General features: G+C 46.6%; 1 pseudogene; it reads right to left on the bottom strand.

Moving 5' to 3' along the window:
- Window positions 1-28,527: 28,527 nt before the first annotated feature.
- LOC107118502 lies at window positions 28,528-48,472 on the bottom strand (annotated as a pseudogene).
- Window positions 48,473-56,497: the final 8,025 nt, after the last annotated feature.

The raw sequence follows: 56,497 nt of genomic DNA, 5'->3' as shown, positions 1-56,497 counted from the left end.
ACGGCGCGGACGCCCCCCGCCTCGGTCGCGTCCCGGCTTCCGAGGCAGTTGTATTGTCTGTTGTGTCTTATTTTTTTCCCATTTGGGGAGGGGGGGTGTCCTAGCAGGATTCCGTGCGCCTTGGTGTTTAGTCATGCCGGCCACATGACCACGGAAACGTCTTTGGACAGTGCTGGCTCTTCGGCTTGGAAACGGAGACGAGCCCCCGCAACCCTAGAGTCGGATTTGGCTTTCGAGCAAGGGAAAACCTTTACCTAGGGTTGCCACTTGCCAGCGGTGTTCCCTGTCATCTGAGTTAGTAGGCTTGCCAACCTCCAGGTGGTGGCTGGAGAGGGATCTCCTGGGATCACAAGCTGATCTCCAGGCGACAAATATCAGTTCACCTGGAGAAAACTGCTGCCTTGGAAGGTGGACTGTATGGCAGGATACCCCCTTGATGAAGTCCTTCCCCTTCCTAAACCCCACCCCTCTTCAGGCTCCGCCTCCCAAATCTCCAGGTGTTTCCCAAGCGGGAGCTGGCAACCCTATGAGTCAGCGTGAGCCAGCTCACAGTTTTTTAGCCTCCGGCTCACACATGTCTGGCTCGGCTCAGGAAGGAGGGCTCCAGAGCAAACTGATTTATGCAGCAGCCAAATCGCTCCTGCGCTCACAACTTTAATGCCAGGAGCTCACAAAGCAGAATTGTTGCTCACAGGACTCCCCAGCTTGGAGGGAGCATTGGTTGCCAGCCTCCAGGCGGGACCTGGAGATCCCCCGCTTTTACAACTGATCTCCAGCTGACAGAGATCAGTTCCCCTGGAGAAGATGGCTGCTTTGCAGGGCGGAGTCTATGGCTTGGTACCGTGCTGAGGCCCCTCCCCAAACCCCGCCCTCTGCTGGCTCCACCCTGAGAGAAACGGTTAATACCTTACCAAAATTACTGAAGCCAGGCCTTTTTCGGTGAAGCAGAAGAATTTTTTATTAATATACTCTTGCAAGAGGGTGCGGAGCAATCAGGCAAGGAAGCACACCAATTATTTCTAAAGCACCTCCTTCTATACCTCTCCACGGACCGGAAAATAACAAAGACCCTCCCTCAGCCTGGCATTGGTATGCCAGCCGAGGGGTACAGACTAATCCGAGCGCGCTAAAAAGGACACATGACAACCCTCCCCATACATACACTTATTAGTTCCAAATAAGGTTACAGATATCTGCTGTTTAATGCATTCTTCTAAGTCATTAAACTTAGGTATTCTTCAATGTCATGGAATCCAAGGCCAGTCTCTCACCAGGTGTCCCCCTGTTCCTTGGCGTGGTCCAACACACCTGTCAGCCACTTTTAATTGGTTCAGGGTCAAGGAATGTTCTTTTCCTTAGCTAACCATCTTGAGTTCCTGGGAGTAAGCACATATGGATTATTTATTGCTGTCCATCCTACAGTTGATTATTTTGTCTTGCCAACCCAACATTCTCACCCGGCTGTGACTCTCCGTTTGGCCCCGACCTTTGCCCTGGTGTCTTTTCCTAGCATCAGCAGAATAGCAGCTGCTCACATTTTGATTCTTTCGGTTTAAGGACATATATGGATCAGGTATAAATTATATTGGTATAACAATTTCTGTTTAAGGACATATATGGATCAAGTATAGATTATATTGGTATAACGATACAACTAATATATGTTTCTTGCCAAAACTTTATTCTGTTTCTCACAACCCCCCCCCCTCAAAGTCTCCAGGTATTTTCCAACTCAGACCTGGCAACCCTGGGGGGGGGGGTAATGGGCAGCCTGGCACAAAAATGTGCATCGCGGGGGGGGGGGATGTGTGCAGTTTAAGGCATTCCAATGTTCTGCAGGAGTGTTGGTCCGGAGTATTTTATCAGTTGGGTGAGAGAAAAATATGGGAAATAAAATATATGTTAAAAGTTTGGGTCCTGTGGCATCTCTAAGACCAACAAAGTGTAATTCGGGGTATATGCTTTTGTGTGCAGGCACACCTCTTCAGATACAATGAAATGGAACAGAACAAAGTTTGACTCCAGTGGCACCTTTAACACCAACAAAGTTTAATTTGGGGTATATGCTTTTTGTGCATGCACGCGTCTTCAGATGCATTGAAAGAAGTGTGCATGCACTTATACCCAGAATTAAACTTTGGTTTAAAGGTGGCACTGGACTCAAACTTTGTTCTGTTGCTTCAAACCAACACGGCTAGCCACCTGAATTTAAAATACATGTGTCTATTACGAAGTGCACTAAACATATACTTTATACAAAAATAGGCACATTCTGCTCTTGAGGTAGTGAATAGTTGAACTTGGAAGTCCTGAATCTATATTTAACATGATACAATTCATTATCTCTAGGTTAAGCACCTTGAACCCGTAAAGCATAACCAGTAATTCAGTAGCTCTATGTTGGCCCCGGTCACACGGGAGGATTTGCCCCGCAAGAGGGACAGATCGGGGGCGCATCAAATGGGCGCGATCACACTGCAACATCTGGGAAGCGGAGCGCACCTGTCCCCGATCCGTCCTTTCCGGGGGGGGAAACGCGCATTGAAAAAAACCCTAGAAAAGAGTACTACCTACCTGAAGCTCCGCAGCAAGGGCGGTCGTGGGATCACCGGCGCGCCCGTCTTCCACAGCATTCAAGGCTCCCGGCCAAACTGCGCATGCACGCACATGCGCAACCGGCTGCCTCGCTCTCCGTCCCGTAGCTCCCCGGCATCTGATCGTGCCGGGGAGCAACTGCGCAGTGGCTCAGGGGATCTGTCTGATCCCGCCGCCGCACGTCTATTTTGCTGCGGCTCAGAAAAGCCGCGCTTTGGCCGTGCTTTTCCCCACTGTGTGACCGGGGCCGTTGATAACCTTAAACCACAGTAAAAGAGGACCGAACATGCTTAGGCCTCCAAGGGCTTCCTCAGTGGTCAAATATCACATACATGCACATTGTGACATGTCAACGTGTGTGAGCGCCATGGCAAGGTTGATTAGAAGGCGTTCCGAATATTCTGTGTGGCTACAGAAAAGTTTTCTTAAACTTTTAGGGTCACACATCCAGGGGATGCGGATTCAATAACTCCTGACCATGGCTATCGAAACCCTTGGAGTGTTACCAGACGTACTCTTGTTAGAGAACATGGCCTGTTTTTTTTGTGTCCATCCTCTTTTGGGCTCTTTTTTAAAAAAAAAATTGATGAGAATTACCTCTTTGGGGGGTTGGGAGGTTAGGAATATTATTTATTTATTCATTCATTTATTTATTTGGCTTATATCCCGCCCATCCACATGGGCTCAGGGCGGCTGACAGGAGGCAATTGCCATACATGACAATAAAAACCAGATAAAACAACCGATTACATTTACGTTTAAAATCGGTGCTTGCAAAACAACATCCAAGATGGGGTCTCCGATACAGTTTCAAAATTCTACTAGCTCTACTTTTTTTTTTAATGAATTTATTTTCAGTTTTCAACATAACATAAACAAATATATACATATTCCAACATATGTCGATCATCTCTCTTCTTTAACATTATTTGTCTTTAGCTAGTCTAATTTCCGTTCTATTACATCTTCAGCCAGTCATATATTCATATATTCTTTCCCATCTTCCCCAAAAAGACTCCTCAGGTTTGTTTTGTAGTGTTGTGTTTAATTTGTCCATTTCTGCTACCTCTAAGATTTTATATTTAAGTTCTTTTATAGATGGTATACTTTTTGTTTTCCAACGTTTAGCTATTAATATTCTGGCAGCTGTTAATATGTATACAATTATATGCGTATGCTCCTTTACTGTATCTGGTATCATGTTTAGTAGATATAATTCTGGTTTTAAAGGGATATTAATTTGTAGTATTTCAATCAATAATTTATGTATTTTTTCCCAGAACCTCTGGATTTTGTCACATCTCCACCATATGTGGAGATATGTACCTATATTTTTCTTGCTTCTCCAGCATACCTTAGATGCCTTTGGAAAACACCTTGCAACTCTTTCTGGAGTCCAATGCCACCTGTAACACATTTTATAAATATTCTCCTTATATGGCGTTGCTCGCATGTATTTTAATGTTTTCCAAGCTTTTAACCACTGACTTGTTTCTAATGTGTGGCCTAAATCCTTCTCCCATGCTGACATGAATGTCTTTATGTCCTCTCCTTTTAGGTAGTCATCTAGCAATACATTATATATTTTCTGAATCGGTTTGTCACTGGACGACAACCAGATTTTGTCTAGTTCTGTTTGGCAACTGCTAGCTCTACTTGATCAGTCTGTGCTATGTCGGTTCTTCAGTTCCAGGGCCAGCTCACATTGTCAGAATTGGCAGTGTGGTGATAGTACAGTGATGGTGGTGGCTCCTACTCAAAAGCCTGGCGGAAGAGCTCCGTCTTGCAGGCCCTGCAGAACTGCATAAGGTCCCGCAGGGCCTTGATCTCCTCCGGGAGCTCGTTCCACCAGATAGGAGCCGCCACCGAAAAAGCCCTGGCCCTAGTCGCAGCATATTTGACATCTCTAGGGGCTGGAATAGCCAGAAGATGTTTCGCCCCCAACCGCAGTGCCCTTGGGGGAACATATGGGGAAAGGCGGTCCCTTAGGTAAGCTGGACCCTGGCCATATAGGGCTTTATAGGTAAGAACCAGCACTTTGAAGCGGGCCCGGTACGCTATTGGCAGCCAGTGCAGCGCCTTCAGCGCAGGCTGGACGTGGTCTCGCCTGGAGAGGCCCATCAACAGCCTGGCTGCTGCATTCTGCACCAGCTGCAGCTTCCGGATCTGCAACCAAGGCAGCCCCATGTAGAGAGCGTTGCAGTAGTCCAACCTCGAGGTGACTGGAATATTCCTCGTTAGTAGCAATTCTATCACAGCTTAACTAGTAGGGGTTTTATGACATCGTGATCGCTTGGTTGAAGTTGTCAGTCGGGAAATATGCCCTCTTTTCAGCTTTTCAAAATAAATGTATCAACCTTTAATGGATAGTATTTTCTCCCCGTCCGTGTTCAATCCAATGCAACGTTGTGTGCGTACTAAGTGCAGTAGGGTAGCTTTTGATTTATGGCGACCCTATGGATTAATGACCTCCAGAGTGCCCTCTCGTGAACACCACTGTTCCCTCTAAGCTGAGTTAGTGTGAGCTCACAGTTTTTTAGCCTCCGGCTCACACATTTTTGTCCTGAACACCCTTGTTCAGGTCTTGCAAACTGAGGGCCGCGGCTTTCTTGATTGGAGTCCATCCACCTCGTGCTGGGTCTTTTCTTATTGTGTTCAACTTTCCCTGGCATCGTTGTCTTTCCCAGTGACTCTAGTCTTCTTCTGAAGTGACCAAAGTATGAAAGCCCCCGTTCGGTCATTTTAGCAACTACTGAGAGTTCAGGCTTAGTTTGACCTAAAACCCAATGATTCATCTTTTTGGTAGTGCTTAGATGGGAAACCACCCAGGAAGTCCAGGGTTGCTACGCAGAGGCAGGCAACCGCCAACCACCTCTGGACGACTCTTGCCTTGAAAACCCCCACGGGGTCATCGTAAATTAGCTGCGACTCGTTAGCACTTTCCACAACTACAAACAGGCTGGATTTGATCGAAAAACCCACTGCTTCGTCTTTTTGGCAGGAGCGCACATGAGCGGAGCTCCGGCAGTAAAGAGCCCAGGGGGCGGGCACATGCAACAAGCCCCGCCCCCTGCTCCCAGCGGCCCTCAGTCAGAGCAAGAAGCAGCCAGGTAAGTTGCAGAGCCCCCCCCCCGCCCCAAAACAGTCCAGTGGCACCTTTAAGACCAAGTTTTATTCAGGTACAAGCTCTCCCTCCTCTGTGAGGACAGATCTGCATGTTTCCCCCCCCCCACCCCAATAGCTAGCAATCCAAAAGAGTCCAGTGGAGCCTGAGCGGTGGGTGTTGCCTTCTGATGATGCCAGGGTGTGTGGCATATGCAAATGAGTTATGCTAATGAGCTCCTGCACCTCTTTTTCTACGAAATGACCCCTGGGTACTACTGTCCAGCAGATGTTACTGCTGTAGCACGGGAATTCAGGGAAGGAGAGACCACCAGACAGCGGTAAGGAGAGATATGTATTGACGTCAGGCTCAGGAGCACCGAAGCGCTAGAAATGGCTAAGCCCCGAGCAAAAGAGGACAGACCCGTATATACACGGCTATTTCCTCTTGCAGAGTAGGGGGGGGGGAGTTTTTCTCCCTTGAGTTTTCAACAGTTTGCATATCGCTTGCATTTAACATTCTTTGCTTCGGCGAAACCACAACTTCCTTAGCTACTTAAGATCAGGGCTACAGTTTCCTGTTTTGACAGAACAGTGTGCAGGTGTTCTATATCTTAATACAAAGGTTATAAGGCAGGGTCGTTTAACATGGCAACAAGCTTAGCAACCCCATATATGGTATTATTGCCAGCATAGCAACGTATTTCCTCTTTATTTGTGCACAGCCTTTTAGCAGCTTTTCCCTTTATTCCTTCATTCCACCCTTTCGGTCCCCTCTCTGTTAGGAGGGGGTGACCGCCCTAGAGCCGGGTGAGATTGTCCTTAGAGAGCGGTGAGTAAGAAGCAGCACACCGCCAGTTTTGCTTTCTGCAATTGCGATATACTTGTTGGCGTTCGGGGGCAGACAGATACATGCAGGGGTCATTTCCTGCAGGAGTGCACAGGAGCGGAGCTCCGGCAGTGAAGAGCTCAGGGGGCGGGCACATGCAACAAGCCCCACCCCTGCTCCCAGCAGCCCTCAGTCAGAGCAAGAAGCAGCCAGGTAAGGTGCAGAGCCCCCATCCCCCGTCCAAAGCAGTCCAGAGGCACCTTGAAGACCAAGTTTTATTCAGGTACAAGCTCTCCCTCCTCTGCGAGGACGGATGTGCACGTCCCTGTCCCCCCCAATAGCTAGCAATCCAAAACAGTCCAGTGGAGCCTGAGTGGTGGGTGTTGCCTTCTGACACACTTCCGGTGCTGTCAGGGGGTGTGGCACATGCAAATAAGTTATGCTAATGAGCTCCTGCACCTCTTTTTCTATTAAATGACCCCTGGATACATGAGTTTAGCAGGGACAGAGTCAGGGGGTGTGATGGCCAACACGGCTACGGTTTACCATTCCCCGAATTACAGGGGGGAGGCAGGGAAGAAGCAGAAGTCCTCGGAAGGCCAAGACGAGGAACAAGATACGTTTCCAGTCCCCAAAAATCCCTGTAAACCACCCTTCAGTTTCAAGCATTCCAGACCAGGTTTGGACAGGGACATGGGCTAAGTTGCGCACGCGCTCTGTAATTTGCTCTATAGCTTTCCCATTGTCATCGATTTGCAAGCAGCAGTTTGTAAGAGAGCCAGTCTGGTGTCGTGGTTAAGTGTGCGGACTCTAATCTGGGAGAAGAGCGGGATATAAGCCAAATAAATAAATAAATAAATAATATTCCTAACCTCCCAACCCCCCAAAGAGGTAATCCTCATCAATTGTTTTTTTAAAAAAGAGCCCAAAAGAGGATGGACACAAAAAAACCAGGCCATGTTCTCTAACAAGAGCAGGGTCATTTCCTGCAGAAGCGCACAGGAGCGGAGCTCCGGCAGTAAAGAGCCCAGGGGGCGGGCACATGCAACAAGCCCCACCCCCTGCTCCCAGCAGCCCTCAGTCAGAGCAAGAAGCAGCCAGGTAAGCTGCAGAGCCCCCCCTGCCCCCCCGGTCCAAAACAGTCCAGTGGCACCTTTAAGGCCAAGTTTTATTCAGGTACAAGCTCTCCCTCCTCTGCGAGGGCAGATCTGCACGTTCCCCTCCCCCCATAGCTAGCAATCCAAAACAGTCCAGTGGAGCCTGAGCCGTGCTTTTCCCCACCGTGTGACCGGGGCCGTTGATAACCTTAAACCACAGTAAAAGAGGACCGAACATGCTTAGGCTTTCAAGGGCTTCCTCAGTGGTCAGATATCACATACATGAACATTGTGACGTTAACGTGTGTGAGCGCCAAGGCAAGGTTGATTAGAAGGCGTTCCGAATATTCTGTGTGGCTACATAAAAGTTTTCTTAAACTTTTAGGGTCACACATCCAGGGGATGCAGATTCAATAACTCCTGACCATGGCCCTTGGAGTGTTACCAGATGTACTCTTGTTCAGGGGTCATTCCGTAGAAAAACGGGTGCAAGAGCTCATTAGCATAACTCATTAGCATAACTGCAAAGTCAGCTCAGTAGAGCATTTTAAAAGTGTGGCGACAACACAGCTGTCAAGGCAAAGTGCCACACGGTGTTCTCTGAGCCTTTCTGGGAAAATTTGGCTCGCTAAATCATAAAATGCAAAGTTGTGGCTCAAATAGCCGGCCTAAGGAAATATTTCCAGAATACATTTCCTTGAGGAATGCTGTGTTCTTCTGGGAACGGCACCTACTGGACAGTGCTCGTGCCATCACCAACTGAAAGCAGAACTCCCCCCTCCCCCGAGCATTTTTGCTCAGCGACTACTGTAGCACGATTCAAGTGTTTAAATAAGACAGTAACCATTCAAGAACCGTGTAATATGGACTCCATTTTCCTTGGAGAGTCTTGCATCGCAAGAAGGTTCCTCCGGTGGAAGGAATTTGCAGGATACACAACCCAATACAAGTTGTAGCAAGGTGAATTATAGAAGGAATAAGTTAAACTACCGGTGGGTGGGGAGAAAGTCACGACCACCAGCTTTTGTACTAACTGCAGTCCAATATACCTCTTCAGTAGTTCAATCGAACTAGCTTGCATGGGATAGAAGCCAGTCCACACATCCCGGTGTACATACGCTTGTTTTCCAACAGCCAGATGGGACCTGGCGATCTGGAATTGCAATTGAGTTCCCGATGGAAGACATCAGTTCCCCTCAAGAAAACAGCTGCTTTGGAGGGTGGACTCCATGGCATCACACCCCACTGAGGTCCCTGCCCTCCCCCAAACTCCACCCTCACCAGGCTCCACCCCCCAAGTCTCCAGCAATTTTCCAACCCATTGTTGGCAACGATAGGCATCCACCTAAAGGGTGTCTCTAACAAAGAAATGTAAACACTCCAACACAGTCGTATGGGAACAACTGGAGAATACTTGAAGCAGGAAGCCAGATTTATTATCGACTGTAATGGGTAATTCATAAGAACACAAGAGGAGCCCCGCTATGTCAGACCAGTGAGCAAGGGTCATTTCCTGCAGGAGCGCACAGGAGCGAAGCTCCGGCAGTAAAAAGCCCAGGGGGCAGGCACATGCAAGAAGCCCCGCCCCCTGCTCCCAGCAGCCCCGGGCCACGAGGAGCAAGAAGCAGCCAGGTAAGTTGCAGTGGGTGCTGCCTTCTGACACACTTCCGGCAGCCCCGTAGCTAGGGAATTCTTTGGGAGGGGGCCTTGGGGGGGCCCGCCAGCTAATTAAATGGAAGTACAGTGCAGGTGGTAAGTTGGAGCACTTTGGGGGCAGCCCTGGAGGGAGGGGGCCCAGAAGAAACACAAGGGGGCCGGGCCCCGTGGGCCCCATGTTAGCTACGGGCCTGACTTCCGGTGATGTCAGGGGGTGTGGCATATGCCAATAAGTTATGCTGATGAGTTATGCTAATGAGCTCCTGCACCTCTTTTTCTATGAAATAAACCCTGCCAGTGAGGGTCCATCTCGTCCAGCATCCTGTCTCACACCGTGGCTGATCAGTTCCTCAGGAGGGCCAACAATAGGGCAGAGAGGCCAAGGCCTTTTCCTGATGTTGCCGCCTGGCACTTGGATTCAGAGGTTAACTGTTTCTGAACATGGAGGTTCCCTTTATAGACTTCTATGAATCTGTCTAATTGCCTTTCAAAGCCATCTATGCCTGTGGCCACCACTGCATCCTCTGGCCACAAATCCCGCATTTTAATCACTTGCAGTATAAAGAAGTATTTCCTTTTGTTTCTCCTGAATCTAATCAATCCAAGCAGAACTTCCACACTACGGTACACAGTGGCATGCTATCATTTTAGGAGGAGGAGGAGGAGGAGGAAAAGATTGGATTTATACCCTGCCCTTCACTCAGAGTCTCAGAGTGGCTTACAAACTCCTTTCCCTTCCCCTCCCCACAACAGACACACTGTGAGGTAGGCGGGGCTGAGAGAGCTCTTGACAGAAACTGCTCTTTTTCAGGAACAGCTCATATCAGAGCTACAGCTTGCCCAAGGTCATCCAGCAGCTGCAAGTGGAGGAGTGAGGAATCAAACCTGGTTCTCCCAGATTAGAGCCCGTGCACTTAACCACTACACCAAACTGGCAGTGCTAAGTTCTCAGAGTCCCACATTTTTGTCCCAGAAGCTGTTGTATGCAGCCCTTAAAGCCCAGTATTGGCTACTCTGACAGCTGCTACTCTTCCAGGGGCTTGAGCAGGGAGGGGCTTTCCTCAACATGATAGATCTATTAACTGGAGACACCAGGGACAGGACTTGGGACTTCCTGCAGCCAACTGAGTGGTTCTACCACTTGGCCTTCGACACTCAAGTCTAAAGTGTTTATAAAACTGGTCTAAAAATGACTGAGGGGACTCACTGTATGCAGTTCTCAGGCCTCACGAACAGTTATAAACAGGGGTCATTTCCTGCAGGAGCGCACAAGAGCGGAGCTCCGGCAGTAAAGAGCCCAGGGGGTGGGCACATGCAACAAGCCCCACCCCCTGCTCCCAGCAGCCCTCAGTCAGAGCAAGAAGCAGCCAGGTAAGCTGCAGAGCCCCCCCCCCAGCCCCCCAGTCCAAAACAGTCCAGTGGCACCTTGAAGACCAAGTTTTATTCAGGTACAAGCTCTCCCTCCTCTGTGAGGACAGATCTGCACATTCCCCCCCCCCCCATAGCTAGCAATCCAAAACAGTCCAGTGGCACCTTGAAGACCAAGTTTTATTCAGGTACAAGCTCTCCCTCCTCTGTGAGGACAGATCTGCACATTCTCCCCCCCCCCATAGCTAGCAATCCAAAACAGTCCAGTGGCACCTTGAAGACTTCTGACACACTTCCGGTGATGTCAGGGGGTGTGGCATATGCAAATGAGTTATGCTAATGAGTTATGCTAATAAGCTCCTGCACCTCTTTTTCTACGAAATGACCCCTGGTTATAAAGACACAAAGTCTGAGTCCAGTGGCACCTTTAAGACCAACAAAGTTTTATCCAAGGGATGAGCTTTCGTGTGCACACACTCTTCCTCAGATACAATGGAATGGAATTGACCAGTCCAAGCCTATAAGGCAGACGTTGAACAGCAAATTAGCATATGACATCATGAAGATGTTTTATCAGGTGCAAACAGGAATAACAAGCTTATAACCTTTTATAAGGTCATTGTTGTTTGGATTTAATTCCGGGGGGAAACAGTGAAGCAAATAAACTATGTCAAAATTGGAGACAGATATGTAAATGTATCCTTAATTGTGGCGTGCTAAGAAGAATTAACTGAGACCTCGTTGTTACGCTCCATCTGTCTCCTCTCAAGCAGGGAGGTAACTAATGGCATTTTCCCCCTTTCTGGCGTGGTGATTTCTAGTCCAGTGTTATGTCTCCTCTGTTACCAGAACAGAGAAATGCATTCCAATATACCATTTTAATATTCACTGCATTACATTACCATCACTATTCGAATCTACTACTCCAAATAAAAAATACACTGAAACAAAGAGGATGTTTTCCATTCCATTGTATCTGAGGAAGTGCTCATACCTTGAATAAAATTTTGTTGGTCTTAAAGGTGCCTAACTGGACTCAAACTTTGTACTACTGCTTCAGACCAACACAGCTACCCACCTGGATCTAGTTACAAAGAGAGTTTTGCTCTATACCTAGCTGTCTGGAAGATTTCCAGCTCTACTGATTTTGAGAAAGTAAACATGTGTGACTTCCAACAAAAAATATTAATCACCCAGTTTTCAAGTTGTCTCTTTAATTCTTTGATTTTATTAGGCTTGTTAACCCATTTAAATTACTTGTTTTGTTTATTTACTTTTTAATATCGCACCACTCTCCCCAACCGGGACCCAAAGTGGCCTATGTTGTCCTCCTCTCTCCCTTTTATCTTCACAATAACCCTGTGAGGTAGGTCAAGCTGAGAGTGAGCGATTAGCCCAAGGTCACCCAGCAAGCTTCCATGGCAGACCGAGAATTCGAAGCCGGGTTCCCCAGATCCTACTCTGACCCTTTAACCACTACACCAGGCTGCCTCTTTCTTACAAAAACTGTTTTTTACAAAAATTGGATTTGGCTTAAGCAAATTACTACGTCCAAATAAGTGGTTACATCTAAAACAGGGCACTGAAAATTATTTCCAAGTTGCCAACTGCAGGGCAGGAGGAGGAGGAGAAGGATTTATACCCCACTCTTAACTTGGCGTCTCAGGGCGGCTTACAATCTCCTTCCCTTCCTCTTACCACAACAGACACCCTGTGAGGTGGGTGGGACTGAGAGAGCTCTTCAAGAACTGCTCTTGAGAGAACAGCTGTGAGAGAACTGTGGCTTGCCCAAGGTCACCCAGCAGCTGCATGTGGAGGAGTGGGGAATCAAACCCGGTTCTCCCAGGTTAGAGTCCGCACTCTTAACTACTACACTGAACTGGGGATGGAAGAGAAGGGATGCCATCTTGGCTTGCACTCCAAACCCAGATTAAGTGGGGTGCCCTCAAGAATCTTGCTTACAGCCAGAGGAGATAGTGGTCAGATTCTCAAAAAGGCATGTGAGGGATCAAATCCTGAAAGCAACATAAGGAACGTCCCTAAAAATTGAGGGCAAGGAAATAAGCCTTTTGAAAGATATTCCATTTGAAATTGGGAAGAAGTGAAAGAAATTTAAATACTTGGCAAGGTTTTGCAAACAAACAACATCCCCTAAAGATGGCTGGTACCCGAGGGCATCCTTTTTAAGATAAACGACAAGAAAGAAAGAATTGACACTGCTATTAAAGCTCGGGAGTTTCTGAAGCAGCCACTTGGTTCTACAGGAGAGGTAGACAAAGGAGACGACAAAGGAGACGATGACCGTGACAAAGGAAGTGACAATGACTCTGATGCTACAACTTCTGAAGAAGATTCCGATTCGCACTATGGGGCAGCTGCCCCCAAACGAGACTATCAATTGAGGAATAGAAGGGGGGGGGAATGAGATGCCGAATGACTCTGAAGTTAGCCTTAAGTGGATTATTATTAGCGGTTCTTTTGTGGTATATCTTGAACAGCTATTTTAACTGGTTTTGATAACATGAGCATACATATATTGATCACACTCAATGTAACTAATAATCTCTCTAATAATTCAGCAATTTTTTAATATGCTTTGTAATGGGTTTTTAGAGGTTTTTCTTTCCTTTCACCTGTAGTTTGTAGATAGTACAGGTAAAGGTAAAGGTTTCCGTTGCTCGAAAGCCAGCCGAGTCCGACTCTAAGGTTGCGGTGCTCATCTCCGTTTCAAAGCCAAAGAGCCAGTGCTGTCCGAAGACGTTTCTGTGGTCATGTGGCCAGCATGACTAAACTATGGATCCACAAGGGTTAAGTTGACACTAAATATTATGAAAATACAAAATTTATTCAGGTGTACACATTTTAAAACTTAGACTCATTAAAAATATACCATTCAGACATAAAAAACTTTTCAACATTCATACATAGATGGGGTAGTGCTGTGCAACTGAACCAAACGCATTTCGGCCCCCCAAAGGGCCTTCCTCAGTGGTCACAATTCCAATTACAAATTTGACATACATTCAAAAAAATTTTTTAACATAAGATGTTAAATACATATGCAGTATAAGGCCAGATGTTGTTTCCTAAATACTTATATATTTGTTTATTATTATTATATAAGATAGGCCTCCAGTCTAGCCAATTAAAGTCCACCAATAATTCTGGTAGCACAAACTTGCGTGAGTTGAATGTATGTCACTCCATCAAACACCAAGGCGCACGGAACGCTGTTACCTTCCCACTGAAGTGGTACCTATTTACCTACTTGCAATTTCTTGCTTTCAAACTGCTAGGTTGGCAGGAGCTTGAAATGAGGGCTTGTTTTATTCCCAGTTTGCAGTATTCATGGGGAGGCCCGAATTCGCAACCCAGAGCGTTGGATCTGGACTTTTCTGCTCGCATAAGGCCCTTCTGTCAATGGGATAGAACCTAAAAAGGCATGAAGCTGGCTTATACTGAATCAGAACGCCGGTCCATCATGGTCAGAGATGCTTGCTCAGACTGGCAGCAGCTCGCCCGGGTCTCAGGCTGAGGTCTTTCACATCACTTTCTACCTGGTCCTTTTAACTGGAGATGCTGGGGATTGAACCTGGGACCTTCTGCATGCCAAGCAGAGGCTCTTCCACTGAGCCACAGCCCCTCTTTACAGCTCTCCAGGGTCTCAGGCAGAGGTCTTTCCCTTCACCTACTGCCTGGTCCTTTCAACTGGAGATGCCGGGGACTGAACCTGGGACCTTCTGCATGCCAAGCAGAGGCTCTACCACTGAGCCACGGCCCCTCCCCAAATAATGCTCCAAGAATGCATGAAGCTGCCCTGTAGCAACTCAGATGCTCAGTCCATCAAGGTCAGCATTGTCTGCTCAGACTGGCAGCAGCTCTCCATGCGTCTCAAGTGGTGGACTTTCACAGCACCTGGTCCTTTTAGCGGGAGATGCCAGGGATCGACCTGGGATCTTCTGCATGCCAGATGAGCTACTGATGAGCTACTTCCCCTCCCCAGGTAGGGGAAATCCATATAAAAAGACCCTCGCAGACAGAAAACTAGACCAGCAAGGACAGAACCTACTTCCTGGCGAGCTAGCTTTCTACCTGCAGGGATGTGGTTTCCCCAGACCTAAAATCAAATGTAGCCGAGCCCAGACCAAGGATTCTCACCTCAGCAAGAGTGGTTGTGAACAGTGGATTCCTCTGAAGAGTTAGTGCAATCTAAGCCTATTGTTATCAATAAGTCTACTCATTCGGGGCCCCAGTGGAGGATGTGGGAGTATGGAGAACAGAGAATCGAAAAGGAAGGATTTGAGTGACAAGGCTTCCGGGACCAGAGGGCTGCCCACAGCTCTGCAGGGAAGAATCGGCCCCCAAGCCCAAACGGACCAGTTCTGTCCCTCTCAAGCTATCAGAACAGGAAAGATCCGGATCAGTCCGGATCAGGAACCATCCAAAAGAGAAGAGAATCTCATTCCCCACCACTCACTATTTCAGCGGCTTCTTTCCCCCTCTGGACGCCGGCTCAGCCTGCCGTGGGCAGCTATCGATTCGGACATCGATCGAAACACAGAAATGGAACACGGCAAGATCAATCGCGCTGGACAGACGAGTCCAAGCCAGGCAGCAAAGTGGCCCACGAGGGGAGCGGCAGGATACGGCCCCAGAAGGACGTGCAAAGGCACACACAGACTGAGAGCCGCGGGAGTCAGGTTTTTGCCCCGAGGCATGATTCAACATGCATTAGTTGGGCATGACCCCAATGACAGCCGCACTTGAATGGTCACATTTTGTATTGGTTGGCGCATGGAAAGCTTGATATTTGGGGGGGGGCTCATGCGACTTTACCTTTGTCAGTTCAGCCGCCTGGACTAGCTTATTTTTGCTGCCGGCATACATCATTTGCTGTTCAGGTTTGTAACCTACAATTGGGGGGGGGGGGACAAGCAAAGGCAAAGCAAGACACATTAGACAGCCCGTGAGCCGCTCTGTCGTTTCTTTCCCTGGCAATACAGTCGTGTCTGTCAGGTGGGAATTAATTCTCACTGGAGCTTTGGCTTATGAAAATAAGAGAAACTATGTTGGATCCAGTTCAAAATTGTGTCATTCGTGGCAATTAGCCAAAAGGTCTAGATCAGGAGTGTCAAACATGTGGCCCGGGAGCTGGATCAGGCTCCTGGAGGGCTTCTATCGGGGGAAGAGTGGGAGGACGTCTGGAGTCCTGGCCCTGCTGGTGGACCACCTGATGGCAACTGGGTTTTGGCCACTGTCTGACACAGAGTGTTAGATGGACAGTTGGCCTGATGCTACTGGACTCTTGCTCTTTTCTATGGCTACAGACAGACTAGCATGGCGATCTGTCTTCGGTATCCGAAAAAGTGAGCCGTGACTCACGGAAGCTCCTCCCCTGCCACAGATTTTGTTAGTCTTTAAGGTGCTGCTGGGCTCTGGCTCTTTTCTATCACTAAAGGTAAAGGGTTCCCTTGCTCGAAAGCCAGTCGAATCCAACTCTAGGGGGCGGTGCTCATCTCCGTTTCCAAGCCGAAGAGCCAGCGCTGTCCGAAGACTTATCCGTGGTCATGTGGCCGGCATGACTAAACGCCGTATCGCACGGAGCAGACAGACTAACACGGCTAACCCACTTATTTGACTGCATTGTCTTCTGCCTTCGTAACCCACATTCTGTATCACACGCTGTCAGTAGTGGCAAACAGAGAGGTTCAAAAACTCACATGGCCACCCAACGCTACATGGGTCATTTCTCTCACACTGGTCAGAATGACAAAGCCAACTCTTATTAAGTTTATAAAACCTGGGGCGAAAGAGGCCCACTTTGACTTACGGATCCTGGTTCTGCCAGGCCCCCTTCGTGGCTTGCGCCAATTCCCGGAGGGTGCTATTCCACCTCCGCCCACTAGGGTTTGCTGCCACCACTGTCCTGCTGGGGTCTTCCTGCCAGGAGGGACAGATTCCTGACTCCCCTTCTCAAACTGAGGCCTTGCCTCTTGGTCTTGTACTGCCCAGCTTCTGGTTACCGTAGGGACCAAATTCCTTCTTTGGGGACCCCCTGGAGGATTGGCAACGGGTGCCTTTGTGAGGGAGGATAATTCAGATTTCGGATGAAAACCTAGCAATACTCACATCCCTCCCCAGTATCGATTGCTTATGCAACTAACAATATGTTCTGCTCAAGCACTTGAAAGCTGACTTTCAACCTTTGCTTTAAAGAGGCTGCTTTTGGAAATACAAAAAACTGCTTGCAATTCTTCGTTAACTCGAAAGTAGACATACCAAGCACCAGTAACTCAAAATAGGTACTTTTCGAGAAAAATAGGATGCTGTTAGCCAACTGCAGGCTACACCAGATGCCTGCTAGGCCGAAACCCGAAGTTCAGAAGACTACAGTGCCTAGTTACACATAGCAACAGGAAAGGGTCTAGCTTTTACTGCCAGCCACAAGCAAACTTTATAGAGCATGTATTAGCAGAAGGCCATATAGGGGAGAAAGACAACATGGGGTGGAAGGGGGGGCGGTTAAGATATTGATCTAATATAAGCAAACATAGGCGGGGGCGAGTTATATTGTGAGTCTGGAACCAATCAAGGCGAAGGACAAGGGCTTTCGTGGACGGGATAGGGTGTTCGACTTTTGCATATGCTAATGTTTCTACTGTATTTAATCTGTATGTTGGTTTTTTTTAATATTGTGAGACAGAAACTCCGTCACGGGTTGTGTTTCCCCAGCCCAATTTGAGAAAGCACTCGGCAGTCTTGTAGAGGAGAATCCAGACTTTAACAAAAAACTTTATTAATAAAGGAGGGAAAATATAGGTACAACAAGGTTTTGAATCCTCGAATACCCACAGCTCTTCCCTAAGGTTACAATGGGAGACATAGGGTTTTATACCCCCTATGACAGTTAGAAATAAATCGCAATGATTGGTTCCATCAAACTTTGTCACATATCCGTCACACCATTCTGATTGGGTCCCAACCTGTGGGTTGGATTTTCTCAGACAAAAATATACCTCCTTCAGTTGAACAATGGGCCTTCTTCTTCCCAGGCTATGAAATTATAAAAGTATCTAATGTAGCAGATATGGGTACATAGTGGTGTGTGTTCTTCATCTAACGTAGGCTAACTGACATCAGGAATATGCACAGTTATAGTTGGCAAGAATAAGCAAGGTCGCAAGCAGTATGATTGCCTGTCAGCATTTAGTATTTTACCCAGAATGCATTTAAGCAATGAACCAAAGTGAATATCTGAATATATGTTCATGATTGGTTTCAGTTACTGTGATTAGAATCATCAAAGGCACTTAACGTATGCACCATGGAAATGTTAAGTGCACCTACTAAGTTAAACGGACTGTTAGTCAGTGGCAGAGTACAAAGTACAAAGTGTTTCATAAGCGGTGCGTACAACAATATTGAGAGATGTTCAGAGGTGGCTTGCCATTGCCTGCCTCCACATCACAACACTTGTGTTCCTTGGTGGACTCCCATCCAAATATTGACCATGGCTGAACCCTGCTTAATTTCCAAGATCGGACGTGACCAGACTAGCCTGGGCTATCCAAAAAGGACAAAAAAGAAGCCATCAGATAGTTTAAAAAGTCACGATCGAGGCATTTCTCATATTTTTATAGATACCGTGATGGAACAGAGGTCAGCCAACAGCTAATACCCAATAGCTAAATAGGATATTCATGTTCAGAAGTGGTATACCTTTCAGTACCAGCACCTGAGGACATAAAACATGAAGCTCCAAGATGTATTCGATTAGCCACTGTTAGGGAAAAAAAGAATACTGGCCAGAATTACTCTTGAGCTTTTAGATTCTTAAAGTAAAAAAGATGCTTGCATAAACAATAGAAATAACAGAGACACCATCTTTTGAGTCATCCTCCTCTCACTACACCCACAACCATCTCACCATTCTTACTATTCTATGCCCTGTTCTCACCTAACTTTTCCATACTTGAATTTCCCCACAGCTTGCTTTCTGTCAGGTCCCCACAGCAACCAACAGAGTACACACTTGCAGGAAGGTTTTACTTTATTGAAGCCATGAAGCACTTGAACAGATTCACTGTTCAGAATAACGAAATGTGCGGTGCAAGATAGGATAAAGCAGGTTCATAAGTACAGTAGCCAATAGATATGGTTCCTACGCGTGACCAAGAGGCCCGGCTCACGCTCAAACCCTGAGAAGCAACGGTTCCTTAATTATAAACAATTATTATAAACAATTATTCTATTCCCACGCTACTGCTCATTAAAGACTAAGCAAAGCCGTCTGTGCTCTTCCACCTGTGGCATTGGCCGAGATAGCATTACATCAAAGCAAGACTAGTGTTCATGGAAAGGAATGCATGCCAATGGGAAGATGTGCGCATGACAGGCTGAACACACTCGCTAGACTGGGGGGGGGAGAAATAATACACACACAGGAAAGAACCTTTGGCAGCTTGCTGACACTTTCCTTCACTTGACTTCATTTGTTTGACTTTTGCATATGCTAATGTCTCTACCGTATTTAATCTGTATGTAACCACAGATTCTTTGAACGCCTTTGCTTGGAGCTGTCCTTGCTTGGAGCCTTCCCTGATGCGCGTACCAGTAAAAGATCTTGAGAATGTCTGACACTTGAATATTGCCTCAGTCATTTATTGGAGGGGCAGTTTTTGTCCCTGACACCTTGATCCCTTGCCTTCCCCCTTCTGTGGACTCCCCTCTTAAAGTAGCATGGTCTAAGGTGGCTGGGGGAACTACGTGGTCCAGAGAACACTCCCAGCTTCAAGGAGTAAAATATTTATTAAAAAGAGAAGAAGGTTGCAAGCATGCACAGCACCAGATCAGCAACCAGAAGAACAAAGAAAGGTTGGTCATGATCACATCCTCTGTCCCTGGTTCTAAAACTCACTCTACTAGATGTTGAAACAGAGCAGGCAATTTCAAGCTTAGTAAATTGCAAACTGTTCTAAAGGTGTTTCATTCCCTCTGGCTCCCTGCAGCCAGCCAGACCCGGACGCATGTTCAAGATGGCCGCCGGCCTGCTGACCAGAGCTCGGCAGTCTGTCCTCTTCCAAGGACCAGCCTCAAGAGAGCCTCCCTCCTGGGAGCAGGCGCCTCCGACTCCACCCATTTTACATCACTCTCCACCAATGTTTCCTCTAAGCTGAGTTAGTGTGAGCCAGCTCACAGTTTCTTAGCCTCCGGCTCACAAATTTTTGTCTTCGCTCAGGAAGGAGGGCTCCAGAGCAAACTGATTTATGCAGCAGCCAAATCGCCCTCTCACAACTTTAGTGCCAGAAGCTCACAAATTTGAATTTTTTGCTCAAAAGACTCCACAGCTTAGAGGGAGCACTGCTCTCCACCCCTTTTGACCTGGTCTGCCCAGGCCCCAGGTGCATCCTGGGAGCCCCCCTGGAAGGCCTTCTGGGAAATCTCCAGGTGCCTCAGCGACCTTGCAAGCTGAGTTATTTGCATAAGTATGGCTGGCAATTGACTGAGCTTCCTGTCCTTCCAGAGGAGAGATGAACAAATGCCTTCTGAGTGGCGGAGGGGGAAAGGCCTTGTGTACCACTCCCACAGTGGAGAGGGAACATTGGTCAGGAATGGATGCAGACAAACCGCTAGATTCCATTCCAGATTTCCGGGTTCAAACTGTATACAGTTGGGTCGTTCTGTGTGTGTGTTCTGAGCTAATAAAGAAATCACTTGTTTTAAACACTGCCTCCATCTCAGTACATAATAGAGGCTCTGGACTGTGTGCCCTTCGCCCCCCCTCCTCTCTGAGCCACGAGGCTCACTCTGAGGCTTTGGGGCTAGTCCCTCTCTTTCGGCCTAACCTACCTTGCAGGGTCCTTGTGACGAGGAAACGGAGGAGGGGGGGCATTGTGGGTGCATTGCTCTTTGGGGAAAGGGTGGTGTAGTCATATGACCACGTGGGCCAAGGCTGCAATCTCTCGTGTGTTTGGGATTAAATCTCATGGGAGGAAAGAAAGTGGGGAAACATCGGCTGGACCAGTTCAGAGGCTTGGATTTTTTCTGAGATATGATGAAACGTATGGACAGTTCCAGGTCAAATGCCCTAAACTATAGGGGGCCTGAACTGGACTTTAGTGGCCAGGGAGGAGGTACGGATCTTTGTGTTCTAGGGTTTCCCAAATGGAGGCAGAAATGGCCTTCCATCGGCAAAAATTCTCCACTGAAACCCTTGTTTGGACGTCCCTGAGCTTTTAGATTCTTAAAGTAAAAAAGATGCTTGCATAAACAATAGAAATAACAGAGACACCATCTTTTGAGTCATCCTCCTCTCACTACACCCACAACCATCTCACCATTCTTACTATTCTATGCCCTGTTCTCACCTAACTTTTCCATACTTGAATTTCCCCACAGCTTGCTTTCTGTCAGGTCCCCACAGCAACCAACAGAGTACACACTTGCAGGAAGGTTTTACTTTATTGAAGCCATGAAGCACTTGAACAGATTCACTGTTCAGAATAACGAAATGTGCGGTGCAAGATAGGATAAAGCAGGTTCATAATTACAGTAGCCAATAGATATGGTTCCTACGCGTGACCAAGAGGCCCGGCTCACGCTCAAACCCTGAGAAGCAACGGTTCCTTAATTATAAACAATTATTATAAACAATTATTCTATTCCCACGCTACTGCTCATTAAAGACTAAGCAAAGCCGTCTGTGCTCTTCCACCTGTGGCATTGGCCGAGATAGCATTACATCAAAGCAAGACTAGTGTTCATGGAAAGGAATGCATGCCAATGGGAAGATGTGCGCATGACAGGCTGAACACACTCGCTAGACTGGGGGGGGGAGAAATAATACACACACAGGAAAGAACCTTTGGCAGCTTGCTGACACTTTCCTTCACTTGACTTCATTTGTTTGACTTTTGCATATGCTAATGTCTCTACCGTATTTAATCTGTATGTAACCACAGATTCTTTGAACGCCTTTGCTTGGAGCTGTCCTTGCTTGGAGCCTTCCCTGATGCGCGTACCAGTAAAAGATCTTGAGAATGTCTGACACTTGAATATTGCCTCAGTCATTTATTGGAGGGGCAGTTTTTGTCCCTGACACCTTGATCCCTTGCCTTCCCCCTTCTGTGGACTCCCCTCTTAAAGTAGCATGGTCTAAGGTGGCTGGGGGAACTACGTGGTCCAGAGAACACTCCCAGCTTCAAGGAGTAAAATATTTATTAAAAAGAGAAGAAGGTTGCAAGCATGCACAGCACCAGATCAGCAACCAGAAGAACAAAGAAAGGTTGGTCATGATCACATCCTCTGTCCCTGGTTCTAAAACTCACTCTACTAGATGTTGAAACAGAGCAGGCAATTTCAAGCTTAGTAAATTGCAAACTGTTCTAAAGGTGTTTCATTCCCTCTGGCTCCCTGCAGCCAGCCAGACCCGGACGCATGTTCAAGATGGCCGCCGGCCTGCTGACCAGAGCTCGGCAGTCTGTCCTCTTCCAAGGACCAGCCTCAAGAGAGCCTCCCTCCTGGGAGCAGGCGCCTCCGACTCCACCCATTTTACATCACTCTCCACCAATGTTTCCTCTAAGCTGAGTTAGTGTGAGCCAGCTCACAGTTTCTTAGCCTCCGGCTCACAAATTTTTGTCTTCGCTCAGGAAGGAGGGCTCCAGAGCAAACTGATTTATGCAGCAGCCAAATCGCCCTCTCACAACTTTAGTGCCAGAAGCTCACAAATTTGAATTTTTTGCTCAAAAGACTCCACAGCTTAGAGGGAGCACTGCTCTCCACCCCTTTTGACCTGGTCTGCCCAGGCCCCAGGTGCATCCTGGGAGCCCCCCTGGAAGGCCTTCTGGGAAATCTCCAGGTGCCTCAGCGACCTTGCAAGCTGAGTTATTTGCATAAGTATGGCTGGCAATTGACTGAGCTTCCTGTCCTTCCAGAGGAGAGATGAACAAATGCCTTCTGAGTGGCGGAGGGGGAAAGGCCTTGTGTACCACTCCCACAGTGGAGAGGGAACATTGGTCAGGAATGGATGCAGACAAACCGCTAGATTCCATTCCAGATTTCCGGGTTCAAACTGTATACAGTTGGGTCGTTCTGTGTGTGTGTTCTGAGCTAATAAAGAAATCACTTGTTTTAAACACTGCCTCCATCTCAGTACATAATAGAGGCTCTGGACTGTGTGCCCTTCGCCCCCCCTCCTCTCTGAGCCACGAGGCTCACTCTGAGGCTTTGGGGCTAGTCCCTCTCTTTCGGCCTAACCTACCTTGCAGGGTCCTTGTGACGAGGAAACGGAGGAGGGGGGGCATTGTGGGTGCATTGCTCTTTGGGGAAAGGGTGGTGTAGTCATATGACCACGTGGGCCAAGGCTGCAATCTCTCGTGTGTTTGGGATTAAATCTCATGGGAGGAAAGAAAGTGGGGAAACATCGGCTGGACCAGTTCAGAGGCTTGGATTTTTTCTGAGATATGATGAAACGTATGGACAGTTCCAGGTCAAATGCCCTAAACTATAGGGGGCCTGAACTGGACTTTAGTGGCCAGGGAGGAGGTACGGATCTTTGTGTTCTAGGGTTTCCCAAATGGAGGCAGAAATGGCCTTCCATCGGCAAAAATTCTCCACTGAAACCCTCGTTTGGACGTCCCTTTTCTGTGATTTTATAACTCTTAGGATCCTTTTGGAGAAGGTTGGAGCTTAATGAATTCTCTAATAACAGATTATACTTCTTTGGATACCAGAATAATTACAGGGGACTTTGAATGTTTTTGAGATGGACTTATTCCTGCGATGGATTGTTTCTATTGAGTATTTAGAGTGTTGTGAGTTCATATTAGAGTGTTGTGAGTTCATATTCATGTTGAAATATAGAGACTTAGACCTAGTATGTACTTTATTCAGTACAATATTTACTCATGATCTTTGAAAAATCTTTACTTGTACTAGTTGTTTCGTGCACGGTATTGTTGTCCTTTCTCCCCCCACACACACCCCGAAGCCCTGGCAAACCGGCAGGCCTTGCGGGGGCTCCCAAAGATCACCAAGGACGGAGCGGGCCCCTCTCACCACTTCAGGAAGCCCCGTCCACAGAGCTGGAGCCACCATGGAGTGTCCGGTCGGCGCCAGACAACCTGGAAACTACTATTTGTAAGGGGATGCCCACTGGGACAAAAAGAAAAAAATCCAAACTTCGAGTAGAGGCTCATGGGGTCTAAATTTGCTGAGATTCAGAGGGGAACAGGTCGTCGTGGATAGCTCAACGGAAGCGTCAACCCAGCGTGCTGCAGCGGTGAAAAAGGCTGTCTTAGGGATTCTTAGGAAAGGGGCTGAATAAAATGGCCTACATTGTAATGCCCCTGTATAGGCCTATGGTGCTGCCTCATTTGGAATACTGTGTACAGTTCTGGTCACCGTATTTCCAAAAGGGCATTGCAGAGCAGGAAAAAGGTACACAGGAAGGCGACCAAGATGGGCTTCTTGGTCTCCAGGCCACCAACCATCCTCGTTCCTCTCATCTGCACCCGCTCCGTTCTCTCCACATCCTTTTTAAAGTGAGGCCTCCAGAACCGCAAACAATACTCCAGGTGCAGACAAACCACTAGATGCAGTGTGCTATGGGACTATCACATCTTGCAATTTGGATGTTATGCCTCTGTTGATACACCCCAAGACCGCATTAGCCTTGTAGTCTCCCACCTATTGAGTACACTGGCTCTGATAATAGGACTTTTATCTTTTATTTTTGATCCAATCTGCAATCCGAACCAAACCGGCTGCTTGTTGGTATAGTTTAATGTTAGGTACTGCTAAGACTCCTCTTTTGTCTCATCATGTAATCCTTTAAATCTCATTCTTGGGGTTTAGGTTCAGACTGATCATAAACCGTTAGAAGTCAATTGGTAGTGCACCTGCTTGTTTGCAGTGAATGTCGTTACAACTTAACAGAGACATCAACTTAATGTAGTATATACCCCAGGGAGGCAAATGTATCTTGCTGCTACATTATCACGAGCCACTGTGGACCCTCCTGCAAATGATGAAGAACCTGTAGAAGGTGAGAGAGTTATACATCAATTAAGTACAATGGCTGTGCATTCCAAAGCAGTGGCTACTTTCCGGGAAGCTACTAGTTGAGATGGTCAACTGCAGATAGTCGTAGCCCTTGTAAGTCAAGGGTTGGCCGCAGTATTTGAGAGATGTTCCTCCTGAGGCAAAGCCATTTTGGTCAGTGAAAGATTTGTTACGTGGTGAAGATGGTATTCTTTATGTGGCAGAAAAAGTAGTTGTTCCTTTATCACAAAGGCGTAACATGCTTTGTGAGCTCCATGATTCACATCAAGGTATTCAGAGAACCAAAGCTAGGGCAAGGGAAGTGATGTACTGGCCAGGTATGTTGAATGATATTGAAATACTCATTGGAGATTGTTCTGCGGGTGCTCACTTTGCATCAAAAAACAGAAAGAAGAAGAAGAAGAAGGAGTCCACGCACTTAACCACTACACCACTTATGCCACATGAAATCCCTGAGTTACCATGGGGGAAAAGTGGGGATAGATATTTTTGACATGGCTCACTTCCATTTTTGCTTGCGGTAGACTTTTTTTCAAAGTATCCAGAAGTAGTAACTTTGCCTGACAAGACTGCAAGAGATAAACTTAAAGCTGTTTTTTTTTCTCATCATGGCATTCCGAAAGTGGTTGTGAGTGATAACGTGCCTTTTGCCAGTTGTGAACTTCGGCAGTTTGCCCAGGATTGGGGCTTTGAACAGTGCTTTAATAGTCCAGGGTACCTACAATCAAATGGAACGGTATAGAGAACAATTCATTCCACAAAACAGCTCATTAGAAAGGCAGAAGACGCACAGAGGGATTCATATTTGGCACTGTTGGGATATCATTGGGGTTTTTAATATATATATAAAAATTTTATTGCTTTTATTTACAACCTACCAACTACTTACTGCTTCAAGCAGTCTAATCTACGGCCTAATAAACTAAAACAGCTACAGAGTAGGCAAGGATCATTACAGGTTTACAATAAGTTTCAATGTTCACTATTAAAAGTGACTACAAAGTGATAATCTTAAGTATCGTTAAGACGAAATTCGAAATTCAAAAAACGCATTATTGCTTAATCTAAATGCATTATGCTAGATAAGACTCAGAACTTCATTTAGGCTTCTTCTTCGGAATCTGCTTCTTCTTCTTCTTGTTGGCTGGGAGTTTGGCCTTGGAATATCGTAATACACCTGTTTTGGGAATGGCGTACTCTCCAGCTCAGATGTTGATGGGCAGAATGTTCAGAAGCAACGCAATCTACGTGATCGCGATCTAATTTATTACAGCAAGAGCCCGTAAAACAGTACAGTTCTGATATAAGAAGGATTAAAACAGTAACAACATAGGAATAGTATAAAAACATTAACAAGAGAAAGTTAATAAAATTAGTAAGATAAAATAATATTAATAAGAGCATACAGTTTTTTCAGCTAAAATAAGTGTACGTTTCCTAATAGCTAAGCAACAAAACTTTGCCACAGCGTAAGTCACTGAGCTCTGGACGTCTTCTAGGAGGAATTTACGAAGGACTTCTGGCCTAAAGTCAAGATAAGACTGCATAGGGCTAAATCTAGACAGCAGGGGTAGTAGAAGATGGTTTCATTCCTCCTGATAGAATCCGCAGAACAGGAGGACATGAGTGATTGATTCGATGGCAAGGAAACAGTTTCGAGCAATATTAAGAAGCAAACTGCCAGTAACTATCAACTGTGTTAGTCGCCCTGAGCCTGCTCACAGGAAGGACGGGATACAAATTGAATAAATAAATAAACTACTGGTTTGCTAGCTTGCTATGCCCTAAGGTACCTAGTGGGGCAAGAGAAGACCTTCAGAGAGCACAAGACAGGCAAAAATATGTTTATGATAAGGCAGCAAAATCTTTAAAGCCCTTACAACAAGGAGACTCTGTATGGGAAGAGCCCTAGGAAGGGTGAGTTCCAGCTATGGTAACAGAAAAATGTGAACAGCCTCGTACGTATCGAGTGATCACCTCTGAGGGATCCGTCTATAGGTGTAATAGCTGAAGTATCAACACAGGGTGTCTGGAAGTAACGGGTCTGAGGATTTGGGTCAGGATGGGGCCACAACTGAACATTTGGACACACAAAATAGGGAACCTTGTAATAGGACTAGTGAGAATACTGAGGACACAAAACAGGATGAAGATGAAAATGTTATCAGATGAGACGTGTGTGTTGCAGGCTGAAGAAAGGCGTCCTGGATGTATAACATCTTATGGAAGATCTGGGGTTTTTTCACCAGAAAGTGATTGTATTTGATTGTATTAGTGATTGTATTTGTTTTAACCAAAATCTTGATATCTTTGTTTTTTTAAAATTTCCTTTTGTAATATCTATTTTGAGAAAGGGAGATGGCCAGTAAAGGAGCACAGCACAGCTGTATCTTGTAATGGGTGAAGCATTTATTGTCTGAGTCTGCAGAGTGGTACTACTACGTTGTTGCCAATTACTGGTGTTGGGAGCGGACGCCAAATAAACTGTGTGTTGTTCCTGCCTGAGACGACACAGAGTATTCTTCATAGCCTGGCCAGCCAGTTTGCTGTCGTGGTTAAGTGCGCGGACTCTAATCGGGGAGAACCGGGTGTGATTCCCCACTCCTCTACTTGCACCTGGCTGGATGACCTTGGGCAAGCCGTAGCTCTGATAAGAGCTGTTCTTGGAAAAGAGCCGTTTCTGTCAGAGCTCTCTCAGCCCCACCTACCTCACAGGGTGTCTGTTGTGGGGAGGGGAAGGGAAAAGAGCTTGTCAGCCGATCTGAGACTCCCTTGGGTAGGGTGGGGTATAAATCCAGTCTCTTCTCTTCTTCTACAATCATGTAATACTTTAAATCTAATTCTTGGGGTTTTCCCCATTCCATATAAATGTATTTATTTGTTTCTGCCAGTTCATCAAAGTCTTTGTATATTGATCAGTATAATCTGAAACAGAAAATTTATTTTGGCAATGCATTCATTTTTATTGCAGGGATTCTTCCTAGACATGACCATTTCAAACCATTTTGCAAACCATTTTGTATCTTTGTCCAAATGTGCGTGGGTTTGATTGAGGCTTGTCCTCCATCGCTGGAGCTATTCAGTTCCATCTGTTGGAGTCGAAGGCCGGAAGGGCGAGGAACACTCTCTGCCTCTCTGGAGGGTTGCCGTGTTAGTCTGCAGAAGCAGAGCAGAATAAGTCCAGTAGCTCCTTCAAGACCACCCAATTTTTCCAGGGTTTAAATTCTCATGAATTAAAGCTCACTTTCTCAGATAGGAATGAGAAAGAAGACACATCAGCCTTTCTCTCTGGCTCAGAAGGTGAGAGGGGGGTTGCCAAAAAGGGCCACATAGATGCAGAGATACCGTAAGATCTGATGGATCTTTGTTCTCATTTCTGCCTGACCAAATGAGCTTTGACCTGTGAAAGCTTCTTCCCTGGAAGATTTCCTTCATCTTTCAGATGCTACCTCCCCACCATTCCATTTCCTTTGGGAAGTCTTTTTCCCTTGTTAGGGTGGCGAGAATGGAGCTGGGTCCGCTTGGAAACAAACAGGGGTGCGTAGCTTTCTTTCAGTCTGCTGGGCCCTGGGTCTGAGCATTCAAAAGGTTGTGGATTCTTTGATGCTACTGAAGACGGGGATTCTGACTGAATCACTTTCCAGACTCTGAACATTCAAAACGTTACTTCCCTGTGTGGGTTCTTTTATGATATCGAAGACTGGAACTACCACTGAATCTCTTCCCACACTCTGAGCATTCAAAAGGTTTCTCACCTGTGTGGGTTCTTTGATGCTCTTGAAGACTGCCACTCTGACTGAATCTCTTTCCACACTCTGAGCATTCAAAAGGTTTTTCCCCTGTGTGGGTTCTTTTATGATATCGAAGACTGGAACTACTAATGAATCTCTTTCCACACTCTGAGCATTCAAAAGGTTTCTCCCCTGTGTGGATTCTTAGATGGGTTTGAAGACTGAAACTCTGACTGAATCTCTTTTCACACTCTGAGCATTCAAAAGGTTTCTCCCCTGTGTGGATTCTTTAGTGCTTTTGAAGAGGGTGACCCCTACTGAATCTCTTTCCACACTCGAAGCATTCAAAAGGTTTCTCCCCTGTGTGGGTTCTCGTATGCTGTTGAAGAGCGGATTTCCTAATGAATCTCTTTCCACACTCTGAGCATTCAAAAGGTTTCTCCCCTCTGTGAATTCTTTGATGCTCTTGAAGACTATCACTTCGACTAAATCTTTTCCCACACTCTGAGCATTCAAAAGGTTTCTCCCCTGTGTGGGTTCTTTGGTGCTCTTGAAGATGGCCACTCTGACTGAATCTCTTTCCACAGTCTGAGCATTCAAAAGGTCTCTCCCCTGTGTGGGTCGTTTTATGCTCTTGAAGACTGCTACTCTCTCTGAATCTTTTTCCACAGTCTGAACATTCAAAAGGTTTCTCCCCTGTGTGGGTTCTTTGGTGCACTTGAAGATGGCCACTCCGACTGAATCTCTTTCCACAGTCTGAGCATTCAAAAGGTCTCTCCCCTGTGTGGGTCATTTTGTGCTCTTGAAGACGATCACTTCGACTAAATCTTTTCCCACACTCTGAGCATTCAAAAGGTTTCTCCCCTGTGTGGGTTCTTTGGTGCACTTGAAGATTGCCACTCTGACTGAATCTCTTTCCACAGTCTGAGCATTCAAAAGGTCTCTCCCCTGTGTGGGTTCTTTGATGCTTTTGAAGACTGCCACTCAGACTGAATCTCTTTCCACAGTCTGAGCATTCCAAAGGTTTCTCCGCTGTGTGGGTCGTTTGATGCTTTTGAAGACTATCACTTCGACTAAATCTTTTCCCACACTCTGAAGATTCAGAGAGCTTCTGTGCTGCATGTATTTTTTGGTGTACAAGAAGCTGTGGTCTGTATCTGAAGCACTTTCCACAGTGACAGCATTTACATGCCTTCATTATACTGTGGTTTGGAAAACATACATTACCCTTTCCACCACTCGAGGACGTTATTCCACTCTTGGAGCAGATAAATGGCTTTACTTCTGAATGAGTGCTTTGCAGACAGCTGCTGACTGGGATTTCATGGCAGCCCCCTTCTTGGTGAGGAATGGACTGAACTGGCCTCTTCAGAGTACAGCTTCCTTCCTGCCTCTCTGGTCCATTTGTATTCTGAAAGTTTCCTTTGGCCTGTTCATTCTGGGCTTCTTCCAGTGAGAATCCCTGAAATTCCCCAACTGACTCCTCGACGTCTCCTGCTGGAATAAAGGGGGAGGTCCAATCACCACTCACACAAGGAGCCAAGCCACCAATCAGGAACTCCTGATTAACGAGTGTGCATTTTATCTCCTCAGCTGCTGGTCACAGCTTTTCCCTGGCCAGCCCTCCAGTGGAGCTTTTTCTGTATTCTGTCTATCCCTCCCCTCCCCTCCCCTACAATGTCTTCTGCGGATCTCCCCTTTCCAGCTCTTCTCTTCCCCCCCCTTCCCCCCTGTTTGCAGATTTCACTTTCAAGCTCTTCTGAGTCCGCCTCGCTTGCTTCCGTCTGTCGTCCTGCCCCACTCTTTCTTACCCGCCCATCCATTCCTCCCTCCCCTTCTCTTTGTCTCTGAGGAGCCTCCAGACCCTCTTTCTAGAGCTTGCTGCATTTATTTCCGCAACGGGCCTGAGTACTAGTATATAGATAAAGACGTTTTGCCTTTTCTGACTAATGATAACCCAAGGGTTCCAATATTTTATATACTGCCCAAAATACATAAACAAGACCGACCACCAAAAGGTAGACCGATAATTTCGGTAGCAATTCTTTCTTGGAACCTTCGTCAAAGTTTGTGGATCACTTTTCGAGCCCCTTTGTTGCCAAGAATCCTTCCTACATAAAAGATACCACAGATCTTATTTCCAAAGTGGAAGGATGGATGTTGTCAACAAACATGGTCTTTTTAACAATGGATGTCACAACACTGTACACTACAATTCCCTTAGAGGAAGCTAGAAGAGTGGCAGAGTTTTTCTTAGAACAGAGACCAGACCTGAACCCACCTACACATTTTTTACTGAACTTGTTGGAAATAGTGTTGGAGAAAAATTACTTCCGTTTTGATGAGGACTTTTACTTTCAGGTGAAAGGGATTGCAGAGGGAAGTGCAGTAGCACCCTCAATAGCCAATCTGTATATGTCCCTTTTCGAAAAGAATTACGCAAATAACTAGGTTCAGAATCCCTATTACACATCAATCAAGATGTGGTCCAGGTTTATAGACGACGTGTTTCTACTATATGAGCCTGAAGAAACAGTGAATGCCTTTTGTACGTGGTTAAACGGAGTGCATGAGAATATAAGCTTTACATGGCAATATAACAAGCAGAGTATTCCTTTTTTGGATACAGAAGTGTATAAAAAAATTGCATACAGTAGCAGTAAGGATTTTTTAAAAAATCAACACACACTGCCCATTTAAGATGAACTATTCTCAATTTTTAAGGGTTAAATGCAACAGTAAATCACAGGAAGACTTTATTAGAGACAGTATAAGCTCTCATATAAGAGAGCTAGAGATACATATAGAACTATTCTTTTACAGAAATCAGAAAGTAAAAGAAAAATAAATATTATAAATTGGGCCATTACATATACCCCATTGGCCATAAGAATCAAGAAAATTGTATACAAATACTGGCTGCTCCTTAGGGATATTCCGGGTTGTGAAACCCCACCGTTTATAGGGTATAGAAAAACAGAAAGTGTAGGGGATTCTAGAGATCAGATATAAAGAAAAATGGTATTCAGTCTAGTGCTTTACCAGTTGGATTTTTTGCCTGTAGGAATTGTAAAGTATGTCGCTTAGCACTTGAGGGAAAGAAAATAACTCTGCCTGGTAATAACATTGTTTCTTTAAATTCTTTTGCGACGTGTTCAACATCACACGTGGTATATATTTTGGTTTGTGCCTGTCAGAACATGTATGTTGGTTATACTGGACGTCCACTAAAAGTATGTATTCTGGAACACATTTCCCAGGTTAGACACAAAAATCAAGAAGCTCTGATTACTAACCATTTTTTAATAAAGGGCCATAAAGAAGATGATTTCAGATTTATTGCTCAATATGTGGGTAACCCCAGGGACAAAAACTTATTGAGATCCCTACAAAGACAGGAGAAAAAATGGATTTTTAAACTGGATCCATTGGAAACTTTTGGACCAAATACCGAATTTGATTTGGGATGCTTCCTTTGATCTACATATTACCTCTAATGGGATGTTAAATTGCAGTACTACATATCATTCCTGATATATATGTATGGGACTTTATGTGTGTGTGTTAGAATTGTATGTGCATAGCTTTAAATATGTGTGAAGAACTGGGAATGGTTTCTCTCCTCCTGTTGTCTTATAGATGCAAATGCATTTTGTAATGTTTTGTCTAAAAAGGACGTTTAGAGGGTAGCACGTAGCTGCTTTTCACATAACAAAATGATGTAAGTTAGAAAGAGAGAGGGAGCAGACAAAAAGTTGCAGAAAAAAATAAGAAAGAATGAGTTTTTCCTGTTTTAAAAAACAAACGTTTTTTGACCTCTGTTTTTGGGTGCATTCAGACTAGAAGTGGTGAAAATTGTATGTATCTTTGTATATTTTTCTAGTTTAAGGTCTCATCTGATGAAACCCTGAGTGAAACGGACTATGAGCGCTGTACCGTCTGTCAGCAAGACTTGAGACCAATTTGCTGGGTAATTCACTGGGTAATTAAAGAAGATTTATTTTTCTCTAAACAATGACCTTGTTATCTTATCACGGTTGTTTTCCGGTTGTTTTCCTTACGAAGTTCGGGGCAGGGGAGATGTCAGGACCTCAGCAAGCAAACCCCACAGTTCTAAGGGAACTCCAACAGGAATACCAGCTGTTGGGGGAGGGAGGGGAGGCCTGGAGACATTCAGCTGACCACTGGTAGGAAACGTTTGACGGGCATCTGACTCCTCCAGTAAAGTTTTTCTTAAGTAAGTGCCTCATATTTCCCTGGAATAGCTGGTATTTAAGGACAGCGCAGCCCTTAAGGGACTAAAAGAGCCACAACTGAGCTCAGCCCCAGGAAGAATTCCCAAGATCTCAGGCCCCAAAAGGCCTCCCTCCCTCCCTCCTTACCCATTATACCCAACCAAGAGCAGAAGAAATCAGCCATGGCTATTCTTTGCCCATTCCCTTGACCTAATGATGATGAAGCAGACTCACTCGCAGCCAGTTCAATCGGAAAGAAACTATTCTGTTGAGATCCTCTTGAGGAACTCTCCGGCCCTTCGTCCGTCTCCACTGCAGTCTCTCGCACATCCGTGCCTTCTTTGGGAGAGAGAGTGAGAAAAGTGGAAGAAGAGTGACCCAAGGCCTTTGCCCGTCTCCACCTCAGGCCCTGACACCCACCCTGCCTCTCCTGCTGGCCACAGCACTGGCCACAGTGGCCCCTGGACCAGCCAGGTGTGTTGGCTGCTTTCACGGCCACCTCAGCTCCTGGAGTCGTCCAGAGGGTGTTAAGTACAGGACCAGGCCCCACAATGACATGCTGGTCTTCAATACTCTGATTCACACGTAATCACAATGGCAGGAAATCACACCTTTGGAACCTAAGGAAGATCCTTACCCAGAGAGGCCACGCTCCTATAGTTCTCCAGCATGACTTCCCGGTAGAGAGCTCTCTGGTCCGGATCCAGCAGGGCCCACTCGGCCACGGTGAAATACACGGCCACCTCCTCAAAGGAAAACGGACACTGAAAGAAAAAGCAGACTTCCTCATCAGAGATCGAGCCAGGCAAGACTGCACCCAGGAAACGGGCATCCTGGGAGGGTGGAGGACGGAGAACTTGGCGGGGGGTCAAGGGCGTGGCATTCAGAGGCTCTCTTGCTCTGACAATGGAGAAACCACTGCAGTAGCAAAAGCCCCCCCTGAGAAAGGAGGGGGAACTCAGGCGGTCCCCTGCTCATCTCCCCTACCTGGACTGCAGGGGCAGCAGCCGTTTCCACTCCTCCACAAAGACGATGACTCAACACTGCCTCTTCACTGCCTGGGAGGGAGAGAACGTTGGAAGAAAGGGTCTGAGCTGAGACTTCCCATTTTCTTTGCTTGTGCATATCCTGCTTCAAGCACCCCTCTTCCCAGGGCTGTGAGACCTTGCCCTGTCTACACTCAACAAAATGTGTAACGATTTCTGAGTAAACTTGAAGGAGAGATGGAAGAGAAGCTCCAGGTTCCTATGAGCCTCGGAGTGGGGGGGAGTGTGTTTACAAACACTGCCAACACATTTCAGACGTCTGTGACACTTGAAATTTATCCTGTGAGCTCCAAAGTTCAGAGCGGTGGCAGCATCCCTGCTCGATCAGACCAAAGGTCTGGGAGCGCCATTCTCCCACTGGCCTGGCCCTCCCATGTGCCTTTGAGTTCAGGCTTCTGGGAGAAGGGGGGGCGGGGAGAGAAATGAGACAAACGATACATCACAATTACACCTGTCCAAAAGCCCTTAGCACATCTGAGAACTCGAGGGTGATATCAAGAGGGGTTCCAGAGCATCTGCTGATGCTCTGATGTCACGTCTAGATGAGACATCACTGTGACATCACATCCACCCCTGGCCCCACCTCCAAAGCTCCCAGGGGTGAATCTCTCTGTTGGGTGTTACAAGTTAAAATTACACTCAGTGTATCTGGGGTTAAATGTTTGTTTTGTGTTGTCACAGGAAGTCACATGTGTTTCATTTAGCCAATGCTTGTTAGATGCTAGAAGCCCGGGAAAATTCTCCCTGATCTAGGAGTTTGATTGGAAGTAAAGTGTTTTAGCATTTTATGGCTCCTCTTCCCATCCTTGTTTGCTGTTCTGAAGAAGAAGTAAGAGAAGCCATTACTAGCTCTTCTAGTCTTGTCCTTTGTAGTGTAGGGATATAGCCGATTAGCTCTGTTGTTATTTTCATCCCAGTTACCCTTCCCCATGCTAGAATGTAGTAAAACTTTTCTATTTTAAACACACATGGACTCTGAGTCTTGATTATTTTACTCTGGCACTGCTAAGCTATTTAATCTCTGCTGAATTACAATTTTTAAAACCCCAACAGTCCAACACTCTCTAATGGAAATATGTAAAATAGGATTTTGGGGGTACTTTTAATAGGTGTGTGTGTGCACCTGGAAGTCATGGCGACCTCTGGTGAGTGACCCCTACTGGGGGCCTGGAGGACATTCAGAGAGGTGGCTGAATAAAGCCTGCCCCCGCATCCCGCCTCCGGTATTGCAAGGAGGTCTCCCATCCAAGTACTTGCCAGAGTTGACCCTCCCTTAGCTTCCAAGATCTGACTTGTCAGGGCATGAGATAGGAGTATTTTAGTCAACATGTGGAATTCATTCCTGCAGGAAGTAGTGGTGGCTACAGAGGATTGGATAAACATCTGGAACAGAGGTCCATGAGTGGCTATTAGCCACAAGGTATAGATGGAACTTTATGTGGGGCAACAGCGGGAGGGGTTTAGCAGTTCTGGCCCTGCTGGTTGGCCTCTTGATGGCTACCTGGATGTGGGCCACTGTGCGGCACAGAGTCTTGGATGTGTTCCGATGAGAAGGGAACTGCCCTCCATGAACCTGTATGATTCCCCCTTCAAGTGAGGGGCCACCATTACATTCCATGGCACTGAGTCTCAGCAGTCCACTCTGTGTGGTGTGCAGAAATATCTCTTTTTGCTCCTATCTTGAACCTTCTGTCCAACAACTTCACAGTGTGCCCAAATCTGGGCACAAGGCACCCTTACCACGGGAGAGGGCATCTTGTGAACGCTCCTGGGCCTGCGCCTCCTGCTCTTTCCCCAAAAGAGGTCCTTCCTCCTCAGAGAACTTCACTTCCATCTTCACAGACGGTTCCCACATCTGAAACGGCAGGAAGGGATACAGGTAAGAGGAGGAATGTGAAAGACCGAGGAGACGGATCTTGCCCCTGCCCATCCTCACCCCTGCATCGATCCACTGAGCTGCTTCAAGCACAGCGGCAAGAATCAGCGTTGTGGGTTTCTATCAGCCCCAGTGAAGTGTCTGGAGGGACACATATCGGGCAGGGAGGCCTGAGGCTAAGGTCAAAGGTCACAGCTAGAATGGACAGCATGAAGCTCCCTCACCTGCTCTGCCTGCCGCATATCCTCTGCCCGACTCAGGAGGAAGCCCTCAGCCAGGGACACCGCCTGGGAACTGGTCTCCGGCCCACATCCTCTGACCCAGCCCTGCATTTCCTCGGGCAGGACGGCCAGGAACTGCTCCAGGATCACCAGGTCCAGGATCTGCTTCTTGGAGTGCCTCTCCGGCTCCAGCCAGCGCTTGCAAAGTCCGTGGAGCTGGCTGCAAACCTCTCGGGGCCCAGCAGCCTCCTGGTAGCAGAACTTCCATAAATGCTGGCAATGTTCCTCTGAGATCCCCATCTCTTGAGGCAGGACCTCTGGCACCGCTCTCTCCCAGAGCTCAACACCACTCCCCGCCTGGATGGGAGGGGGGTCTTTCCTTGCTGTCTTGCCAGTTCCTGGTCCTTCTGGGTCCTGCTCCTCCATATCCTTCCCCTTCTCTTGGGCCGCCTCTGACTGCAAAAAGATGCCTCCACTTACTTGGTATGAAGAAGAAGAGGGGAATATATCAAAAAGGCAGAAAGGAACCTAAAGCAGATGGAGCAATATCACCGACCCTGGTCAAGAAGACACACCCTGGATTGCCCTCGGATCGGAAGGGGCGTCCTTGTCGTGGTTTGAGGATCAGGGTTCATGTACTTGTGCTACATTAACTATCGTAGAGTGGTATGAACTATTGTAGACATCTCGTAAGGAGGTCCACCATCGTCTCCAATTCCTGAAGGAATACATCCAGGAGTTCTTAAGGATGTGAAATACTTGACCCACTAACTCATAGATGTAACCTATAATGAAATTTGGCTGCTGTACCTCAAGACCGGAGAGTACCAAGTGTTGCAGCAGTTTTTAAATATGGATCCAGAGGGAAAACAGGAAATTACAGGCCAGTCAGCCTCACATCTGTCCCAGGCATATTAGTAGAATCTGTAATCAAAGACAGAATCAATGGTTAGACACATCGAAGGACAAAGCCTGTTGAGAGAAAACCAGCATGGCTTCTGCACAGGGATGTCCTGCCACAACAGCGACTGGACAAAGAGACATTCTTCTCCCTCTCCCAACGTATACTAGAACTTGAGGACATCCAATGAAGCTGGTGGGCAGTAGATTCAGGAGAGACAAAATTAAATGCTTCTGTACACGGAGAGTGTTTAAAATGTGGAGTTCGCTGCCGGAGGATGTAGTCATGGCCACAGGAATAAACAGCTTTCAAAGGGGACTAGATAAATTCATGGAGAGCTACCAGCCCTGGTGACTGAGGGGAACCTCCACATTCGTAGTGCCTAGTGCCAGGAGGCAACATCAGGGGATTCAGGGCCCTCCAGAGAACTGGTTTGGCCACTGTGGAAGACAGGAGGATGGACTAGTTGAACTATTGGTCCGATCCAGCAGGGTTCTTCTGATGTTCTTACCACAGGGGTCCTGTCGCTGAGGCCACGATCCTCATAGTGATGAGTTCCCAGGTGCCCTTTGTCCCTCCTGGCCTTCTGGATGTGGGCAAGCTGGTATTCGGGGGAGGGGCATGGCTCTCTGCCTGTGGGGGGGGGAGTTGCCGGGTGCTGTGGACTCGTGGGCACTGGTGGGGTTTCCATAAATACCAGGGGCTTTGCCAGCCTCTCTGCTTCCCGACAACTGGTTTTTTAAAATGAAAAATCCCCTCTCCTCTGCTGGGGGGCCTGGATACCCGCTAGCAGCCCTGGTCCCACTCTGGCACCGCATCAGGGTCTTAGGATGGGGCTGTGGTTCATTCCCACTCAGGTAGGAGTTACCCCCCACACACACACACACACCCATGGAATGACCTTTTTCACTTGCAGACCAAATTCAGGCTCTTCGCCTCCCCCCGCAGAACTGAAATCTCAAGCCGCAGAACTCCAGTCTCTCATACACTTTCCCTTGCACTTAAAGACACTGATGATCCCCCCACCCCACCCCCAGGGACAGAGCGGGGCGAAACCGATGCCTTTATACGGTTGCCAGCCTCCAGGTGGGGCCCGGAGACCTCCCAGGAACTTAACTGATCGTCGAGTACAGAGAAAATGCCTGCTTGGAGGGGGGACGGGGCTCTGTGGTCTCCCCCCCCGCCGCCCCCTGGATCCACACACCCAGTTGGGCAGGAATTCGCCATCGCGGACTGGGCGAGCCTCCGACTTGATGGCGGCAGCAGGATCCTTGCTGCAGAATTAAAACAACCGGCAATTGCAAGCATAAGCAATTGCCGCTCATTTTAATTCTGCAATTACGACAGCTAGATTGTTATTAGCCAGTAAATGGAAACAAGAAGATTTACCCTCCAGAAAAGAAGTAATTGACCAAAGGTTATCAGTGGTTGAAATGGATAAATTAAGTTTGACATTGAAAGGCAATAGTAAAGAGACTTTTGAAAAAAGATGGAAAAGATTCTATGTATGGCTAGATAATGAATTATACGAATGACTCACAAGCATGATAAATGTAACTCGCAGATATAATGTATGCTGAAAAACTTTAAATAAACTTTGGGGGGGGGGGGAAACCACCGGCAATTGGACGCCAGTTCCAGGGACTGAACTTCCTGGTGCTTCAACGACACCGGTTCTTCCCCCCCGTCCACGAGGCTTTTCCCTGCTGCTGCTGCTGCGCCTCTGAAGCGCTTCCTCTTTTCGGCCCTTTAGAGGCGTCTCTTCCACCCCCCCACCCCCCTCCAGGAAGCCGCGTCTTCCCTTTAACCCCCGCGGTGCTGGACACACGAACGAAAAAGCTCCCCGCCCTCTTCCCCGCTCTCGGACCCAGGAGGGCGGACCGGTCTCCAGCCCTGCTGCCTCCAGCGACGCCCTCTCTGCGGCTCTGTGGGGCTCCTCGGGAGTCATCCTGCCCTAAGCCGCCCTCCCGGAGTCCCCGCCCCCCGCATTGCTTATTGACTCTCCCCTCTCTTGGATGTGGATGGTCCTGACCAGTGTTCCCTCTAAGCTGAGTTCGTGTGAGCAAGCTCACAGTTTTTTAGCCTCCAGCTCACACATTTTTGTCTTGGCTCAGGAAGGATGGGGCTCCAGAGCCCACTAATTTATGCACCAGCCAAATTGTTCGCTCACAGTTTCAATGCCAGGAGCTCACAAAATAGAATTTTTGCTCACAAGACTCCGTAGCTTAGTCACAACCAATGCTCCCTCTAAGCAATGTTCCCTCTAAGCTGTGGAGTCCTGTGAGCAAAAATTCTACTTTGTGAGCTACCGGCATTAAAGTTGTGAGCAGGTGAATTGGCTACTGAATAACTTCGTTTGCTCTGGAGCCATCCTTCCTGGGCTAAGACAAAAATGTGTGAGCTGGAGGCTAAAAAACTGTGAGCTAGCTCACACTAACTCAGCTTAGAGGGAACACTGCCTCTAAGCTGCTGAAAAGTACTCAGAACCGTTGAGTGATTTCAGCAGAGTACTTTTATTAAAGACAAAAAAGACTGCCGGCTCGCAGGCCGGTATATATGCCCAGAAAACCCACCACCAAAACACACCCCCAACTCTGCTATTGGCTATTTACAGTGGCCGAGAGTCGCATAGGCTCTCGGCCGCGGACCTGGCCCTCTGATAGGTGCGGGCTAGGATCCGCTTGGCTATTGTTCTCTGTGGAGCGAAGCTTTGCTGTTCGGCATGACCACATGGCCCAACGGTCGCGCACGTGGCCATGGCGGAGTACATTACAGCTGCGGAGTTTGGTGAGCAAAAATTCAACATTGTGAGCTACTGGCATTTAAAGTTGTGAGCCAGCAATTTGGCTACTGCATAAATTTAGTTTGCTCTGGAGCCATCCTTCCTGAGCGAAGACAAGAATGTGTGAGCTGGAGGCTAAGAACCTGCGAGCTGGCTCACACTAACTCAGCTTAGAGGGAACACTGGTCACAAGCTCCACAGACTCTCAGTATCCTAAAATCAACAACCTGATTGGCTGCTGTTGTGGAACGGACCAATCAAGAAAGACTATGACTTTCGGCAGGAACAAACCCCATTGGTCTTAAGTGCTCACTCATGATTCGACCTTAGTGTTCTAGGGGTGTGGTTTCACTAGTTCCAAATGGGAAATAAATTGGGATTGTGGTGAGTGTTGGTTCTTGTGTTCTGAGCTGAATAAAGAGATCACTTTTGAGAAAAGCTGCCTCGAGCTCAGTATATAATACAGAGAAAGCCACAAAGAAAGAATTTCAAACTTCAAGGTAGGATCTCCTAGAAGTGTAACCATCTCCAGACTACAGAGATCGATTCTCCTAGAGAAAGTGGCAGCTTTGGTGAGTGGACTCCCCCTGGCATGATAACCCACAGAGGGCCTCCCCCTTCTGAAAACCCAGGCCCCACCCCCAAATTTCCAGGAATTTCCCAACCTGGAGTTGGCAACCCTACACAAAAATCAGAGGCCTCCTGAGTTCTTTCCCGCATCCCTCCCGGAGGGGGGTGGGGGATCCTCCCGTGACCTGTGCACAGCGGCTGTTTCAACGCCACCCCAAAAAAAGGTCCAGTCCGGGGTATTTGGAAATGATGCTGTTCCACTGCCTGTGAGGAAGACAGAAGGTGAGAATCCACAAACACAAGACTTCCCAAAGCGCATAAAGGAAGCACAAAGCCTCAAGTTGAAATCACCCTCTTCTCTCTCCTTTGCTCCCTGTATTGTGTGGGGCTGGAAAAGGCCATCAAGTCGCAGCTGCCCCGTAGCCACCCCAGAGTTTTCAAGACTAGAGATGTTCAGAGGTGATCAAAATTGGAAGGTATTTTCTTTATACTGAACTAGGAAAAAGGCCCATTGTGGAAATAAATTCAACGACCTCTAGAAAGAGGCTCTGGGCGGGTGCCCCGGCCTTGGACACTCAGTGTCAATTTGCTGTGGCGACCTCAGCAGGGTATAATGACACTGAGTCCACCATTTTCTCCAGAGGAACTGATCTCTGCTACCGGGGGGGGAGTTTGAGGTGTGGAATGGAGTGAAGTCCAATCAGCTTCCATATGCAAAAGACCAGGTTGTCGCAGCAGTTGTGGTGTGGGCGGGACCCGGGCTTTGCCTTCTGATTGGTGGTGATATATGCTGAGGAGCAGTGCCATCAGCCATACACTAAGGGAGTGCATTTTAGAATTAGAACTTTGGCACCCACTATTCAATTATATATAAGGAGAGACTAGGAAAAAGGCCCATTGTGGAAATAAATTCAACGACCTCTAGAAAGAGGCTCTGGGCGAATGCCCCGGCCTTGGACACTCAGTGTCAATTTGCTGTGGCGACCTCAGCAGGGTATAATGACACTGAGTCCACCATTTTCTCCAGAGGAACTGATCTCTGCTACCTAAAGAACAGTTGTAATATTGAGTGATCTCCAGCCCTCACCTGGAGATTGGCAACGATGGTTCCTCAGAAGGGAATAGTTGGTTTGGAGGGTGGAGTCTATGGCTTTGTACCTGTCCGAGGTTCCACGCCTCCTGAAGCATCACCCTCTCCAGGATCCATCCCTCACATCTCCAGGAATTTCCCACCTGGAGTTGGCAACCAACTCCAGCCAATCATCAGCCTTACCAGCCAATCATCAACCTACCTTTATTTTCCCCTCACTCTTCAGCTTTCCACCCCCCACACACCTGCAGCCTCTCCCGTGCTCTGACGCCCTGACTGCTACGTCACATTGGCTGTCATACGGGGGCCACCTCAGCAGCATATAAGGATATAGAGCCCACCATTTTCTCCAGGGGAACTGATCTCTGCCACCTGGAAAGCAGTTGTAATTCTGAGTGATCTCCAGCCCTCACCTGGAGATTGGACACATTTTACCTCAGAACAGCAAAACTGTTTAGAATGTTAGAGGCAAAAGCCAATCAAGTCGCATATGCAAACGACCTCTGTGTTCCAAGGCATGCTTTTTATGTTCAGTTAATTCATATTTAAATTGTTATTGAAATATTATTTTCTTCCTTAACAGCACTCATATTTTGGTCCAATAATCTACTTGCATGTTGTCTTTTGATTGTAATAGGAGCCTATTTGTACCTTAGAATCATGGAATGATAGCGTTGGAAGGGACCTCCAAGATCATCTAGTCCCCCCGTGACCCCTCTGAAGAAGGCCCAAATCGGTCAAAACACTGTACGTCACTATTGTTTTCTCCCCCCCCACACTTTTTATTTAAAAGTTTTACATATTTGTGCCTTTACATATAATAAACCATATATACTTTCAAGTCTATTTTATCTGAGTTTCACTTATCCATTTGTAAACTCTTGCCCACCTTTTTTTATGAATACAATCCTCTTTCCCCATTAATATCAATGTTAGTTTATCCATTTGAATCACTTCTAACAGTTTAGTCTTTATCTCCTCTCTTGGTGGGGTCTTTTCCAACTTCCAGTACTTTGCCAACAGAATCCTTGCGGAGGTTAAAACATATATCATTAAATAAACATCTTTTTTCTTAAATTTATCTGGGATTATATTTAACAATGCCATTTCAGCTGTTAAAGTGATAGTTACCTCCATTATTTCTGATATTATTTTTTGCACTTTTAACCAGTAAGATCTAACACAATCACAACACCACCACATGTGAAAGAAGGTTCCCAGAATCCCACCTTACTATTACATTTCTAGCAGATGTTAGGGACAATTTTATAACATTTAGCTAATCTATCCGGTGTCCAATACCACCTATGAAACATTTTGAGAATATTTTCTTTATAGCTTATGTATCTTATATATCTTACTGTTCTCCACATATTTATCCATTTGTCTAGTTCGATAGAATATCCTAAGTCCCTCATCCAGGAAATCATCGTAGTTTTAATTGTTTCTTCATGCATATATTCCTCTAAAAGAAATTTATAGAACTTCTGAATCGATTTATCGCTAGAAGAAAGCCAAATCATATCCAGTTGGGTTTTGGAGGAATGAAATCCTACAACTTTATCTTTAGTATATCTAGATTGTAGTTGCAGCATTTCCCACCAGGTAAAATTTAGATTTAGAGTAGTAAATAATACATCCTTTGATTTCAATTTCTTTTCTTTTACATCATTCCATATTTGTATAAGGGTTCCCCTTATCATATGTTGTTTAAAGTTTGAGTGTATTTTATCCTTCCCATACCAGATGTAGACATGCCAGCCCATGCTTAAATCAAGGCCCTCTAGATTTAAGAGTCTTAGATTTATCAAAGTTATCCATTCTTTTATCCAATCTAGTGCGGCAGCCTGATAGTATAAATAGCAGTTCAGTACTCCAAATCCCCCCCTTTCCTTCCTATCTTGAAGTATTTTCCATTTTATTCTGGCTCTTTTCGGATGCCAAATAAATTGTCTGGTTATTTTATCTAGTTTTTTAAATATTTTCTGTCACTTTAATATAGGGATGTTTTGTGCCAAAAATAGAAATCTTGGTAGAATATTCATTTTCAATGTAGCAATTCTACCCATTATGGATAATTGAAGGTCTTTCCATTTTGATAAATCTTTTCTAAGCTCTTCAAGTTTATTATAGTTGTTTTCAATTAATGCACTGTTTCTATTGGATAATATTATTCCCACTTAACTTTTTTGACTTTTTCCACCTCTGAAATATTTTTAATTTCCTGGTTTACACTTGTGGAACAGTTTTTTGTTATTATTTTCATTTTTTTTTAGGTTGACTTTCAAGCCTGCCACGGCTCCGTAGTCCTCTGTTAATTTTACTAATGGCGGTAAGGATAATGTTGGGTTCTCCAATACAAACACTAGATCGTCCGCAAATGCAAGTAGTTTGAATTCTTCGCCTCGTATTTTAAGTCCTTGTACCGCCGTTTTTTCTCTTATTGCATCATTTAATGTTTCTAGTGCAAATATATAAAGCAGTGGTGACAAAGGACAACCTTGTCTTACTCCCTTCTGGATCTCAATGTTTTGTGAAAGCTCTCCGTTTATCACAATTCTTGCGTGTTGTGTCTCATATATAGCTGTAATCATTGTTAAAAAATTCTGCCCGCAATCCCAAATTGGTGTGAATATTTCGGCTCTCATGGAGCACCGAGACTCTCCCACTTATTATGTGACATCCCGCCGGGAGATTTCCCCCGCGCGCTCTCGGATTTCATTTGTTTAGCCATTTGCCTCATCCTGGTATAAGAAGGGATGGTCTCGCCTTAATGTCATTCTTAACAATAACCTTGTGGACATGGTGACAGACCTGTAGTCTAATAAAGCATAACGCTTCTTAGGAAACGTGTGTGGAGATTTACTTGCTCTTGAACCTGACACATTAACGCCATTTGTTTTTCTGGATAGATTTCAAAATATTCGATCACATTTATAATAATCCGAACATTATTTTTGATTTGGCGTCTAGGTAAAAAGCCTGCCTGATCTTGGTGTATTGTCTTCATTAAAACTTTCTCTTGGACATATGTAACTTTTCACTATATGAGGCTTGTGTTGCGCCGTGATATGCTTTTAATGCCTTTGTAATAAATACATGTATTTTTATGTACAATTAGTTCATATTTAATTTTAGCTTTTGTTCCTGCGTTTGCTTTCACACGGTAGCCAACCACTTCCTTTGCATGGCCAATAACTGGGCAGAGAGGCCGAGACCTTCCCCTGAGGTTGACTCCTGGCTCTGGGATTCAGAGGATCAGTGCCTCTGCATGTGGAGGTTCCCCTCATTCAACAGGGCCAGTAGCCATTGACAGGTTTCTCCATGAATCCATCTAATCCTCTTTCAAATCTGTCTAAGCCTAGGGCCGTCACTATATCCTCTGCACCCTCGAAGCCCCCCCCCCGAAGCCCTTCTGGGAAATCTCCAGGAGTCACCTGGAGATTCCGAACACCAAATGCCTCAGCGACCTTGCAATCCGAGTTATTTGCCTAAGTATGGCTGGCAATTGACCGAGCTTCCTGCCCTTCCAGAGAGGAGAGACGAACAAATGCCTTCCGAAACTCAGAGTGGTGTGGGGGGGGGGAGGCCTTGTGTCCCAGTCCCACAGCGGAGAGGGAACATTGGCCAGGAATGGATGCAGACAACCCGCTAGATTCCGTTCCAGGAGCACCACAGAAACCAGCCAGGATTCCGGGGTATCAGCTTTCCAGAGTCAAAGCTCCCTTGGACATCCCCCGGAAATCGTGCTGGTCTCTTGGGCGTTGGGTTCCCAGCTCCAGACTGGGAAATAACTGGGGGGTTGGGGGGTGGAGCCTGAGGAGGGCGGGGCTTCGGGCCTAATGCCATAGAGTCCGACTTCCAAAGGGCCGTTTCCCCCAGGAGAACTGACCTCTGCCACCTGGAGTTCAGTTGCCATAGCAGGAGACCTCCAGCCGCCACCTGGAGGTTGGCAAGCCTACTAAGGTACAGCTAGACTCAAAACTAGCTCTCCTGACCCACGAGGGTCAGTGGAAGGGCACATCTCGTGAGCACAGTGGTAGCAAAGAGCCCAGTGGGGCTTGTTCTCTGTAAGCGTCCCCAAGTGAGGCTGTGTTTAAAAGGGTCACTTTAGCCTGCCCCTCCTGAAAGCCGCCTTTCAGTGTGTTGATTATTGGGCGTTAGCACACCAGGCCCATTTGGCTGACACCATTACTGCATGCAGAGCGACAATCTGGCACATGCTCAGGAGCTGCGTCAAAAGCATTGACTGGGAGTGACGCTTTCAGCGAAGGGGTGTTTGTGTGTGTCTGTCTATGCTTAATGCCCAGTAAGTTATTCTGTGGACAGCCTTAATCCGGCTGCTGCTTAAAGACTGCCAGTCATTACAGGTTTACAATAAGTCTCAATGTTCCCTATTAAAAGTTACTACAAAGTGATAATCTTAAGTATCGCTAAGACGAAATTCAAAATTCAAAAAACGCTTTATTGCTTAATCTCAACGCATTATGCTAGATAAGACTCAGAACTTCATTTAGGCTTCTTCTTCGGAATCTGCTTCTTCTTCTTCTTGTTGGCTGGGAGTCTGGCCTTGGAATATCGTAATACACCTGTTATGGGAATGGCGTACTCTCCAGCTCAGATGTTGATGGGCAGAATGTTAAGAAGCAACGCGATCTACGTGATCGCGATCTAATTTATTATAGCAAGAGCCAGTAAAACAGTACAATTCTGATATAAGAAGGATTAAAACAGTAACCACATAGGAATAGTATAAAAACATTAACAATAGAAAGTTAATAAAATTAGTAAGATAAAATAATATTAATAAGAGCATACAGTTTTTTCAGCTAAAATAAATTTACGTTTCCTAATAGCTAAGCAACAAAATTTTGCCACAGTGTAAGTCACTGAGCTCTGGACGTCTTCTAGGAGGAATTTACGAAGGACTTCTGGCCTAAAGTCAAGATAAGACTGCATAGGGCTAAATCTAGACAGCAGGGGTAGTATAAGATGGTCTCATTCCTCCTGATAGAATCTGCAGAACAAGAGGACATGAGTAACTGATTCGATAGCAAGGAAACAGTTCCGAGCAATATTAAGAAGCAAACTGCCAGTAACTATCAACTGTGTTAGTCGCCCTGAGCCTCCTCACAGGAAGGACGGGGTACAAATTGAATAAATAAATAAACTACTGGTTCGCTAGGCCCTAAGGTACCTAGTGGGGCAAGATAAGACGTTCAGAGAGCACAAGACAGGCAAAAATATGTTTATGATCAGGCAGCAAAACCTTTAAAGCCCTTACAACAAGGAGACTCAGTAGGGGTAGAGTCCAAGGAAGGGTGAGTTCCAGCTATGGTAACAGAAACATGTGAACAGCCTCGTACATATCGAGTGATCACCTCTGAGGGATCCGTCTATAGGCGTAATAGACGCAAGCTGAAGTATCAACACAGGGTGTCTGGAAGTAACGGGTCTGAGTATTTGGGTCAGGATGGGACCACAACCGAACATTTCGACACACAAAATAGGGGACCTTGTAATAGGACTAATGAGAATACTGAGGACTCCAAGCAGGATGAAGATGAAAATGTTATCAGATGAGACGTGTGTGTTGCAGGCTGAAGAAAGGCGTCCTAGATGTGTAACATCTTATGGAAGATCTGGGTTTTTTCCAGAGTGGTACTACTACGTTGTTGCCTATTACTGGTGTTGAGAGCGGACGCCAAATAAACTGTGTGTTGTTCCTGCCTGAGACGACACAGAGTATTCTTCATAGCCTGGCCAGCCAGTTTGGTGTCGTCGTTAAGTGCACAGACTCTAATCAGGGAGAACCGGGTTTGATTCCCCACTCCTCCACTTGCACCTAGCTGGATGACCTTGGGCAAGCCATAGTTCTATCAGAGCTGTTCTTGAAAAAGAGCAGTTCCTGTCAAAGCTCTCTCAGCCCCACCTACCTCACAGGGTGTCTGTTGTGGGGAGGGGAAAAGAGCTTGTCAGCCGATCTGAGACTCCCTTGGGTAGGGAAGGGCGGAGAATAAATCCAATCTCTTCTCTTCTTCTACAATCATGTAATACTTAAAATCTAATTCTTGGGGTTTTCCCCATTCCATATAAATGTATTTATTTGTTTCTGCCACTTCATCAAAGTCTTTGTATATTGATCAGTATAATCTGAAACAGAAAATTTATTTTGGCAGTACATTCATTTTTATACAGTGATTCTTCCTAGACATGACCATTTCAGTTCAGACCATCTTTCCAAACCATTTTGTATCTTCATCCAAATGCGCATGGGTTTGATTGAGGCTTTTCCTCTATTAATGGAGCTTTTCAGGTTTATCTGTTGGAATCTGAAGGCTGGAAAGGCGAGGCACGCTTTCTGCCTCTCTGGAGGGTTGCCATGTTAGTCTGTAGAAGCAGAGCAGAATAAGTCCAGTAGCTCCTTCAAGACCACCCAAATTTTCCAGGGTTTTAAATTCACGTGAATTAAAGCTCACTTTCTCAGATAGGAATGAGAACAAAGACACACCAACCCTTCTCTCCGGCTCAGAAGGTGAGAGGGGGGCTGCCAAAAAGGGCCATGTAGATGCAGAGATACCGTAAGATCTGATGGATCTTTGTTCTCATTTCTGCCTGACCAAATGAGCTTTGACCTATGAAAGCGTAGACTCTGGGAAATTCCCTTCGTTTTTCAGACACTACCTTTCCACCTTTCCATTTCTCTCGGGAAGTCTTTTTCCCTTGTTAGGGTGGCGAGAATGGAGCTGGTTCCGCTTGGGAGCAAACAAGGGTGCGTAGTTTTCTTTCACTCTGCTGGGCCCTGGGTCTGAGCATTCAAAGGGTTGTGGATTCTTTGATGCTTCTGAAGACGGGGATTCTGACTGAATCACTTTCCAGACTCTGAACATATAAAACGTTACTTCCCTGTGTGGGTTCTTTGATGGTTTTGAAGCCTGGAATTACTACTTAATCTCTTTCCACACTCTGAGCATTCAAAAGGTTTCTTGCCTATGTGGGTTCTTTGATGGATTTGAAGACTGAAACTCTGACTGAATCTCTTTCCACACTCGGAGCATTCAAAAGGTTTCTCCCCTGTGTGGGTTCTTTGGTGCTTTTGAAGAGGGTGACCCCTACTGAATCTTTTTCCACACTCAAAGCATTCAAAAGGTTTCTCTCCTGTGTGGGTTTTCGTATGCTGTTGAAGAGCGGAACTCAGATTAAATCTCTTTCCACACTCTGAGCATTCAAAAGGTTTCTCCCCTGTGTGGGTTGTTCGGTGCACTTGAAGATGGCTACTCCGACTAAATCTCTTTCCACACTCTGAGCATTCAAAAGGTTTCTCCCCTCTGTGAATTCTTTGATGCTCTTGAAGACTATCACTTCGACTAAATCTTTTCCCACACTCTGAGCATTCAAAAGGTTTTTCCCCTGTGTGTATTCTTTGGTGCTTTTGAAGATGGCCACTCTGACTGAATCTCTTTCCACACTCTGAGCATTCAAAAGGTCTCTCCCCGGTGTGGGTTCTTTGGTGCTGTTGAAGAGTGCTACTCTCTCTGAATCTCTTTCCACAGTCTGAACATTCAAAAGGCTTCTCTGCTGTGTGGGTCGTTTGATGATTTTGAAGACTGCCACTCTGACTGAATCTCTTTCCACTATCTGAGCATTCAGAGAGCTTCTGTTCAGCATGTATTTTTTGGTGTACAAGAAGCTGTAGTCTGTATCTGAAGCACTTTCCACAGTGAGAGCATTTACATGCCTTCATTATACTGTGGTCTGGAAAACATACATTACCCTTTCTACCACTGGAGGACGTTATTCCACTCTTGGAGCCTGAATGAGTGCTTTGCAGACGGCTGCTAACTGGGATTTCATGGCAGCCCCCTTCTTGGTGAGGAATGGACTGAACCCGCCTCTTCAGAGTACGGCTTCCTTCCTGCCTCTCTGGTCCATATGTATTCCGAAAGTTTCCTTTGGCATGTTCATTCTGGGCTTCTTCCAGTGAGAATCCCTGAAACTCCCCAACTGACTCCTCAACGTCTCCTGCTGGAATAAAGGGGGAGGTCCAATCACCACTCACACAAGGAACTCCTGATTAATGAGTGTGCATTTTATCTCCTCAGCTGCTGGTCACAGCTTTTCCCTGGCCAGCCCTCCAGTGGAGCTTTTTCTGTATTCTGTCTATCCCTCCCCTCCCTTCCCCTACAGTGTCTTCTGCGGATCTCCCCTTTCCAGCTCTTCTCTCCCCCCCCCTTCCCCCCTGTTTGCAGATTTCACTTTCAAGCTCTTCTGAGTCCGCCTCGCTTGCTTCCGTCTGTCGTCCTGCCCCACTCTTTCTTACCCGCCCATCCATTCCTCCCTCCCCTTCTCTTTGTCTCTGAGGAGCCTCCAGACCCTCTTTCTAGAGCTTGCTGCATTTATTTCCGCAACGGGCCTGAGTACTAGTATATAGATAAAGACGTTTTGCCTTTTCTGACTAATGATAACCCAAGGGTTCCAATATTTTATATACTGCCCAAAATACATAAACAAGACCGACCACCAAAAGGTAGACCGATAATTTTGGGTAGCAATTCTTTGTTGGAACCTTTGTCAAAGTTTGTGGATCACTTTTCGAGCCCCTTTGTTGCCAAGAATCCTTCCTGCATAAAAGATACCACACATTTTATTTCCAAAGTAGAAGGATGGATGTCTTCAACAAACACGGTCTTTTTAACAATGGATGTCACATCACTGTGCACTACTATTCCCTTAGAGGAAGCTAGAAGAGTGGCAGGGGTTTTCTTAGAACAGAGACCAGACCTGAACCCACCTACACATTTTTTACTGAACTACTTGGAAATAGTGTTGGAGAAAAATTACTTCCGTTTTGATGAGGACTTTTACTTTCAGGTGAAAGGGGTTGCAGAGGTAAGTGCAGTAGCACCCTCAATAGCCAATCTGTATATGGCCCTTTTGGAAAAGAATTATGTAAATAACGAGGTTCAGAATCCCTATTACACACCAATCAAGATGGGGTGGTACAGGTTTATAGATGACGTGTTTCTACTGTATGAGTCTGAAGAAACAGTGAATGCCTTTTGTACGTGGTTAAATGGAGTGGATGAAAATATAATCTTTTCATGGCAATATAACAAGCAGAGTATTCCTTTTTTGGATACAGAAGTGTATAAAAATCTATGACTACAGTAGCAGTAAGGATTTTTTTTAAAATCAACAGACAGGAACACTTACTTGCACTGTAAGTCTTTTCACACTGCCCATTTAAGATGAAATATTCCCAATTTTTAAGGGTTAAATGCAACAGTACATCACAGGCAGACTTTATTAGAGACAGTAAAAATTTGGCAGATCAGTTTTTGGCAAGAGGTCATCCATGGGATGTAGTGGAACAATCATATAAGAGAGCTAGAGATACATATAGAACTATTGTTTTACAGAAATCAGAAAATAAAAGAAAAAGAAATATTATAAATTGGGCCATAAGAATCAAGAAAATTGTATACAAATACTGGCTCCTCCTTAGGGATATTCCAAGTTGTGAAACCCCATTGTTTATAGGGTATAGAAAAAGAGGATTATAGAGATCAGATATAAAGAAAAATGGTATTCAGTCTAGTGCTTTACCAGCTGGATTTCTTGTCTGTAGGAATTGTAAAGTATGTCGCTTAGCACTTGAGGGAAAGAAAATAACTCTGCCTGGTAATAACATTGTTTCTTTAAATTCTTTTGCACCGTGTTCAACATTACATGTAGTATATATTTTGGTTTGCGCCTGTCAGAACATGTATGTTGGTTATACTGGACGTCCACTAAAAGTGTGTATTCTGGAACACATTTCCCAGGTTAGACATAAAAATCAAGACACTGATTACTAATCCTTTTTAAATAAAGGGCCATAAAGAAGACGATTTCAGGTTTACTGCTCTATATGTGGGTGACCCCAGGGACAAAAACGTATTGAGATCCCTACAAAGACAGGAGAAAAAATGGATTTTTAAACTGAATACATTGGAACCTTTTGGACCAAATACTGAATTTGATTTGGGATGCTTCCTATGATCCACATATTACCTCTAATGGGATGTTAAATTGCAGTCCTATATATCATTCCTGATATATATGTACTGGGCTTTATGTGTGTGTGTGTGTTAGAATTGTATGTGCATAGCTTTAAATATGTGTGAAGAACCGGGGCTGGTTTCTCTTCCCCTATCATCTTACAGATGCAAATGCATTTTGTAATATTTTGTAATGTTTTGTACTTAATTGCAATCAGATTGTTTTACGTGAACTAACTCAGAAAGTATGTGTATAGCCTTAAACGGTTGTGAGTAATGGTTAGAAACAGAATCTCCTCGTATGCTACCCACCCTGCCTTTGGTTTAGATTAGAAACTGTTAACAATTGATAGCATGCACCCGAAGCAGTCTAGAAAGGCCTTTTAGAGGGTAGCACGTAGCTGCTTTTCACATAACAAAATGATGTAAGTTAGAAAGAGAGAGGGAGCACACAAAAAGTTGCAGAAAAAATATGAAAGCGTGAGTTTTTTAGTATTTTCCTTTTTTAAGAAACAAACGTTTTTTGACCTCTGTTTTTGGGTGCATTCAGACTAGAAGTGGTGAAAATTGTATGCATCTTTGTATATTTTTCTAGTTTAAGGTCTCATCTGATGAAACCCTGAGTGAAACAGACCATAAGACTTGAGACCAATTTACTTCAAAGGATAGAACTTGAAAGAATTGTTTTTCACCGGGTAATTAAAGAAGATTTATCTTTCTCTAAACACGACCTAGAAGCTGGGGCAGGGGAGAAGTCAGGACCTCAGCAAGCAAACCCCACAGCTCTAAGGGAACTCCCACAGGAATACCAGCTGTTGGGGAAGGGAGGGGAGGCCTGGAGACATTCAGCTGACAGCTGGTAGGAAATGTTTGACGGGCGTCTGACTTGTCCAGTAAAGTTTTTCTTAAGTAAGTGCCTCATATTTCCCTGGAATAGCTGGTATTTAAGGACAGCGCAGCCCTTAAGGGACTAAAAGAGCCACAACTGAGCTCAGCCCCAGGAAGAATTCCCAAGATCTCAGGCCCCAAAAGGCCTCCCTCCCTCCCTCCTTACCCATTATACCCAACCAAGAGCAGAAGAAATCGGCCATGGCTATTCTTTGCCCATTCCCTTGACCTAATGATGATAAAGCAGACTCACTCGCAGCCAGTTCACTCAGGAAGGAAATATTCTGTTGAGATCCTCTTGAGGAACTCTCCAGCCCTTCGTCCGTCTCCACTGCAGTGTCACGCACATCCGTGCCTTCTTTGGGAGAGAGAGAGAGAAAAGGGGAGGACGAGTGACCCAAGGCCTTTGTCTGTCTCCACCTCAGGCCCTGACACCCACCCTGCCTCTCATGCTGGCCACGGCAGTGGCTGCAGTGGCCCCTGGACCGGCCACGTCTGTTGGCTACTTTCACCACCACCTCAACTCCTGGACTCATCCAGAGGGGGTGAGAACAAGGCCAAGGCACATAATGACATGCTGCTCTTCTATACTCTGATTCACACAACATCACAATGGCAGCAATTCACACCTTTGGCACCTCCTTACCCAGAGAGGCCACACTCCTATAGTTCTCCAGCATGACTTCCCGGTAGAGAGCTCTTTGGTCCGGATCCAGCAGGGCCCACTCGGCCACGGTGAAATACACGGCCACATCCTCAAAGGAAAACGGACACTGAAAGAAAAGGCAGACTTCCTCATCAGAGATCGAGCCAGGCAAGACTGCACCCAGGAAACGGGCATCCTGGTGGGTTGGAGGATGGAGAGGTTGGCGGGGGTCAAGGGAGTGGCGTTCAGAGGATCTTTTGCTCGGACACCTGAGAAGCCACTGCAGGAGGAAAAAAAAACCCTGAGAAAGGAGGGGGAACTCAGGCGGTCCCCTGCTCATCTCCCCTACCTGGACTGAAGGGGCAGCAGCCGTTTCCACTCCTCCACAAAGACGACGACTCAACACTGTCCCTTCACTGCCTGGGAGGGAGAGAACGGTGGAAGAAAGGGTCTGAGCCCAGACTTCACATTTTCCTTGCTTGTGCGTATCCTGCCTCATGCACCCCTGCTCCCAGGACTGTGAAACCTTGCCCTGTCTACACTCAACAAAATGTGTTATGATTTCTGAGTAAACTTGAAGGAGAGATGGAAGAGAAGCTCCAGGTTCCTATGAGCCTCGGTGGGGGGGGGGGAAGTGTGTGTTTACAAACACTGCCAACACATTTTGGACTTCTGTGACACTTGAAATTTACCCTGTGAGCTCCAAAGCTCAGAACGGTGGCAGCATCCCTGCTCGATCAGACTAAAGGCCCAGGCGCACCATTCTCCCGCTGGCCTGGCCCTCCCATGTGCCTTTGTGTTCAGGCTTCCGGGAGAAGGGGGGGGGGGGGGGGGGGGGAGAAAGTCACAATCACACCTGTCCAAAAACCCAGAAGTGACATTAGCACAGCTGAGAACTCGAGGGTAATATCAAGCGGTTTCTAGAGTGCCTGCTGACTGTCTGCTGATGCTCTGATCTAGATTTTCTAGTAGGGTGGAGGATGTCTAGATTTTCAGCAGGATGAGACCTCACTGTGACATCACATCCACCCCTGGCTCCACCTCCAAAGTTCCCAGGGGTGAATCTCTCTAATGGAGATATGTAAAATAGGATTTTGGGGTTATCTTTAATAGGTGTGTGTGTGTGCACCTGGAAGTCATGGCGACCTTTGGTGAGAGACCCCTACTGGGGGCCTGGAGGACTTTCAGAGAGGTGGCTGAATAAAGCCTGCCCCCACCTCCTGCCTCCGGTATTGCAAGGAGGTCTCCCATCCAAGTACTTGCCAGAGTTGACCCTGCTTAGCTGCCGAGATCTGACTTGTCAGGGCATGAGATAGGAATATTTTAGTCATTCCTGCAGAAAGTATTGGCGCCTACAAGCCTAGACAGCTTTCGGAAGGGACTGGATAAACATCTGGAGCAGAGGTCCATGAGTAGCTATTAGCCACAAGGTATAGATGGAACTCTATGTGGGGCAACAGCAGGAGGGGTTTAGCAGTTCTGGCCCCGCTGGTTGGCCTCTTGATGGCACCTGGGTGTGGAGTCTTGGATTGGAGGGGCCACTGGCCTGATCCAACATGGCTTCTCTTATAGTCTCCTGTGTTAAGATGAGAAGGGAACTGCCCTACATGAACCTGTGTGATTCCCCCTTCAAGTGAGTGGCCACCGTTACATCCCGTGGCACTGAGTCTCAGCAGTCCACTCTGTGTGGTGTGCAGAAATAGTTTTTTTCTCCTGTCCTGAGCGTTCTATGCAACCACTTCACAGTGTGCCCAGATCTGGGCCCAAGGCACCCTTACCACGGGAGAGGGCATCTTGGGAACGCTCCTGGGCCTGCGCCTTCTGCTCCTCCTCCAAAGGAGATCCTTTATCCTCAGAGAACATCACTTCCGTCTTCACAGACGGCCCCCACATCTGAAACTGCAGGAAGGGATACAGGTTAGAGGAGGAATGCGAAAGACCAAGGAGATGGATCTTGCCCCTGCCCATCCTCACCCCTGCATCGATCGATAGAACGGCTTCAACCACAGTGGCAAGAATCAAGGTTGTGGGTTTCTATCAGCCCCGGTGAAGTGTCTAGAGGGACACATATCGGGCAGGGGGGCCTTAGGCCAAGGTCAAAGGTCACAGCTAGAATGGACGGCATGAAGCTCCCTCACCTGCTCTGCCTGCCGCATGTCCTCTGCCCGACTCAGGAGGAAGCCCTCAGCCAGGGACACCGCCTGGGAACTGGTCTCCGGCCCGCATCCTCTGACCCAGTGCTGCATTTCCTCAGGCAGGACGGCCAGGAACTGCTCCAGGACCACCAGGTCCACGATCTGCTTTTTGGACTGCCTCTCCGGCTCTAGCCAGCTCTTGCAAAGTCCGTGGAGCTGGCTGCAAACCTCTCGGGGCCCAGCAGCCTCCTGGTAGCAGAACTGCCAGAAACGCTGGCGATGCTCCTCTGGGATCCCAGCATCCTGAGGCAGGACCTCTGGCACCGCTCTTTCATTACCACTCCCCGCCTGGATGGGAGGGGGGTCTTTCCTTGCAGTCCTGCCAGTTCCTGGTCCTTCTGGGTCCTGCTCTTCCATCTCCTCCCCCTTCTATTGGACCACCTCAAATTGCAAAAAGATGCCTTTACTGACTTGGTATGAAGAAGAAGAGGGGAATATATCAAAAAGGCAGAAAGAAACCTAAAGATGATGGAGTTACATCATCCACCCTGGTCAAGACACACACAGGATTGCCCTGATGAATCGGAAGGAGAATCTTTGTCGTGGTTTGCAGATCAGGGTTCATGTCCTTGTGCTAACTACCAAAGACTGGTATGAACTATTGTAGACATCTCGTAAGGAGGTCCACCGTAGTCTCCAATTCCTGAAGCAATACACCCAAGAGTTCTTCAGGTTGTGAAATACTTGACCCACTAACCCATAGATGTAACCTATAATGAAATTCGGCCACCGTACCTGAAGACTGGAGAGTAGCAAGTGTTGCAGCAGTTTTTAAATATGGATCCAGAGGGAAAACAGGAAATTACAGGCCAGTCAGCCTCACATCTGTCCCAGGCATATTAGTAGAATCTGTAATCAAAGACAGAATTGTTAGGCACACAGGAGGACAAAGCCCGCTGAGGGAAAACCAGCACGGCTTCTGCACAGGGATGTCCTGCCACAACAGAGGGTGGACAAAGACAACATCTTCTCCCTCTCCCAACATATACTAGAACTTGAGGGCATCCAATGAAGCTGATGGGCAGTAGATTCAGGACAGACAAAATTAAATGCTTCTGTACGCAGAGAGTGTTTAAAATGCGGAGTGCGCTGCCAGAGGATGTCGTCATGGCCACAGGAATAAGCAGCTTTCAAAGGGGACTAGATAAACTCACGGAGGGCAAGTCTAGCTACCAGCCCTGGTGACTGAGGGGAACCTCCACATTCAGAGTGCCTAGTGCCAGGAGGCAACATCAGGGGAAGGCCTCTCTGCCCTGCTGTTGGCCCTCCAGAGGACTGGTTTGGCCACTGTGGGAGACCAGATGCTGGACTAGATGGACCACTGGACTGATCCACCAAGACTCTTCTGATGTTCTTCCTACAGGGGTCCTGTCGCTGAGGCCACGATCCTCACAGTGGTGTGTTTCCAGGTGCCCTTTGTCCCTCCTGGACTTCTGGGTGTGAGAAAGCTGGTATTCGGGGGAGGGGCGTGGCTCTCTGCCTGTCCCGGGGGAGTTGCCGGGTGCTGTGGATTCGTGGGCACTGGTGGTGTTTCCATACATACCAGGGGCTTTGCCAGCCTCTCTGCT

This window comes from Gekko japonicus, unplaced genomic scaffold (assembly GCF_001447785.1).
Source record: "Gekko japonicus isolate JY-2015 unplaced genomic scaffold, Gekko_japonicus_V1.1 scaffold495, whole genome shotgun sequence".
NCBI classification, from domain to species: domain Eukaryota; kingdom Metazoa; phylum Chordata; class Lepidosauria; order Squamata; family Gekkonidae; genus Gekko; species Gekko japonicus.
This window is presented reverse-complemented; position numbering and strand designations above follow the sequence as displayed.